Source organism: Boleophthalmus pectinirostris, unplaced genomic scaffold, assembly GCF_026225935.1.
Source record: "Boleophthalmus pectinirostris isolate CB_2022bp ecotype Guang Dong unplaced genomic scaffold, ASM2622593v1 HiC_scaffold_23, whole genome shotgun sequence".
Classification (NCBI taxonomy): domain Eukaryota; kingdom Metazoa; phylum Chordata; class Actinopteri; order Gobiiformes; family Gobiidae; genus Boleophthalmus; species Boleophthalmus pectinirostris.
The window spans coordinates 33,913,567-33,985,655 of NW_026571207.1; the positions used below are offsets into that span (position 1 = coordinate 33,913,567).

Genomic DNA, 72,089 nt, shown 5'->3' on the forward strand with positions numbered 1-72,089 from the left:
CTTTCCTGAAGTCACTGGATGGATGGACAAAGTCTGGACTTGAGTAACACTGAAACCATCCTGTCGGGATTCAGAAAGACCCGAATAATTCTAACTGGAACTGATGCTGAGTCTGACGACAGCGACACAGAAGAGGAAGTGACGCTCTGTTTACCTCCGGAGGTCGAGGCCGAGTTGTTCAGAAGTGACACCGAGGATGAAGAATTGAATGGATTTAGTGATTTGGAGTGAGATGGAGAGTTTGATAAACTTGTTCTGTTCTGTTGTTTATGTTATAGTTTATCTGAAGAACTGTTCATATGTGACGTTAACAGTCTGTTGTTCTCTCTTCTATTGTTTTTACTAGAACTTGACTTTCATCAGGAAATGTTCATGATCTCTGATTTTATAAAATACATTTCCCCAAAAAGTGCGACTTATAGTCCTGTGCTACTTATGTTTTTTATTCTTCATTGTGCATTTTTTGTCTGGTGCCAGTTATACTCCGGAGCAATTTATAGTCTGAAAAATACAGTAATACTTTGTCATAGTCAAAAGTTTGAACACATCTTCTCAGTCATTGTCTTTATGTTTAATACTTTGTACATTTAGACACACAGAAGACATTAAATATATGAAGCTGGAAATTATTTATTTATTTATTTATTTCATAAAGCATAAAAAGACATCGACAGTGTCACAACATCAAACACACAAATGAATGAAAAGGAGCAGAAAGAAGAAAAATCTTCTGAAATTATGTATGACAGAAAAACAAGCACATACTAATAAATATTACTTTTACATTCATTTTACATTCAAATGGGGGGGTTGGGATTAATTACGTTTTTCTTCCAGTCTGGGCAGTTTTTAGGCCCGAGCGCCAGAAGTAGGCAGAAATGTTACACAATGCACCTTTAAATCAATGATTAAACTGTTATAAAAAATGATTTCCACGTGCATAAATTGTCCCTACATTTTTGAATGGATTCACTTTGATTAGTTGATGTATGTTTGTTTGAGAAGGCAGTGGTAGATCAGGTTTAGATGATGCATTCTTATCTCCTCATATGATCTGGAGTTTTCCAGAAGAGCTCGTTCTATAAGATCAAACATGACGAAACAAGTATGTAAGTATAATATTACGTTCTATGGAAAATCACTTCAAGTTTGTGTAAAGCTGACAATGTTTTTAAAGGTGCACCATGTCATTTTTTGGTTGGGGGTCTATCCTGTGAAAAATGTGAACTATGGTCGACAGGTTGGGGCAGGTTTTCTAGTCTCATGTCTTCTGCTCTCAGCACTGAACCAGAATAAACACAGACTTTTACTGAAGGGCTGATCCAACTCTACTGCAGTCATAGATATTCATTACCTTTAAACACTGGGTGAATCTGTAGTGCAGACAGTGTTGGGAGTAACAGATTACATGTACCAGAGTTACTTAATCAGAGTACAAATTATGAGTAACTGTATTCAGTTACAGTTACTGTTTCAGTGAGTGGTAATAAGATTACAGTTACTTTGTTGAAATAAATGGATTAAATTTTCCTGTTTTACATTTCGGGCTTCCCCCAGGTTCACACTAAACCAGGTCTAAAACCAGGACAAAACAGGACTAAACCAGGGTCAAACCAGGTTCCAAACCAGGACTAAACCAGGTCTAAACCCACTAAACCAGGAAACAAAACAGGTCTAAACAGGTCTAAACCAGGACTAAAACAGGACTAAACCAGGTCCAAACCAGGACTAAAAACAGGACTAAACCAGGTCTAAACCAGGACTAAACCAGGTCTAAACCAGGTCTAAAACCAGGACTAAACCAGGTCTAAAACCAGGTCTAAACCAGGACTAAACCAGGACTAAACCAGGACTAAAACCAGGTCTAAACCAGGACTAAAAACAGGACTAAACCAGGAGTAAACCCAGGTCTAAACCAGGACTAAAACCAGGTCTAAACCAGGTCTAAACCAGGTCTAAACCAGGTCTAAACCAGGACTAAACCAGGTCTAAAACCAGGTCTAAACCAGGACTAAAAACAGGACTAAACCAGGACTAAAACCAGGTCTAAACCAGGATTTAACAGGACTAAATCCTGCTGTGTGGACGTGTCTCCTCTTTTTCTATCAATAATATTTTTAATTTGGTTCAGTAAAGTCTGGACTTTTTTATTTTCTTTTATCAGACAAAACATCTTAAGTGAAGATTTCCTCGTCTTTGTTTCTCTACAGCAAATCAAGTAATCCAAAGTATTCAGATTACATTACTCACTTTAAGTAATTTAATAGATTCTGTTACAAACTACATTTTGGTGTATGTAATCTGTAATCTGTAGGGGAATACATTTTAAAAGTAAACTTCCCAACACTGAGTGCATATGCTTCATCAAGAGTGGACTGACACTCTGGGCCCAATCAACAGGGAACACACACCAGAAATAAACACCAACTTTAAAATGAAACACAAGTGGAGGTATTAGACAAGATGCACTTTTTTTGGAGCTTTCTACCAAGTTATAACATTGTTTCCTCATAAAAAAATGTGCCTGAGGAGGTTTCAGATGTCACCCGTGTGTGTTCAGCTCCACCCACAAGCCTCAGTCACCCATGCTCCCGCACCAACATGATAAAAACAAAACGAAACTGCACAAAACAACGTGACAAACCTGATGCAATGTGCAATAGTTTCATTAAAGGGAAGTGGACAGGAAGGGTGACTCAGAAAACAAAAAAAAGTGAAAAGACCAAACCAGTCAAAACACCATCTAAACCTAAACCAGGATCTAAACCAGTAAAGGACCAGGTACTAAAACCAGGTCTAAACCAGGAGAAAGATTCAAGGACAGTTTGAACTTTGAAATATAAAAGGAAATGTTCGATGAGATCAGATCGTTTTATGGACATTTTATTTTTGATTTTATTTGACACCAGTCTGTTGCTATTTTTATTGCTACTTATTTAGAATTTATCATTACAATTTATATTTTTTTATCCTTGTTATTATAATATATTGTGATGTGTGAGCTGCTGTTCTGCTTTTTTTTTTTTTAAAACACAGTCTAAGCAAGTGTCTCTACACGCTCTCACCTAAAGACATTCTCCGGAACTGGTGCAGTTTGTGACATGTCTGACAAACTTCCAACCAATCAGCTTCCTCCTCCAGAGTGTATAATTACTTTCTGACTGTCCCAGAATCACTGTCAGAGACTCTGAGCTCGTCGTGCGTCGTCCGTCTCTGTTCTTAGCTCCATAAAGGTACGTGTGTTTTCTTCTGATCACAGGTTTGAAGATTAAACAAAATGAGAGGTGAGGTCTGTGTGAACTCTTCTCTGTACACAACTGAACCTTGACCTGCAGATAGAAGACATGAACAAGTTTGTCTCATTCTCAGTTTATCTTCAGGTCATGGCCCAGAATCTCCAGAATTCCATCAATGAAGTTCATTATGTCTTTTTAAAATTAATTTAATTCTGATCTTTTTTTAGTTTATTTTGCTCTTTAAATAATTACACCATGTTGCAAAGTTACATCTAGTTGGAAGAAGTTATTTTCACTTTCACTTTTACTGGGTCAGTGACTGTGCAATAAATGCAAAGGTGAACCTGCTGCTGCTACAGTACACATGAGATACGGTGCAGTTTTATCTATTTTTTACTTTGTACTTTTTCAGAATCATGGCAGACAAACAAGACACTGTTGACGCAGCGATGTGAGTACTGAGATCTGTACTTGTATAATCTGTTGATACTTTGCAGTGATGCTGCTATATATACGGTACACATGATATGCAGGGGGTGTTCTACATTTATCTCTATGACCGTTACCTTGCCAGTCCTCACTTGTTACTTTTACTCTGTGTAGCAAGTGTGTTTGCTTGTTTGTTTGTTTTTATTTAGATCCCCATTAGCTACTGAAAAACAGCAACTCTTCTGTGTGTTACTACAGACTGTCACTACCTGGTTACATTAAATATACATATAGATTATGTTGTTTACCCCCGAACGAAAAAAAAAATAAAATAAAAATATAATCGACATGTTGGGGTCTTGAATCTGGAGCACCCGCAGTAGAGACCAATGACTTAACACCATGAGCTAAACTCCCTCACCCGTCTCTTCTGACCTCATGTCTAAATGTACCACACGCAGGGGCAAACGCATCTTGTGAACAGAGTGTGTAGAAGCCGTGAGGGGCTCTCTCGGGGAGGGATGTGTAAAACACACCTTTGTAAATATTACTCCCAGTATATTAACCAGTGGATCAGAGACTGACTGTTTAAAAGAGATGGTTTATTTGTCTGTGAACACAGCAGATGTGGGTACAAACTGAGTGCAGGAAGGTGGCTTCTTTGGAGCTAGTGACAGGAGTCATTTTCAGTAGGTGTGTTCGGATCATGAGTGAGGCAGATGTGTTGGAGACATAACACTGCACTGTTTGTATGTTTGAACAGTGCTAAATAAAGTCAAAATATGAGTGAACTAGTTTCTGCAAAATTTACATGTATTAAGTGTCAAAATATATTTAGAAATTTTGATGGGGGGTTCGGGTCGGCCTCCTGAGATTTGGGAGGGCCTAGGCACCTAAGGGGTGTCACAAGCGTGCATTTTGGGCCAGTGAAAAATTACAAATGGTAGGTAGGCCTATTGATATGAACAATAATAATATTTTATAACAATTGTACTAATAATAATTGTGTGTAGCACTTAATAAAAGTCAAATAAATAAGCCTCTAAAACAAATAGATTTAAAAAATCAATAAATGAATGAAATTGTATGAGTAACAGATCAATGTGCCAGTGCTTATGTCTGTCCAGGTGAGCATTTTTTACGTCAAGATGAAAATGAAATGAGCTGTAGGCCATTTACAGGTCAAAACTAAACCAGAACAACAGAGTAATGGGAATCAAAATCCGTAGTATATGTAGGCATAGGTAACGAAAATTCGGCAAATGTAAGTGCGTCATATAATAATTTAAATATAAATATAAATATTTCATATAAATATATATTTTTTTTAATTGGAAAAAAAATAAAAAAATAAAAAATCAAGAAAATACACGATACAGATATTTTATTATTTGCCGCTGGTGACACAATAAACACATTAATTAACACTGACAAAAAGTTTTTAAATTGTCTAAAAATACAAAAAACAGAACATTTTCAGGAGCCTCTGTTTAGGTGTTTTGACTTGTTTAAAAGCATATTATTATTATATATTTTTTTATTATTATTATTATTATTACAATTTTTTTGTAGTTTAGATTATGTTAAAACAAAGCTCAGATTAAAGTCTAACAAGCCTCAGACAGAGCAGTGCCTACAGTTAGCGTCACACCCCCAGAGAATGTTGATGAATGCAGCTGCAGTAATAAAGTTTCATTGTCAGATTGGAGGTTTAATGACCTGGTTAATAGTTAATGTCTCTGTAATCGCTGGGCCTGGCCACACGACACTGGTACAAAGTTCAATGTCAAGAAACAAAATGAAGTGATTTTTGTTGTGTATTTTTGTAGCCTCACACACTGGTTGTTGAGTTGTTTGTCTGTAAAGCAACACATGTTTATCTTATAAAGCACAATTCATACACAGTGAACAGTGAATTCAAAGAGAAGAGCAGAATAAACACTTCTCATTTATATGCACAGTCAGTGTTGGGAAGGTGACTTTTAAAATATATTCCCCGACAGATTACAGATTACACACACCAAAATGTAGTTTGTAACGGAATCCATTCAATTACTTAAAGTGAGTAATGTAATCTGAATACTTTGGATTACTTGATTTGCTGTAGAGAAGCAAAGACGAGGAAATCGTAACATAAGATGTTTTGTTTCCTAAAAGAAAATAAAAAGCCCAGACTTTACTTAACTGTATTAAAAATGTTATTGATAGAAAAGGAAGAGACACATCCACACAGCATGATTTAGTCCTGTTACGTCCTGTTTTAGTCCTTGTTTAGTCCTGGTTTAGATCTAGTTTAGCTCTGGTTTTAGTCCTGGTTTAGTCCTGGTTTAGACCTAGTTTAGATGTAGTTTAGCTCTGTTTTTAGTCCTGGTTTAGTCCTAGTTTAGCTCTGGTTTTAGTCCTGGTTTAGACCTGGTTAAGATCTAGTTTAGACCTGGTTTAGTTTCCAGCAATGAGTGAAATTACCGGAAAAAAAAAAAAAAAAAAAAAGGGAAAAAATGTAAAAACTGGAAAATACCGCCATGTAATCCATTTATTTCAACAAAGTAACTCTAATCCAATTACCACTCACTGAAACAGTAACTGTACCTGAATACAGTTACTCATAATTTGTACTCTGATTACATAACTCAGGTACATGTAATCTGTTACTCCCCAACACTGCACCCAGTTAAACAACAGGTTTAAACATTGTTAAAGTAGATTCAGGTTTAGACTGCATCAAACATCAAAGACTGACTCCCCATGTTTAGTCCTGGTTTGGTCACTGATTTAGACCTGGTTTAGACCTGATTTAGCCAATGTTCAGTCCTGGTTTAGACCTGATTTAGCCCATTTTAGCCCATGCTTAGTCCTGGTTTAGTCCTAGTTTATTCCTGGTTTAGTTTTTGCTTAGCCCATTTTCAATCTTGGTTTAGCCCATGTTTAGTCCTAGTTTAGTGTGGTTTAGCTCATTTTTAGCCTATACTTAGTCCTGGTTTAGCATATGTTTAGTCCTAGTTTAGTCTGGTTTAGCTCATTTTTAGCCTATACTTAGTCCTGGTTTAGCCCATGTTTAGTCCTAGTTTAGTCTGGTTTAGCTCATTTTTAGCCTATACTTAGTCCTGGTTTAGTCCTGGTTTAGGCAATGTTTAGCCCATGTTTAGTCTTGGTTTAATCCTGGTTGGGTCTTGGGTTAGTCTTGGTTTAGTGAATGTTTAATCCTGATGTAACCCTGGTTTATCCCTGGTTTAGTCAAGGTTTAGCCCATGCTTACTCCTGATGAATGCTCGAACTGATCACAGGCTCTTGAAAATGTGTTTTTAAAATCCATTTGGTATACAGTGTTTGCTGATGTGTGCATTGTGTCTCCATGGTAAATAAACATTTCACCATTTGAGATATAAACATATATAAACATACATAGAGATACATGTGGAAGTACTGTGCATATTCTGCAGCTAAAATGTACATTCAATACTTTTTCAGGTTTGTTGCAGATAAAGGACAGAGCAGCAGGAACACAGCTGACTCTAACTCCTTCACACTTGTAATAAAGTAAGTATTTGGATGTGAATAGATGCATCACGAATTTTGGACTTAAGGTCATTACGTTATACATACTGGGAAGGATTTTCTGAAAAAGTGAGCATCAAACCATCATGTTTGTTTTCCCAGTGGGATGCATCTATTGACAAAGTCAGTCTTTTGAACCATATCACTTTTGTTTCTGGTTCTGATATTGTCATATTTTAGTTTTGGGAATTGGACATTGTAATTATGTGGTTGTTGGATCCTAACAGTGGAAAATGGCTTGAGAAATTTGTTTGTGAACTTCATAACTGCAAACGGGAATCAGATGTGTGTGACTGCAAACCTCTGTTCAAACTGTTTCCCAACGGAATTGAAAAATAGTGAAAGGTGAAGGCGATGAGCAGGATTGATCCACGGGAAGGTCGAAAAAGGAAACCTTTGACTGCCTAAATCATCCCAAGTTTGCACCGAACATTTTGTGTCTGGAGCACCAACAAAGCAAAATCTCGATCCCTCGCTCCACCTTGGTTACGAATTTAAAAAGTCAACACCAAAGTGAAAGGCACCAGCTGTTCACCAAGAAACACCTTCCACTGCAAAGAGACCAAGACGTGATGTTGCTGTAAAACCACAAGAACAAGAAAGTGCAGCTCAGCCTGTTTGTCTTCTGTACCTCTCACTTAACAAACAGGATCCTGCTTTGTTGGTGCTCCACATACAAAATGTTCGCTGCAAACTCGGGATGATTTAGGCAGCCAAAGGTTTCCTTTTTCATCCTTCCTGTAGATCAATCCTGCCCATCACCTTCACCTTTCACTATTTTTCAGTTCCGTTGGGAAGAGAAACAGTTTGAACAGAGGTTTACAGTCACACACATCTGATTCCCTTTTACAGTTATGGAGTTCGCAAACAAATTTCTCAAGCCGTTTTCCGCTGTTAGGATCCAACAACCACACAATTAACGATGTCCGAATCCCAAAACTAAAATATGACAATATCAGAACCAGAAACAAAAGTGATATGGTTCAAAAGACTTGAAAAGATCGACTCTGTCAATAGACGCATCCCACTGGGAAAACAAACATGACGGTTTGATGCTCACTTTCTTGGAAAATCCTTCCCAGTATGTATTGCACAAAGACCGGAAGTCCAAAATTCGTGATACATGTATTGCACCACCACCAAAAGGGTGCCACTAAAATGCATGTAGTGCAAATGCAGACCTTTAACGTTAAGCTAAGATCATGAGCAAAACATATTTATATATATTGTGCACAGCCATAATATTTGTTGTAAATACTTTTTCAGGGTTAAGGCAGATAAAGAGAAGAGCAGTGGGTTCACAGTTGACTCAGCAGAGTAAGTGGCTTGTAATTTTTCTGCTCGTCTCCATGGAGATGTTAATGTTTTATCTGGAATGTCCCGGTATGGCATTAAACTTACCCATCTCACATTTACTCAATAATACTGGTCTTACACTGAGTGCTTTTGTACTATTTTAAAACTAGATTAAATTTGAAGAGATTATGTCATTGTACAAAATACAACGACACTTTCTAACTCACCTCTGATAATCAATATTTTTCAGAATCATGGATAACAAAGAACAAATAACACAAAACAAAGAGGATTCAGCAAAGTAAGTCGCCTATTTGGATTTGTTCAAGTATTTACCTGCTGACCAGTGTGCCGCTATATAAATCAAAATTCCTTGTCTTACGCTGGGTTTGGTTGGAATTTTTCACCCACAAGAACAATATATTGCAGAAAAAAAACTGTAAATAAAAATCTGTTATGATTCCAATATGCCACCAGTCCAACAGGTCACCCACTAATGTTTATCTGTAGCACCATTGGGTACACAAAGTAATTCAAAGTGCTTTACAGAATAAGAAACACATTAAAATCACAATACAAACTAATTGAAACATTATTAATCATCATAAAATAAATATTAAAAGAGAAGAGAGCAGAGTAAAAACCCTTTCATTCATATGCACAGAACTGGTTTTAAACAGTCAGAGCAGAAGATTGTCTCACATCTCCAGGTTTAGACTGTAAAAAAACTGGAAGACTGACTTCCCATGTGGAGTCCTGGTTTAGTCCTGGTTTAGTTCGTGTTTAGTTTGTGTTTAGCCCCAGTTCAGTCCTGGTTTAGTTCTGGTTTAGCCAAGGTTTAGTCCTGGTTTAGTCCTGGTTTAGTCTTGGTTTAGTCCTGGTTTAGTCCTGGTTTAGTCTTGGTTTAGTCCTGGTTTAGTCTTGGTTTAGTCCTGGTTTAGTCTTGGTTTAGTTCTGGTTTAGCCAAGGTTTAGTCCTGGTTTAGTCCTGGTTTAGCGCATGTTTAGTCCTGGTGTGGTGTAGGATTTTGACCCCCCAGTAGGTGACCCCAGGGTCCACATACCATATAGTATTTTGACCCCAGGGTCAGAATCCTATTATAGTATGTTGACCCCCCTTTAGAATATTGACCCCCCCTTAGAAAATCTATATTTTATTAATAAATAACTTGAATTCTATTGAAAAACTTTGAATATTAATACTATATCTGCAAATTAAAACATGTTGACATATTTAAAAGTGTTTTTTGAAAAACTCAGATGCATTTTTAATGTTGATTATAACTTTTGAATGTTAAAAATGACTTAGTTGTTGAAATATATTTTACTGAAAATGAGATAAGTAGTTATTAATGAGTTAGGTCATCAAAGTGATGTTTAATGATTTGGAATCTTGTTCAAATAGACATGGGTGAGTAGTTAAATAGGGGATACATATGACTATAGTAATCTGACCCGCCAATATGTTTATTATAGTTATGATGATGTAAAGTAAGAAGAAGTCATGTTAGTTGAATATTGACAATGATCTATTATATATAAAAAAGGTCAAAATCCTATGACTATAATAATCTGACCATCCAATATGTTTATTATAACAGAACATGACTAAATTCAAGGTCGTTATTCTTACAAACCATTGCCTAAATTGACATTATGATTAAGGATAAGGGGGTGGATTGGGGCAAGTCGCAAAACATTCCTTAAAATACCTTAAAACGGAATATGTCGACCCCATGAGGTCAAATACTATAAAGGGGGGGGGGTCAAAATATTATCTCACACCGGTTTAGCCCATGTGTAGTCCTAGTTTAACCCTGGTTTAGTCCTGATTTAGCCAAGGTTTAGCACATGTTCAGTCTTGGTTTAGCCCATGTTTAGTTCTGGCTTAGTCCCAGTTTAATTCTGGTTTAGTCCTGGTTTCTTCCGGTTTGGTCCTGGTTTATTTCGGGTTTAGTTCTGGTTTAGCCCATGTTTAGTCCTGGTTTAGTCCTGATCAGTCTTGATCAGCGTAAAGCTTTACTTTCTATTTACAGGTTTTAATCACCAGATTAAATAGATATTAGAACATCATCCAAACCTGTCATACACACTTTAAACTGGGTTTACACTGTGATTTTGTGCAATTTAAAAATGTTCTAAATTATTCCCAAACTCACATTATTCGACACACTGGGGGTTATGGTTAAGGTTAGGGCCTGGTTTTGAGCTTCTGGTTAAGTTAGAACAATGGGTTATGGATTTACTTTCAAAAATATCTTTTAAATGTGAGAAAACAGCCAAGTTAACTTTTTTTTTTTTTTCAGAATCACCAAGGCCCATGAAAAACTGAGCTGTGGGGATGTAGTTGATGCAGGAAAGTTCCAAATGTAAGTATTGGTATGTTACAGTGTAGTGGAGGGAGATGAATTTACCACTCCCACTACAAACACTGTAGAAAACCCCCAAACTCTGTGGCCTAAAACACAATCAACTTCTCAGAGCTTTTAACCATGTTGTAGTTGTTTCCCCTCACCATTTACTCACCCAGAGTTGTATTTGGAGTGATTTGTGCATGTTTGACTCGCCTTTAATCGATTATTTTAAAAACTACATATTGCCAATCAAACAGTGTTTTCATCACCACCAGAACACGCCCACTGCTTTCTACTTACTTTGTTCTCCATTTGGATTTGATATGTGTAGGATTTGACAGTGTTGTAGTAGTGATTTTGGTATATATTAAAAAAAATTTAATCTCCTACTGGCTATTGTGCTGTGCAGCCGTCCATCAGAGGTGCCGACTCTTTGTCCTAACACCGATGTTTATTTAATTTTAAATGAATTTAAAAGCAATCAGTGTTTGCCAGAAAAATTGCAATCAGATGTTTTTCCCAAATTGTTCAGCCCTCAGTATATTGTAAGGCACTAATGGGGAAAATGAATAACATAATGAATGGACTTTTAACTTTTTTTTAATCTTAACTTTAAACCAGGGAGACCACCGCCTCCTCTTCAGTGCGAGCTGTGCCGACCTTCCAGGACTCTGAGGATCAGTGCAGATACCAGATGAACTTCCCCTGTCTGGGAGTCTGTCTGATCATCAACAACAAGAACTTTAAAGGTACAAAGTATAATTCATGTTCCCGCTCATTCCAGTTGAGAATGGAAATGTTGTTCTCTTATTTCACTTTTGAACTTGGAGAAATGCACGGCTCAGGTCAGATCTGTCTACTTTATTTTGTCCGGGATCCAGAATACACACTTCTTTAATACTATATGAAACTGTGAGTCTGGTCACCGATAAAACTCCCATCATCAAATGGGCATGATTGACAGGTGGATTAGCCAATTAACCCAAACATGCACAGGCTGCCTATATTTTAAAAGATACACATTATACTAAACCGACTCTCGCCATGTTATTGTTCAACAAATGTATATCTTACAATCCATTAATCAAAAATTGTCTTCTCTGAACACTCAAAAATGCTCTATTTGCATTTTGCCCAGATTGTTGTGTCATAGGTAAAAATCTGAATTTCTGCTTAGTTTATAATCCCATAAACCATCAACAGTCAGTGTTCACTACAAGCACATTGCTCTAATAGCAAAGCATTTATGAGAGTAAAAACTTCATTCATTTTCTCATTGTTCATTCCTATTGCTGACAGCAGAGGGCGCTCCAACGCCTAAATGACATTTTGAAATGTAGACAATACATACATAAGATTAAGACAGAGTGACTCGAAGCATGTTTAAAAGGAAATTAAAGGCTCAAGAATAAACAGTGATGTGTTTTTAAGCCTGTTTTTTGGTCTGGTGTTTCAGAATTGAGCACTCGCGCTGGCACAGATGCGGACGAAGCCGCTGCAAAGAAAACATTTGAGGCTCTGGGGTATAAAGTCATTGTGCGCAAGAACCTCACTAAGAAAGAGATGAAGGAGGAGCTGGAGAAAGGTAACTTCATTCACTTTTAGAAACAAAACTGTCTCTCTGTCTGTAACTGCTGCAGTGAGCCTCGTCATTTTGGTCTTAAAGTATTCATACTAACATGCACAATCCTGGTATTTTTATTTTGATAAAATTCCCCCAAAATATTAAAATGATAACTTCCTTTTCCTAATTTGGACCTGCTCGCCTCTATGGGTGACGACACACTCCCTTAATCCACTTATTTATACAGTCTATGAACATAACAGACAAAGAGTCATTTAAAAGTCATTTACAGTTGTGTGTGACAAAGTGTTGCCATAATACTAAAATTCGATTTCATTATGAAGAATACACTTAATACCGATTCCGATACCATAATGATAATAAAAAAAACATTCTTTCTTTAGACAAAAAAATGTGATTTTCAACATTAAATCATAGTATTTTCTTTTCTATTCCCATGTGTCTTATATGTGTGTAATGGTCCAGTAGGTTCCACAGTGGTCAGTGTGTACACTAGTCTATGTGCTCTTATACTTGTTCTGATACAGCTCAAGAAACACCTCATCTCTGTCCTGTGAATGTTGTAGTTACTCCACCTTTTTGTGCTTGATGTTTTTCAGTGTCTGATGAGGACCACAGTGGAAATGCATCCTTCGTTTGTGTGATTTTGAGCCATGGAAAAGAGGAAGGGATTTATGGGACAGATGATATAGTGAAACTAGAAAAACTCACCAAATATTTTAAAGGAGATGCATGCGAGACTCTCATAGGGAAACCCAAGCTCTTCTTTCTGCAGGTTAGTCTCTCCTTTAACTATTCAGAGGTGTGGATCCTCTGCTCCATCTGATGTTCTCCTCTTAATCTTTTGGTCCCTCTGACCCTCTCTTCTTCATCCTCTGCTCCACCTAACCCTCTCCTCTTCATCCTTTGTTCCATCTGATGCTCTCCTCTTCATCTTCTTCTCCATCTGACCTTCTCCTCTCCATCTGATGCTCTCCTCTTAATCTTTTGGTCCCTCTGACACGCTCCTCTTCATCCTCTGCTCCATCTGACGCTCTCCTCTCCATCCTCTGCTCCATCTGACGCTCTCCTCTTCATCCTCTGCTCCATCTGACGCTCTCCTCTTCATCCTCTGCTCCATCTGAAGCTCTCCTCTCCATCCTCTGCTCCATCTGAAGCTCTCCTCTTCATCTTCTGCTCTAACTGACCCTCTTCTTTGCATCTTCTGCTCCATCTAACACTCTCCTCTTCATCCTCTGCTCCATCTGAAGCTCTCCTCTCCATCCTCTGCTCCATCTGACGCTCTCCTCTTCATCTTCTGCTCTAACTGACCCTCTTCTGAAGCTCCCTTCATCCTCTGCTCCATCTAACGCTCTCCTCTTAATCTTTTGGTCCCTCTGACGCGCTCCTCTTAATGTTTTGGTCCCTCTGACCCTCTCTTCTTCATCTTCTGCTCCTCCTAACCCTCTCCTCTTCATCCTTTGTTCCATCTGATGCTCTCCTCTTCATCTTCTTCTCCATCTGACCTTCTCCTCTCCATCTGATGCTCTCCTCTTAATCTTTTGGTCCCTCTGACACGCTCCTCTTCATCCTCTGCTCCATCTGACGCTCTCCTCTCCATCCTCTGCTGCATCTGAAGCTCTCCTCTTCATCTTCTGCTCTAACTGACCCTCTTCTTTGCATCTTCTGCTCCATCTGACGCCCTCCTCTGCATCCTCTGCTGCATCCTCTGATCTTCTGATCTTCTCCTCTGCTCTCGAATCTAAATCTAAATCTAAATCATTTATGTGTTGTATTTTTATTTTCTGTTGTTTCAAAGGTATGCCGTGGAGAAAAGTTAGATTCTGGGGTGAAGGACAGAGACATGGTCGACGCCACAGCGCTGCCCATTACACAAAAGATCCCAGTGGAGGCAGACTTCTTGTACGCCTACGCCACAGCTCCAGGTAACACAGACCACTACTAGAGACCCTCCAGTGGTGCAAACTAGAGCTGAGGGGAACAGATAAAAATGTAACACCTCTACAATTTAAAGGTGCACTATGTAACTTTTCGGTTGTTCGTCACAGACTTGTTTCTATGGACATGTCACTGCTCTGCTTCGAATTTGCCACAGTTTGACATTTAACAGCTCTACCTTACATTTATGGCTCAAAAATACAGAGAAAACAAAGATTTTGACTTTGAGCGGGGTCGTCTCTCCACAGATCTGAGCAATAAATTTGGTCTCCATGAAGATAGAAAGGTTTAATACTATACTGGCCACGTTTACATGATGTTTTTTTTATTTTTTTATTTTGAATTAATTAAAATGCATTAAATAGTTCAGAATTAAAATATTTTCCATCAAGTTTGAAGTTTGAATTGAGGTTTACATGGAAAACACGTTAAATCATCTTTATTTAAATCTGCTCAACGTCTGGAGATGGGGGAGGTTCTGATTGGACAGAAACAAGAACGTATTTATTTACGTCGACTGGAAGAAAACCCACACTTTAGCTGCCACTGTCTTCTATCGTTACGCCACGGACACAAACATGATCCAGACTTTTTCCGCAGTCATTCTGATGATAATTGCGCAGCAGCTGGAGAATTCTCTCATTTTTACGTCTGTCGACTGAGGAGGAGAAGGGAAGAGTGTCGGAGAAGGAGGAAGAAGACAAACTGTATCAACAGCTGCTCTACCTCAGTCCACTCCCACATCCTGCTCACAAATCCAAAGAGACGTGGATGAAAGTCTGAAGCCAGGACTGGTGGAGCCGGATCGTTCGGATCATGTCAGAATTATTTTCTGTTTAAACATTTACATGATCCAGGAATAAATGAATTTGGCTTTAAAATCAGAATAAACCACCCACTTACAAATATAATCATAATAATGATCATTTTCATTAGGAATTAAGTGTTTACATGGTCTCTTTAATGTGGAATACATTTTTATTCAGAATTAAATTATTTTAATTTGGAATTAAAGCTCTAATGTAAATGTGGCAAATGTCAAACATTCTAGACAAAGCAATAACGTCTCCATGGAGAAAATGAGGCACCCTCCACCAGAAAAGTTACACAGTGCAACTTTAATTAACAAACAAGTACTAGAGTCATGAATGACCTCAAGAAAACGTTTGCAAGGATTGGGTCTATTTGTTGCTCTATTTCGTCTCTTTTGGTCAATTCTCAAACTGACTTTTAGGTGAATTTGAGCTTTAAAACACCTGTAACTGAACACATGCTAGAGAGATATGTTTAATGCTCTACTGTGGAACATTCCAGGCAAAGAAATAACATTTCTGTGGAGACAAACAAGTAGTGGAGTCTCACCTTAGAAGTTGCACCTTTAACTGTTTCACAGTGAGGTAGTAAAAACATTTTCAGTGTGTTTTAATGTGTGAAGAATTCCTGTGTCTCCCTGTGGTCTGCAGGACACTACGCCTGGAGGAACTCCCAGAACGGCTCCTGGTTCATTCAGTCTCTGTGTGAGATCCTGCCCAAATATAAACACCTGGAGCTGATGCAGATCATGACCAGAGTCAACAGGAAAGTGGCCTTTGACTTTGTGTCCTCCAACAATAATCCCGAATTTGACGGAAAGAAAGCAGTTCCCTGCTTCGCCTCCATGTTGACCAAAGATTTTTACTTCCCAGAATAGATTTTAAGCAGTGGTGGAACATAGTGAAATAAAAGAAATAAAGTACTGCACTTAAGAATACACTGTATCTGTGCTTTACAAGTACATTTTAAAGTAGATACAGTTTAGTTTACTACATTTTAAAGCAGGTATCTGTGCTTTCTACTCCACTACATTCTTGAAAATAAAATGATTTTTTTATTATTGTTTGAGACCTGCTGAAAAGTTTATTTTGAACATATTCATAGTTTTCTGAACAGCTAGAAAAAAAATGATTTAAAACAATCACTACATTTGAAGCATACATTTTTATTTTTTGCTTCAGCATCTGTACTTTTACTTAAGTAACAAAACTGAGTACTCCTTCCACCACTGATTTTAAAGCTGTACTGTGTAACTTTCCTGGTGGAGTGTCTGTCACTTGTCTGTCTCTATCATCAGTGGCATTAGACTTATTTATCCCGATGGAGACAAGCAGGTGATGCTCAGAGGTAAAGTTACAGGTCAGATCTGTGGAAAAGAGTAAATTTATTTAGATTTTTAGTGTAACCATGAGCATAAGCACCTATTTCTGTTCCATAAATGTTTGTTATTTTTGTGTCTGAGACTTTTTATTGAACCAAAAGATAATCAGGGCGTCATGAGTAGGTTTTGATATTTGAAACCTTAATGTTTTTTAAATCTTTATAAACTGTGAATTGCAAATTATAAAATAAATCTGATATAAACTTTGTGCCTCTATGCCACCTGTTGATCCTTATGTTATACTGTGGACATTTAAAATCACAACATTGATCTAATAGACTTAACTAGACACACTACAGCTTACACAGAACATCTTAAGGATTTTTATTTGGAGATGGGGTAGTTACGAATAATCAAACTGGCCTCTAAGCTTCTTGCTTCTTCAGCCAAAACCGGACGTGCGTGACCGTTTGTCATGATAAGGATCGTCTGAATAGTGCACTGAGTTAGGAAAGAGTGAGGAAAGGGAGAGAGGCAAAAAATATTAAATAATTATATTAAAATAAATAAATAAATAAATAAATAAAAACAGAACAACAACACTGGAAAAATGTGTTTCAATCAAAGTTGTGAGCCTACGGAACAGTCTAAATTGGGGGTCTCCAAACTTCTTCCCCCGGTGAGGTACTTTTACAGAATGAAAATGCCAGAGAGCTACTAGTTTAAGAAACTGAGCCCATATAAGAGTCACAGGCTTAGATGAGGGAGTGGTTGGTGGTAGGGTACAAAGTTGGGCATCAAAATGATACATGTACAGTGGTCAGAGGTGTTTAATTAATCCAGTTTTACTTATTCAGCACAATGCGTAAAATCAGAAAGCTCTTGGCGAGCTACTTGGACGGGGGTGGAGATCTACTGGTAGCTCCTGAGCTACAGGTTGGAGACCCCTGGTCAAACATGATATGCTAAAATAAACAAACAAACAAACAAATAAATATATTTGTACTGGGTTAGTACTGGGTGAGTCAGAACGCACAGAGATATGGTTATCTGATTTGGAGTGAGCGCTGAAGGAGAAACTGTGAAGGGGATTGGTTAAAAGTGTGGCAATTTTTTCCTAAAAACTGCTCATCTCCTGACGTGTGTGTGTGTGTGTGTGTGGAGGTGAGTCACACTTCACTCATCTCATCTAACTGTCTTTTACACAAACCATATACACACATTTCCACAGAACACATCAGTGTGTTCCTGTAATTACACTACGTGGAGCTGATGCACTGAGTAAACAGAAGAGTGGTCTATCACTTCCACACGTCCAGAGGCAACTACAAAGAAATCCCCTGCATCACGTCCCTGCTGACCAAAGAGTTTTACTTCCCATAGTCAACACAATGTGACTGTGACAAGTTTGGATTATTTTCTAATGTTGACTTCATTTAGTGGGATAATATCAGTTTTACACCAGTCAAGAAGCAATTTGGGAAAGAAAAGTTGAAAAATATGTTGAAAATTACAGGAAGAAGAGAGTTCTATTTTAGAGAGTCCCATATTGATGACATAAGAAGAATTCTGTCCAAAAGTTCAACACAAGAAACACATTTTTATGATAATTTAAATCAGGGGTGTCAAACTCACTTTCACCAAGGGCCACATCTGGATCATGTTTGTCATCAAAGGGTCTGTTGTAAAGTTAAGACTGTAACTGTAACTGTCATATCAATATGTTACAAAACTGTAAAAGTCTGTATTTGATTTTTCATTTAATATGTATTCATTTTGTTTATTTTTATGTTTTTTACCTTTTTTTATTTACTGGTATTCTTGCTCTTATTTGATTTGACTAGTTTTATTGTCTTAATGAGGACAAGTAGAGTTAAGTAGAGCTTTACTTTATATTTCTATTGGATATGTTTTATTTGTATTGTGCAGCACTTGGGAAACTGTTTTGTTTATTAAATGTCCTATAGAAATAAAGTGGATTGGATTTGATTTAAAGGTTTAAGTTAAAACATTCACATTACTCCTTCAGTAACATTCATGAAACAGCCGTCCTTCTGTATCAATTTTTCTTTTCTTGGACATTTTTGGAGAAATTTGAAGAGTTTTCTTGGCGTCTCTAGTGGCAAGATGCAGTCACTTCACTTCACTGCGGTGCATTGTGGGAAATGTAGTAGCGGCACAGAGTCACAACATAATAATAAAATTATACCTTTTAACCCCTTGTGGGCCACATAAAACGGCTTGGCGGGCCGGATATAACCCACGGGCCTTGGCCTTGACATATGTGCTTTAAACATTATTTCAACAAAATAAAGGTGTTTTCTTATATTTTTATTTCGACTGTCTGCTGAAGACACGAGTGTCCAGTAACAGCCCAAAACACACAACATACTGACTGAGCTCCCAGTCGATTCACACACTAATTGTTTTAAGTCCTTTTGATTTCATTTGAAATGTGTTATATTTGCAGTCAGTGTTGTTCCGCGCTTTTAGCTTTTACTCTGTCATCAGGTCCTGACACCCACAAAAACAGCAGCATCTGTTTCTTTTTTGTAACTTTGTTTTTATTGGTTTTAAGTAACATTTCAAAACATACAAAAACAATAGAAAATCAAAAACAGTGTAACAACAGTCTGGAGTTACAGGTTCTGATTTAAACATGCATATTGTATTGACATTTTAATGCACTATGTTGTTTTACTGGTGTCATTGATGAATACATTCCATTTTTCCCATTGCTCATTGTATTTGGACCCTTTCAGTTTATGATTATATGTTATTCTTTCCATCACTGAAGTATTCTCCACAATCCTGATCCAGTCTTGTTGTGCAGGTGGATCTGGTTGTAACCAACTCTTTGTAATTCCCTTTTTAGATGCAGCTTAAACAATTTTTGTCAAACACATGTCCTCCTTCTTTACTACATCAGATATATCTCCCAGATACATCACCAGACATGTGTTCAGAATTCCATATCCCAGAATACTCGTTAAAGTTGTGTTTAATTGTTCCAAATATACCCTCATTTTCAGGCAACTCCAAAACACATGTGTGTGATCAACGTCCATTTCTCCACACAACCTCCAGCGCTCTTGCGGGGTGGAGATCTAGTTTTGATTTTAGGTGTAATGAAAAACATGTCCAATTCTTCCAGCAGTATTCCCTCCACAACAGTGAATTAGTACTAGCAGCATCTGTTTCTGTAAGTAAAGGGGGAATTGTTCTGAAGTCTTTACATCGATCACTGGTTTGTTCATAAATGGTACAGCAGATCTCTATTGTGAAGTGAGGTTATTAAGGCCTCTACACCGGAGCTCTCATGTCCAGTTTCTTATCGCTCGCTGTAATCGTGGCTCTTATCCCGTGTGAAGTATCACTCTGACCTTGTGCTCCTCATACGAGTCTGTTGTTTTATATTCATCCTCGCCTGTATAAGATCTCTGGATGTATTGTGATGTCACAGTTTAAGGACAGACGGCGCTCTGTCAGGGACACGTCCTTTTGTGATGAACAAGTGCTTCAATAAATCAGACTCCTTCATTCAAGACAACTGTTCACTTCTTTTTATTCTTTGAGGTTTTCAGTCTAAAAATTCCACCACAGATAAATAATAATAATAATAATAATAATGATAATAAAAATAAATAAATAAATAAAACAATTTACAAACAGGAAGTAAAATTTGAAACCTAAAAATATTGCCAAATCAAGAAACAAATCTTAACACTTTTAGCTAAATCATAATGCTCTTAAATGTGTCATTCTGCAAGAAGAACTCGAGTTTGTGCTGGCACTACAGGCCTAGTTAAAGTGTATTTGACAGATTCATATGTATTTTTCTGTTTAGTTTGCTGGTTTGGAGATATAGTGCATGAGATAAATACTCATCCTAATGTTAGTGGCAGTTTGTGAAGAAAAGAATAAAAAACAAAAAGGAAGGAATAGGAAGTAGCAGTGAGTATCAACCCGCATCCATTCTATCCAAAATGCTGACAATTTATACTCAAGGAGAGTATTTAGTAGTATTCTGATGGTTTAAACACACTTTCCAAAATAAAGGTGTTCTCTTTATTTGAATTTGTTTAATTATACTATTGTGCAATATAAGTGTAATTAATTATAAATATAAGAACAAGTACAGGTTTAAAAATATACTAAAAAAGTACAATTACCCATAAAATCTACTCAATTACAAATTAGTAGTTACTTTTCACCCCCTAAGTCATATAATTACTCTTGAGTAGAAGTTTCCCAATATTTGTACAATTTTATATGGTTTCCGGTTGGACTTTTTGTCTCATTCAAGTCTAAATCTCATGTTTAGTCAAATCTGCTTCAGCTTTGGCCTGGGAATTGTCCAGATCCAACAGCAGCTCAGTGTGTCGTCTCTCAGGCCACCCTCAGGGACACCAGCTAAACCTATTCATATATTTACTCCAGAAAATTTAGGCAGAATTTGAAATCGGACTCTCCTCTGTGCAGAACTTGTTCCCAGTTCAAATGAGAGGACAGAGACAGTTCGAGGACAAAACTCCAGAGCCTCGGCGTCATCAGCTTCAGTCCAGCCACTTGTCTGTGCTCCAAAGGGTTCAGAAACAGATTCACTTTTAGTTGAGAGTCATTTGAATCAGACTGAAGAATCCTAAGTATGTGAAAGGTGTGATTTGTTAAATAAACACAGTAGCTGTTTTGTACTGTGCTCTTACCTTTAACACCAGGAAACAAGCAAACCTGTTCTCATGCAGGTGGAGATTTCATCAGAAAAGGATCAGGAAGAAATTCAAAGCTAATTTTAAGGAAAGATCGGAGTCACACTTTTACAACACTTTTGCTTCGATTACAAAGAAGAGCTTCAGTGGGTCAGGGGCTTTTCGGGGTCACAGGGAAAACATCTCTCCAAATGCATTAGCAGATCTTTATTAAACTGGACTTGAATAAAGAACTTTATAGTCATTGAACCTGATTCCTGTGGTCTAAAAATATGAAAAACAGAGCTAGTTTATTTGAAACAGTTTGCAGAGGTCCAAAGTATCGTATGAATTCTGAGCATCCTCATTTTTCACAGATGAACTTATGAGCACTTTTCACAACTTTCAGCAGAAAGAGCCCAGTATGTTGTCACATTAAACCAAGAGTAACTAGTATTCCAAGCATGCACTTCCTGATACCCCATAGGGGTGGAGGTGCATAATTATTGATTTCTCTTTCCTCATTCTTGGTCTTTTGTTCCTTTCTCAGGGTGGTGCATGCAGGCAGGAGGAGCCATAAGAGCAGAGGCATTCTAAGAGACTCGCTGTTACTCTCACTGGAGGAGCAATGGAGACGTCCGTCATGTTAGACCTGCAGGCTTTTTCCTGCGCCATCTGCCTGGACCTGCTGCAGAACCCAGTGACCCTTCCCTGTGGACACAGCTACTGTCTGCACTGTGTGCAGGGCCACTGGGCCCGACAGGGGCAGGAGCAGAGACAGGATGTCAGCTGCCCTCAGTGCAGACAGAGATTCTCTCCGCGCCCGGCTCTGGTCAAGAACATCATGCTGCAGTCTTTAGTGGAGGGGCTACAGAGGGCACCGCAGGAGGCCGCTGGTTCTATTCCGGAGGTGTGTTGTGACATATGCCCTAGGGGGCAGCAGAGAGCAGTGCGCTCCTGTCTGCAGTGTGTAGTCTCTTACTGTGAGAGCCACCTCCGGCCTCATTATGACGCTGAAGCTCTGCAGGATCACCAGCTGGTGGCGCCGGGCAGCCTGAGGGACAGTGTGTGCACGCTGCACAAGAGAGTGAAGGAGCTGTTCTGTAGCTCAGACCAGACTCTGCTGTGCACGCTCTGCTCCATTGCAACACACCGTGATCACCACCTGACCACGGCGGCCGCAGAGAGAGCTCTGAGACAGCCTGAGCTGCAGAAGAGAGAGAGGCCACGCTCCAGCAGATCCAGAGCACAGAGTCTGAGCTGGAGCTGCTCAGCCAGGAGGCCCTGACCATCCAACGCTCTGCCCAGGACGCAGTGCAGCGCAGCGGGGACAGCCTCGGTCAGGTCACCCTCCTCCTGGAGCAGACACGCACCGAAGTGGAGCAGCAGATCAGGGCCCAGCAGCGGACACTAGAGGGCGCTGTGGCAGAACGTCAGGAGGAGCTACAGCGAGAGCTCACAGAGCTGAGGAGGAGCCTGGTGAAGATGGACTCTGTGGCTCTCTCTCCGGATCATTATCAGTTCCTCAGACTCTATCCAGGACTGAAGCACTGTGAGGTCCAGCGCTCTGCATGGACTTGGACCAGTCCCGAATCCCACTTTAAGGATCTAACAGACTCTGTGACTGCGCTCTCCAAAAGACTACAGCGGGTTCTGGACCTGGGTGAGGACCCAAAACCCTCTGTCTCCAGATCCCAAAGTAAAGTCCAGAGCCTCCTGCAGCATGTCCAGCTCAGCAGCAGAGAGGACTTCCTCAAATACTCCACAGAGATCCTCCTAGACCCGAACACAGCCCACACAGAGCTGGCCCTGTCCGACGGAGAGCGCAGAGTGACTTATCAGGGCATCAGCTTCATTTACCCAGAACACTCTGATCGTTTCAGTGACTGGAGGCAGGTGCTGAGCCGACAGGCGCTGACAGGGCGCTGCTATGTGGAGGTGGAGTGGAGCTCAAAGGAACAGCTCAGCGTGTCTCTGTCCTACAGCCAGATCCAGAGGAAAGGACGAAGCATCAAAAACCTGTTCGGACACAACGATCATTCTTGGGCCTTATACTGTGACCAGAACAAGTACTCCTACTGGTTTAATGGAGAAGAAACCAAGGTGTGTGGACCGGTCACGAGGAGAATCGGGGTTTACCTGGACCACGGCGCAGGGGCTGTGACGTTTTACAGTGTGAAGGACCAATCCATGAACCTGCTCCACAGAGTCCAGACCAGCTTCTCCCAGCCTCTGCTCCTTGGGTTTGGTCTCTTTGGGGTGTTCACAGGAGCCACTGCAGCCCTGCCGACACTCGGAGGAGAACTCAGAGCCTAGATTATGTCAAATGGACTCTTGTGAGCTATAAGTCAGTAAGTGTTGTTACCTCATCAGAACATACCTGGAGTTGTGTTTCCTATCATTCACACACGTTTGAATGATGCTTTATTATCATTATTCATCTGTCCACATCTCCAAAGCTCAAAATGCTCTGTTCCACCTTGTGATGTCATGAAGCGGTAGTTTTCGAGTTAACAGCAAAACAGTTTTCAGTTCGAGAGAAGAACTCATCTTAAATGTGCAGGGTTTGTGTGTTAAACGTGTCAATGAAACAAAACACAGCTCCAGGTCCGTTTGTGATGAGGAAACATTTGAAGTACCTGCACACTCTAACTACTGTCACTTTGCTTCTGCCCAGGAACCACCCATGAACATTTACTTGTAGCTAAATCTGGTCTGTGCAGTATATTTATTGTGCAATGTCTCTGTCAAAAAAAGCAACACAAACAAAAAAACTAAACAAAACAGATCAGAATATATTGTAATTTGTATTACTTTGCCTTGAATGTTCCATGGTGGTATGATATTAACAGTGTTGGGGAGTAACAGATTACATGTACTGGAGTTATGTAATCAGAGTACAAATTATGAGTAACTGTAATCAGTTACAGTTACTGTTTCAGTGAGTGGTAATTGGATTACAGTTACTTTGTTGAAATAAATGGATTACAGGGTGGTATTTTCCTGTTTTCACATTTGGGGCTAAACCAGGACTAAACCAGGACTTAAACCAGGACTAAACCAGGACTAAAGCAGGACTAAACCAGGTCTAAACCAGGACTAAAACCAGGACTAAAACCAGGGACTAAAACCAGGACTAAACCAGCAGGACTAAAACCAGGACTAAAACCAGGACTAAACCAGGGACTAAACCAGGACTAAAACCAGGACTAAAACCAGGACTAAACCAGGTCTAAACCAGGACTAAAAAACCAGCAGGACTAAAGCAGGACTAAACCAGGTGACTAAACCAGGACTAAAACTAAAACAGGACTAAAGCAGGACTAAACCAGGTCTAAACCAGGACTAAAACCAGGACTAAAAGCAGACTAAACCAGGGACTAAAACCAGGACTAAAACCAGGACTAAAGCAGGACTAAACCAGAGACTAAACCAGGACTAAAACCAGACTAAAACAGGACTAAACCAGGAACTAAACCAGGACTAAAACCAGAACTAAAACCAGGACTAAAGCAGGACTAAAAGCAGGACTAAAGCAGGACTAAACCAGGTCTAAACCAGACTAAAACCAGGGCTAAACTAATACAACATGACACTTAACAGTAGGTGGACATAACTGAAGGCAGCAGTGATTTCATATAAAAATCATTTCTCTATCAATAATATTTTTTATATGGTCAAATAAAGACTGAACAAACATGAATTTTCAGGATGTGGATTATGTTATTCAGATTACGTTACTACTTTTTGGGATATGTAATCTGTAATCTGTAGGGGAATACATTTTAAAAGTCACCTTCCCAACACTGGATATTAAACATTTCCATCTACCATTTATTCCCTACAGGTGTTTCTATAGCTCAAAAATACGATAATTCCTTCTGCGACTAGGGGCGACTCTCCACAGATCTGACTTGTAACGTTGCGTAGTGCTGTAACCTGCTCGTCTCTCTTGTGATAGATTTAATAGGTTTAATCTATACTGTGGAACATTCTAGACAAAGCAATAACATTTCCATGGAGACAAACAGGTGACGGATCCTATTGATACTTTGCAGCTGATGCCACCGACATTCCCTGAGTGTGTGATGCTAAATGTAGGCACTGCTCTGTCTGAAGTTGTTACTCAAGTTACTTTAATCTGACCTTTAATTTATTTAACACAATCTGACCTGAAAGAACTGATTTAAAAGGGAACTACAATAACTGCGCTGATTTGTGCTGTTAAACAAAAAACATTACAGTCACAAGCATTATTCTTTATGTTGAAAATCAAACTTCTACATGTGCACTTTAAATCCATTTTGTATTTTTTCTTTCAGCAATATTAAAACATTTCTGACAGTGTTTGCTCATGTGTGCGTTGTTTTGTTTCAGTCTCAGTCTTGATCCTGTTAGATCTGAGTGCTGCTTTTTACGACGGAGTATAAGGGTCAGATAAAAAAAAACAACAAACATGCTGGCGCTATGAGAATAAAGTCGTAACATTTTGACATTAAAGTCGTAATATTATGAGAATAAAGTCGAAGCCAGAAAAAGTCGTAATTTTACGAGAATAAAGTCGTAATTTTATGAGAATAAAGTCGTAGTCAAAATAAAGTCATAATATTAGGAGAATATCGGCTGCTCGGAAAGTCTGAACGAGTGGAGAATGGAGAATTTGGAGCATTTTGTAAAGGAGAAGAATCCGTGTATCATTCGTTCATTCGACTGAACAAGGACTGAATCAGGACTAAATCAGGTCCGGAACCAAACCAGAAAGACCAGGACTGAGACCAGGACCAGACCAGGACTGAAAACGGTTTAATCCTAGTTTAGTCCTGGTTTAAGTCACGGAAATGGGAAATGGCGTTTACGTGACGTTAAAATGCGATGCGGGACTAATGCTCCACATACGGACTAAACTAGGACTGAACCAGGACTGAACCAGGACTAAACCGTTTTCAGTTCTTGTCTGATCCCGGTCTCAGTCCTTGTCTAAGTTCTGGTCTCAGTCCCGGTCTGGTCTCATTTAGTCCTGGTTTAGTCCAGTCCTGGTTCAGTCCTGGTTCAGTCCGGAGGCGCAAATAACGAAGAAAATTGTTGTTCGTTTTCTTATTTTTAGTTTTATATTGAAAAACAAGGTTCTTCTTCTGCCGTATTTTTCACTTTGACTTTGATTTTATTACGACTTCATTCTCGTAATATTATAACTTTATTCTCATAATATTACGACTTTATTTTAGCTTCGACTTTATTCTCGTAAAATTACAACTTTATTCTCGTAAAATTATGACTTTTTTTGGCTTCGACTTTATTCTCATAATGTTACGACTTTATTCTCGTAGCGCCAGCATTTTTTTTTTTTTATCTGACCCTTATACTCCCTCGTAGCTTTTGACTCTGTTGATCGTGGGATCCTCTTACAGAGACTAGAGGACAGGATGGGCATCTCTAGTACTGCACTAAACTGGTTCAAGTCCTATCTAGAAGACAGGAAGTATTTTGTTGAAATTGTAAACTGTGTCTCAGATCACATGGCCCTGACCTGTGGGGTTCCTCAGGGGTCGATCCTGGGCCCGCTTTAGTTCAATCTCTACCTGTTGCTGTTAGGACACATTATTGTTGCGTATTAACTGACCTAACATAACTCTGCAGACGACACTCAGATCTACGTTTCGCTGCAGTGGGGGACTATGGACCAGTGGACTCACGCTGCCACTGCGTCCAACAGATCAGAGTGTGGAGGCAAAACAATTTTCTCCAGCTAAACTCAGACAAGACTGAAGTCATAGTGTTTGGTCCACAGAAACAAAGGGACAGTGTCAGCAGTCACCTCCAGTCTCTCTCTCTAAAACCTTCAAATCAAAAACATCTGCAGCCTTTTACCATCTAAAAACAGCAAAAGTCACAGGTATAGTGTCTAAATCAGACTTGGAGAGACTTATCCATGCGTTTGTCTTCAGTAGGTTAGACTCCTGTAACGGCCTCTCACTGGTCTCTCCAAACGAGCTGTGAGACGCTGCAGAACATCCAGAACACCGCAGCTCGAGTTCTGACTCCAACCAGGAAGTACGAGCACAAGTGTCTGTGCTCAGGTCTCTGCACTGTCCCCTGTGGATCACAGACTTTAAAGCAGCTCTTCTTGTGTACAAGTCTCTCCACGACCGAGCACTAAAGTCCATCTGTGACATGTTAGTGCCACATGAACCATCCACACTCTTGAGGAGCTCAGGGACCAACCTCCTGCTGGTGCCCAGAGTCACGACTAAACACAGGGAGTCAACGTTTACGGTTCATGCAGCTAAAACCTGGAACAGTCTGAACATGAGACAGAATCTACTCTGACTCTGTTTTAATCCAGGCTCCGTTTCGCTGTGTCTAATTTAATGTTTCTCACTCTTTTTAATTTTATGATGATTATTTATGTTTTGATTTGTTTTTATGGTAATTTAAATTGATTTCTTATTCTGTAAAGCACTTTGAATTACTTTGTGTACAAATTGTGGTATACAAATAGACTTGCCTTGGCTTGTTGTGTCCCCATGGTAACTGCTGAACAAAGCATTTTGAGCTTTAGAGATGTAGGCAGATAATGCAGGATTACGCATTCTAACTTGGCTTAAAGCTCACAGAAGTCAAATCTGTGTAATAGGCTGTAGGACCTTTAACAGTTCCCAAAATCTGTTACACCTTCACCTATTTTGCTCATGAATTTGTTCTTTCACCAAACAAAATGAAGGACTTTTTCCATCACTGCCTGTCAGTAATAATGTTAAATGATTCTAAGACCTAAAAAAAACCCCAAACACTCCTCACACTCCTGAGATGTTTTGTTTGTTTTGGAAATTGTTTCGTTCCCTTCCTCTGTGGTCACACGACACGGCTGCTTCACACAGGTCCAAGAGGCAGGACAACAGCGCCACCTGCAGTCGCTTTTCTACAGGAGAGTCAAACACAAAACCAACAAAAACTCTAGTCTAAAGAATCTCATAGAATAAATTATCCAAAAAAAAGTAACAGAAACATGACACTTTTTCAGTTACATTTTTTAACGGAAAGTCGAGGAAGAGATGGTAATTCCAGTGATTTTGATACAGAAACTCAACAGATTTAAATATGTTGAATGACACAGTTTTAACCACACGAAAAGGACTGTTTAAAGATGCACTATGTAACTTTTTCTGCTGAAGGCTCAGTTACCTGCTTGTCTCCATTAAGACTATGTCGCTTTGCCTGGTCTGTTCTACACCACGAAGATGTTCAATGCCAAAACTGTGTGACTTTTCAGGCAAAGCAGTATCGTTTCCATGGATGCAAGCGGATAGCAGACGCCAGAAAAGTTCCACAGTGCACTTTTAAAGGCACTGTACCTGATTTTTTTCCCTATATGTTTGAGCAAAATGTGTCTTGTCTAGTACAGATAGATTGTATACGCAGCTCTTGAGGTCAAAATAAGTCAGTCATGTACGTTCTGCATCTAATTATAAAGCGTTTTATTGTCCAGTGATCAGGAAGTGCAGCGTTAGTATGCTAGTTGCTTTTATCCAGTGATTTGTCTCAGTTTTATACAAGAAATGCTCCAGGTGTCCATATTTTTGCCCAATTTTAAACCCACCAACAGCAAAGAGAGGAATATTGTATTGAATGTGTCTGTACCTCAAATACCCCAAAAAAGCCAAAAACTGAGCTTGGAAATGAGAATAAAGAAAAAAAAAATGCAGTCAGTTGCAAGTCCACCAGATTATGACTTCAAAATGGACAATGTTACGCACTCTTCTCACACAAGTCTCTATTCACGCTTACGTCACAGAGCAGGAAGACGTTTAGAAACATGCGATGACAACTTCCGGACATAGTAAATCTGACAAAATCTAGAAAAAATTTTGAAAATGTCCAGGTTTTCTTCATCTCCATGTCACTGTAGCGTCCCGTTATATTCGGGTAATCAACAATTACAACGGCACCTCAGTTTTCATCATTTCCCCACTGATGCACAACTCCGAGCGTGATTAGAAGAGTTGGGATGTGGGACGCATCCCAGTGGGATGCATCTATTGACAAAGCCGAACTTTTCAAGTCTTTTGAACCATATCACTTTTGTTTCTGGTTCTGACATTGTTATATTTTAGTTTTGGGATTCGGACATTTTAATTGTGTGGTTGTTGGATCCTAACAGCGGAAAACAGCTCAAGAAATTTGTTTGTGAACTTCATAATTGCAAAAAGGAAACAGCTCTGTATGACTGCAAACCTCCGTTCAAAATGTTTCCGTTCGCAAGGGAATTGAAAAATAGTGAAAGGCGAAGGCAATGGGCAGGATTGATCCACAGGAAGGACCAAAACGGAAACCTTTGACTGTCTAAATCATCCCGAGTTTGCAGAGAACATTTTGTTGTGGAGTGCCAAAGCAAAATCCCACTGATTGCAGTCACACAGATCTGATTCCTTTTTGCATTTATGGAGTTCGCAAACAAATTCTCGAGCCGTTTTCCGCTGTTAGGATCCAACAACCACACAATTATGATGTCTGAATCCCAAAACTAAAATATGACAATATCAGAACCAGAAACAAAAGCGATATGGTTCAAAAGACTTGAAAAGATCGACTTTGTCAATAGACACATCCCACTGGGACAAGTGATGCTCACTTTTTTGGAAAATCCTTCCCAGTATAAATTGTGCAATGACCAGAAATCCAAAATTCATGATGCATCTATAGAGCTTATTGTATTCGTACCGACCAACCCAACCCGTGTACATCCCAGTTTTTATTTTTAAAACGTGGTAGCTTTACTTTTAACAACAAGACTCCGCTCTTGTCTTTGAAAGTTGTGAAAATCGCTTATAAACTCATCGTGGTGAATAATCAGGACGCTCTGAATGTATAAGGTAAGTGAGGGATAACTTTGGGCCACTGCAAACTGTTTCAACTCAAAAACTAAAAGTCAGGTACAGCGCCTTTAAATTAGAGCGAAAGATGAGATTCACTGTTGACTGAAAAGATGAAATTGGGTGGGTAGAGCAGGCCACTTGTGATCACAAAACAAAACAAAACAATTATCTGCTCCTTCACAAAGAATCCAGCCACAATTTTAAGAGTGTTTCCCCAAAGTAAAAAAATAAAAGACAGCTTCGAAAAAGAAAGTTAAACACTCAGAGACAAATCAAGAAGCAATTCAGTACAGGAAGGAGGGAAGCTGGAGTTAAAGGTGCACTGCGTAACTTTTCCGATGGAGGCTCTGCAGATTTGATTGCTTTGCCTGGAATGTTCCACAGTATAGCGTAAAAAGTTATAAAGATTTTGTGTTAATTTTGTTTTGGGTTTTTTTTTGTTAAGGTTTATACTCCTGAAAAATACCTTGAGCCACCTTGGGCTTGCCTTTCCATAGATCTTGACTTGTAGCTTGGCCTGGTTGGACCATCTTCTCAACCAGTTTGATACACTGATATACTGTGGAATATTCTACGCAAAGTGATGCTGTCTCCATGACGACATACCCTCCGCCAGAAGAGTTATACAGTGGACTTTTTAAGCCCAAAATTATGTCAGTGAATATATTTTCTACTTACACAAATAGACGCATTTTAATCAAGTTCTTGACGCTGAAAAAGTAATCATTTTGGGCTTAAAAGATGCACTATGTAACTTTTCTGGTGGAAGGACTGCCACCTGCTGGTCATGGAATGTAACCGTTATGTCCACAGTTTGGCCTTAAAGGTTGTATATAGGATTATTATTTTTTGTTTCAAATTGTCGATGAAAGTTCAAAATAGAATTATAGAGACGCAGCAGCCTTGTAATTATGATGACAAAAAAAAAAAAGAATGAAAATCTATCAGCTTTGGACGTGGTGGGGGCAGATACACATCAGCCAATAGATAACAAGGCTACCTCTTTATCTATTGGTTGTTGGGTTGTCAATCAATCTCCCTACGTTTCTAGCGTCACTGACTTGCCGGCGCACTGGGATCACGTGGTTTACGTTCGCCTCGCACACATTGATGCTGTTTACTCAACCAAAAGAGCGGTTCTTAGCGTCTTTTTCGAACTGTAGCTTCCTCTCAGTTTGCACAAAGTTTGTGGTAACGGCAGAGAAAAATCAACGACCAGTTCGCCGCAAAAGAAAGTCTGTTTATGACGTCGCTGAAAGAAGAACAGAAGAGGAAGAGGAGCGAAGCGCAACATTTGAAAAACAGTCGCTGCATTTCTCTTTCATTGGAAAATTGTCTATACAACCTTTAAATCTCCACGGGGACAGGCTGATGGCACCATGAGGCCAACTTTTACAGGTCAGATCTGCGGAGAGGTGGCCGCGCTGACAGTAAGAATGCATTTAAGCAATACAAATATCTGCAATGAAATACTGTAGATGTAAGATATGTTTCATGCCGTACAGTGGAACATTCCAGGCCATGCTACAACCTCCCCATAGACTCAAAAAGTTACGTAGGGCGCCTTTAAACAGGGATGGGACGAGACAAACATCACCAGATTAATTCCATGAGGAGTAGAAGATTTTGACGCAATTTATATCTATGAACTAATTAAGTATTTGTATTTATTTTATGTAATACTTGGCGGTAGTGTTGTCAAATTTCAAACTCAATTTCGATACTAAAGAAGTAAACAACAGAATGTGGTTTTCAGCATTAAACTGTAGTACTTTCTTTTCTATTCCCAAGTGGTCTGTGTAAAGCTCAAGCTCAACTATTCAGGAAAGCTTCACTTCTGTCCTGTCAGTGGGACTTTCTTAGTATCAGTACCTGACTATCTAGTTTTGATACTAGCTTTAGTATCGATTACCGTATTTTTTGGACTACAAGTCGTGCTTTTTTCATGGTTTGGGTGGTCCTGCGATATTTCGGTGCGACTCATATATTAATTTTCAGTCCGACAGCCGTGAGAGGCTCTAGGCTTGTGTGTTAGTATCTAGTACTACTATTACTCCTGTACCACTGTCACTTTGTGCTCTACTGCGCATGCCTCCTGTCCTGCTGCAAGTAGTGAAATCTGCAGGCGAAAAGGGTAATCGAGCAGCAGAAAAAAGTTTGGAGTGAGCGAGAAACTTGTGAGGGACTGGCGGAAAGTGTAAATGGAGAACACAGCTTCACCGTAACCGGGTGGATGCTCCATGAAACTTTCCTGGAAGTCACTGGATGGATCGACAAAGCCTGAACTTCAAAGACAATCGAAACCATCCTGTTGGGATTCAGAAAGGCCAGAATAATTCTAACTGGAACTGATGCTGAGTTTGATGACAGCGACACAGAAGAGGAAGTGGTGCTCCATTTACCTCATGGATCTATGGTTTATCTCTGGAGGTCGCACAGAAGTGACACCGAGGACGAAGAGTTCAATGACTTCAATGATTTGGAGTGAGACTGTGAGTTTGGTAAACTTATGTTCTATTGTTTATGCTATATTATCTGAATAACTGTTCATTTGTGACGTTAACATTCTGTTGTTCTCTGTTCTATTGTTTTTACTAGAACTTGACTTTCAAGATGAAATGTCAGTTCCTGGTCTCTGATTTTATAAAATACATTTCCTCAGAAAGTGCAACTTATAGTCCGGTGTGACTTATATATGTTTTTTTCTTCTTCATTATGCATTTTTTAGCTGATGCGACTTATACTCCAGAGCGACTTGTAGTCCAGAAAATACGGTAGTACCTGATAATCGATACTTTTGACGACCCTACCAGCTCCTAAAGGTGCACTGTGTAATTTTCTGGTGGAGGGTCCTCTCTCTCCATGATGCTTTTCTCCATGGAGATGTTATTGCTTTGTCTGGAATGTTTCACAGTATAATATTAAACCTTTCTATTTTCACAAAGACCAAACCAGACCAAGTTACAGGTCAGATCTGTGGAGAGGCAACCCCGCTCACAGTCAGAATGCCAGTTTTTCTAGGTATTTTTGACCTCTAAACCATCAGCAACAGAATAAATATCATTCTGTGGAACATTCCAGGCAGATCAGTGATATATCCATAGAACTAAGCAGGTGATGGACCCTGAACCAAACAGTTACCTAGTGCACCTTTAACTCTTTTTCGTCCAAGTTAAATGTAAATTCAATGGAAGAAAAACAAAAAAACTAAAGTGATAATTTTTTCTAATGTGTGGCAATTTTGTCTCACGAGATCTTGTCCCATCCCCGACCTTCACCCCAGCTCTCTCCAAACACAGTGCTTCAAACATATTAACATTTGTACAATCTTTAGAAAACTTCACATTAAAAGTCCCTCGGTTCAGTTCATTCTGGAGTTTTTCTGTTTTTGTTTTATCCAGTTGGCTTCCTCTCAGTAAAACCTCTTGTTTCGTTCCTGCCTCTTTTGGAAGACGACGGCTCCCACCACAGCACACACCACGATGCCCAGCAGAGCGCACAGTAACAGCAAAAACACCTTCCACCCGGTCAGGGGGGTCCCGCGGAAGTTACCCGTCGGATCGTCGATGTTGTCTGGAAAAAGAGGAGACGAGCCGGAGTGAGAGAGAGACGGAGGGAGGGAGAGAGACAGAAAGAGAGACGGGGAGAGTGAGAAAGAGACAGAAAGTGAGAGTGAAAGAATTAGACAAAGGGTAGAGAGAATAGACAATAATTGTATGGATCTATTAAAATAAGTGGATAGAGTATTGCTTAGAACTGTATCAAGTTAGTGTAATGCCCACTTATTAGAACCACAGCGAAAAAATCTCTCCTGCCCAGAAAGGATTTTTCCCCTAGAGCGCAATGTAATCACAAACCTCTCGTGTTTAGCTGACAGGGCATCTATAGTTTTCAAAAGAGTCAGGATTTTGATAGTTTTTACTTATATTCAGAACATAAACTCTTTTCTCAGCTCAAAATCTTTCAATGCTTTAAACGTGACCGATGCTCTGACTGGTCAGAGTGGTCATGTGGTACTCAAATGTTGCCGTCTGTCCACACTAGGGATGGGCATGATTAGTCGATTAATTGATAATTGATCATTAAGAATTTCATCGATTACGTTCATTTTAATAAACAAACCGAATGTAGGTTGCTGTGTGTAGTGTAGGGTGACCAAACAGGTCTGTACACGTGTCTCTCGGCACTCAGAAGGAGCGAGACACAAACAGTCGGTCAGTCTGCAACGTACCGAAGCACAAATGTGTATTTAACGATGACTTTTACAAGAAATTCCATGCTTTCTGTTTCGGTCAGGTGTGAGGCCATGTGCACAGTGAAGCAGCACATTTGTTTCGGTGTCCAGTGGGAAAAAGTTCACCAGAACCCCTAAAACATGAAAAAGTTTTGCCAGGTGAGAGTAGCTCAATGTCGATGACGAGGCTCCACCTCCCACCTCCCGTACGGTGTCCTGGTTTTGACAAATGCAAATATGGCCACACTAACCTGTATTCCACTGAGTCGTGTTGCATCAGCGCACAAGAGCTGTTTTTTTTCTTTTCTTAGTTTATGCAAATTAGCAATGTGGTTTTAAGTTTTGTTTCTGTGAGAGTTGCGCAAATCTGCATTAAACACATTATAATAAACGGGCTGATGTGGCTCTAGAGTGGTTACGGTTTATATGTCGTAAAGTTGAATTTATTTATGCAGATTAGTAGTGCAGATAGTAATAATAATGATGATAATTTTTATATAAAAAACATTAATGATTAATTGATTGTTAATTCTCCTGACGAACGATTAAGAAAATGTTATCGAATGCCCATCCCTAGTCCACACACTACTGCGCATGCTCAGAGGTCAGGAGAGCCGCTGGATGTATAACCGCTAAAGCCTAATCTAGAGACATGCACCACTGAGCTGCCATGTTAAGGCTCTGGAGCTTGACTGTGGCTCTGTGGCGCCCTCCTGTGGCTCACCTTTGGGGGACTTGAGCAGACTGACGCTGGGCTCGATCTTGGTCCAGTCCAGGTTCTCCTCTTCTGGGCTGTGCTCCACCATCAGCTGGTACAGCTTCATCGAGATGATGTCATGATTATCTGGAAAACAAAATAGAAAATTAAAGGTTTGTTCAAGGTCCCAGTCATCACACAGTTCCATTCAAGAGTTTTAGAACACCACACTTTTTCCAGTTTTTCACTGTTTGCTGTTGAACAAAACTTATTCTAAACTTTTGATTGATGTGTGTGTCCACCTTTGTCAGATAGAACAGCTGAACACACTCGTGGCTCCTTCTTTTGTACAATAGAAATCAAATATTGTTCAGAAAGTCTGTTGCAGAAGTTCCATAAATGTGTGGCTCTTGTAGGTTGCTTCACTCTTCTGTCCAGTTCATCCCAAACCAGCTCCATGGGGTTTAAGTCTGGACACTGTGCTGCTGGACACTCCATGTTTTCAAGCTTTACCATCTTGTTCTTTTTTCCTGAGGTAGTTTTGGCAGAGCTTGGACTTGTGTTTTATCTTTTGTCTTTTTTTAACCTCTGTCTGTTCAGTTCTTACCTTTGTATCATTTCAAGTTCTTCATTGGACTTGCACGACTTGAATTGCAGTAAATAACTGGAAAAATTAGGATGTTCTAAAACGTCTGACTGGTAGTGTATAATTAATAAAATTGTACAAATTTTAGGATTAAAGTAAATAATAATAGATTTTTTTCACTTATTTTGTACTTACCGGACAGATCTCCAGTGGCAGCAGAGGCTCCAAAGTAGTATCCTGTGGGCAGTCGGACTCCTCCAATGTCAATGCACTCCTTCCATTCATTTTTGTCGTCCACGTCCACCATCACCTGAAACACAAATGTGATCTGTAATTACAGGGTCTATCTGCATGAAAGAAACACTGACACAAAGTTCATCATCATCATCTCTGTCAGTATAAATAAACAAAAGTGAAATGATTTGATTCACAAAAGCTTCGAAAAGTGGTGCCTTTATTCAACACCAAGAATGTGATTGCTGTCAGTTAAAAAGACTTCAGTTGTATCTGGTACCGTGAGTCGTCCTTTGGAGTATCTGATGGCGACGTACGTATCATATTCTCTGTTCCTGATTTCAGCCGAACATCCTCCGAGCTCCGAGGAGCGGCCATCTTTACCGTGATCATAACTCACTGAGCCGTTATTCACCATGGCCGAGATGAATGGAAACGAACGCTAAACAGAAGAGGAGAGAAAGACAAAGTTAGACAGCACAGTGTGTAAAGAGCTCCTGAAAACATTGAAGATGTAAAATGAGACTGCGTTCAGACTTTCAGACTACAGATAAACTGATTCATATTGATCTATCTCTAGAAGTATCTCTACACTAATGGGGATCATCAGGATTAAACTGGACTCACACCAGGACCAAACAATAAGAAAAAACAGGACCAGTGCAAAACATTACCAAAAGGTAATGGTAAAAGTTCACAAGTTTTCTCATGAGTACAAGTTTACAGTAATTGATTTAATCATAGAGCTAAACACCGACACACAAAACATAAAATATGCAAAAATAAAAAGGTAATTCCTTTTAAAACAAAGATGACATCTCTTCACTGAGGTTCAAGAATGAAACACAATGTGAGTGGACCATTAACCACAAGGAGCACAAATAACCACTTAAAGTCTACATACAAAACACAAACCCAAACTCCAGGTAGGTTTTATGATGAAATCTTTAAAGAGGGAGTATTTTATTTCTATGTGGTATTAACTGCTAACACATCCCATATTTAGATCACTGTGTTACCTTTTCTTGTTTTGAAAATGCTATATTCACCAAAAATAATGTATCAACATGATTCATAAATTTCACTTTCATTTTTGACACTCTTGAGTTCCCCCTCCTTTTGCTCTTTGCACTAAGTCACCCCTCCTTCAGAGCAGTATCAGCACAATTGGTGTGTATTTAGCTAATGGAACTATTGCACATCACATCAGGTGTGTGAAGTTGGAGTGTACAATTTTATATGATGTTTTTGTATATTTATGGAGAACTGTGGGCTTGCGGGTGGAGCATTGGACAGACTCTTACAGCTAACCTTAAGGAGAATATGAACAGGGCCCAAGAGAGATCACTAAAATACTGAACCATGCATGGATGACATCTAAACCTCTTCAGGCAGGTTTTTGATGAGACAACAATGTTATAACATTATAAAAAGCTCCAAAAAGACTTTGCATAATACCCCCTCTTTAAAACAAAACCCAACTGCAGGCGTGTTGGTGTTTTTGATGAAGAAACGTTTTAACATGGATAAAAGAATATTACATTTTCTATAAAAGACTTTGAAATTTTATGTTTCTTTTCGCACATAAAAATGATAAACAATAATAAAGGATGGTGTTTGGAGCATGCTGTGAAAAAAACCTGGTCCCAGACTCACGTCGGAGGTCTCGTCATTAGAGTAAGTGTCTATAAACACGGCCAGTCCGTGAAATTGGGCTTTGTTGGAGAAGACGGGTCCTGCAGAGACAGAGTCACACACACACACACACTTACATCCATGCCATGGAGGTCGTTACGGAACGTGTCCACAAATAAAGCCAGTCCATTGAATTTATCCTGGTTCCCAAAGACAGGGCCTGAGGGTGGAGACGAGCACACATGAGCCACAGACAGCAGGGGGCGGCAGCAAGCAAGTAGAGCTGGGCAATATCTATTCAGTATTAAATATTAATTTATTATTACCGTATTTTCCACAGTATAAGGCGCTCTGGATTATAAGACGTCATTAAATGGTCTATTTTCAAACTTTTTCACAAATAAACCACACCGGACTTTAAAGGAAACACAACAGTTTGGGTCAGTGGGACTTTGTTTGGTGCGTTCACGGTGACTCTGGGCTTTGTTCAGTTGTGGTGTGTAGGGAGGGTGCTGTCTGGGACCACTGGATTGTCGACGTGTTCGCAGTGACTCAGTTGTTCAGTTGTGTCTAGAAGTGGCACACTGCACTCGCTTTTTCGGTTCGTTCTTCTGTTCCGTTCCTCGTCGGCGTGGAGTGATGAGTGTGTCTGTGGGTGTTTTTCACCGCGCGGTCACTGTCTGCTCCGTGTGTGTTTGCGTGTTCTGCGGGTGGTGCGGCTTTGTAGTTTACTGAAGTCATGCTGGGACACCTGAGTGGATTCGTGTACAGGGCGCTCTGGATTGTGGGGCGCATGGTCATTTTTTGATGGGGTTGGAGGCTTAAGAGCGCGCCCAATGGTGCGAAAAATACGGTAGTTTGTTTTGTTCCAACATTTTTTCCCCATTTAATATTGTAACAATCTATAAATGTCTAACTTTTTTAAAAACAGATTTCCTCTACGACTTCTCTAACCTGTGCAAAATGGTCACAATTTTCTGACACTTTAATGATCAGACCCTGTATAAATGGACATAACTAACCTGCCGTGTTCTAAATAGGAAGTGAGCATGGGCACACTTCCTATTTAGAACTTCCTTAGAGAGGGGTGAGGTTTTTTCACTTCATATTGAAAAAACGTCACCTCTCTCTCTGTACCTGCTGCTGTCAGACTCATTATTTTGGTCTTAAAATGTTCGTATTAACCCGCTCTACATGATCCGGCCTTTTTACTTCACTATTTGTCCGTAAATATGTTTGTATTCCTAATATGGATCTCGGGTTTAAATTCCCCCCTATAACTGCCAGCCTCAACAAGCTCCATTTGACTGGAGCCAAATGCTATGGGTGACATCCATTTATCTTATATTGTATTGACTTATAAATTAATAATATCATACTGCCAGAACAAAATGGAATAGTTGTACATATTGCTCAGCTCTAGTTGACACTGAACAAATCAACATGGACAAAATAAAACATACAGCGCAAAATAAGAAGATGATAAACAGTAAATGACTTATATTTTCATTCACAAAAACAACACACTTTAGACGAGGTGAATAAGCAGCGTGTAATGACATGTATTCAGATCAGATGCATCGCGACGCACACAGACGCATACCTGGGTGCAGCCGGTCTCTCGTGTACCAGATCGCGATGCCGTCTCCGTGGAGATTCTTCTTCCCCGAACCGTGAACTTTGAACTGGACGTGCATCTCCCAGTCCTTCAGGTAACACGGCTGCAGCCAAAAAGAAGGAAACAAAAATATCAGTGATTTATTTCAATTAGATAAGGAGCAATACAAAAGGCAGACATAACAGTTAAAAACCTGGTAGGTCAACAATTGGTAGGCAAAATGGTAAAGTAAGTAATAAAGTAATAAATAATAGATGTATCAAGAATTTCGGACTTCCGGTCATTGTGCAGTGCATACTGGGAAGGATTTTCAGAAAAAGTGAGCATCAAACCGTCATGTTTGTTTTCCCAGTGGGATGCGTCTATTGACAAAGTCGATTTTTCAAGTCTTTTGAACCATATCACTTTCGTTTCTGGTTCTGATATTGTCATATTTTAGTTTTGGGATTCGGACATTGTAATTATGTGGTTGTTGGATCCTAACAGTGGAAAACGGCTCGAGAAATTTGTTTGCGAACTCCATAGATGCAAAAGGGAATCAGATGTGTGTGACTGCAAACCTCTGTTCAAACTGTTTCCCTTCACAACGGAATTGAAAAATAGTGAAAGGTGAAGGCGATGGGCAGGATTGATCCACGGGAAGGTTGAAAAAGGAAACCTTTGACTGTCTAAATCATCCCGAGTTTGCAGCGAACATTTTGTGTGTGGAACATCAACAAAGTAAACTCTCGATCCCTCACTCAACCTTTGTTATGAACTTAAAAAGTCAATGCCAAAGCGAAAGGCACCAGCTGTTCACCAAGAAACACCTTCCACTGCAAAGAGACCAAGACGTGATGTTTCTGTAAAACTACAAGAACAAGAAAGTGTGAGCTCAGTCTGTTTTGGCCTAAGTCATTGCTTTGATGGCGATGATTTAGGGAGTCAAAGGTTTCCTTTTTGGTCCTTCCTGTGGATCAGTCCTGCCCATCGCCTTCACCTTTCACTATTTTTCAATTCCGTTGGGAAGAAAAACAGTTTGAACAGAGGTTTGTAGTCACACACATCTGATTCCCTTTTGCATTTATGGAGTTCGCAATCAAATTTTTCAAGCTGTTTTCCGCTGTTAGGATCCAACAACCACACAATTACGATGTCTGAATCCCAAAACTAAAATATGACAATATCAGAACCAGAAACAAAAGTGATATGGTTCAAAAGACTAGAAAAGATCGACTCTGTCAATAGACACATCCCACTGGGAAAACAAACATGGAGGTTTGATGCTCACTTTTTCAGAAAATCCTTCCCAGTATGTATTGCTCAATGACCAGAAGTCCGAGATTCTTGATACATCTATAAAGTAATAAAAAGTAATAATAGAAAAGTGGTAATAGAAGAGTTGTACAAGGTCCATCCCCAGCTTAGACTGTAGAAAGACATGGACTAAGGGAATATGACGTCCCCATAGCGTTCAGCTCCAGTCAAATGAAGCTGAGGCTAGCAGTTAAAGGAGCAAATTTGGAGCAGAATCCATATTAGGAGTAGTTGATTTAAGGACAAAACAGTGAAATAAAAACACCAGGATCATGTAGAGCGAGTTAATATGAACATTTTAAGATCAAAATGTGGAGCCTGACAGTAGCAGTTCAAGAGAGAGGGGTGAGGATTTTTCAATACAAAGTGAACTGGAGCCGGAGTTGATGGAGCTGGACGAGCCCCCGTGCTCACATCCTGTTTGGAACGCAGTGGCTAGTGGCTTAGCTATGTCCATGTTTACAAACGTTACATTGCATGAGAATTAATTTATTTAGCAACGTTACGGCGGAATCTTGCATACTGTTAGCACAAAAAGTACACAAAAACATAAGTGTGAATTAGAAATGCAACAATGAATGGACTAATTGAGACTAGTTGACTATAAAATATAATCCTACTCATATTTTGATGATAGTAATTGTTATCTAGGCAATATGAATTCTAATACACATACAAAAAGTGCTTTTATCACCAAGACCATAGCATGTCAAAAATGATTAAACTATTGCTTATTTTCATCAAAAATACACTTTATTTGTAAATGAACTCTGTCTAGAAGCTTTCAGCCACAAATTTAAACTGTATTTGGTTGATAATGTCTAAAAACTAACTGAATTGTCGACTGTTAAAATAATGGGTAGATGCAGCCCTAGTGTGAAGAATGTAGTGTTTTTACGAGCATTAACGAACATTGCATGTCCATTTTTAAAATTTACATTCACCAATGCAAAATAAACATCTTTTTGCATGTGCAAATCTTCTGGAATCCTGGTCTATAATTTGAATCTCTAGGACCATAGGTAGCCATAGCGATTAACTATTTAAAAGCAAAATATTTTACCACTGCTTTAATACTTTTGAGTGAAGAAAATACTCAAAATGTTGCATATAACAGGAAGTGTGCATCTAATCATGAAGCATTTTAATGTGTGATATTCAGAAAGTGTGCATTAGCATGTTAGTTGTTGTTAAGATTGTGAGTGCTTATAATAAATATCATTACCATGAATAATTAGGATGCACAGAATGTATTTAAGAGGGGAATAACGTTGGACTAGGGATGGGCATTCGATTAAATTTTCTTAATCGATCTTTGGGAGAATTAATGATCGATTATTGATTAATCATTAACGTTTTTATATAAAAAATTATCATTATTATTATTACTATCTGCACTATTAATCTGCATAAATAAATTCAACTTTACGACATATAAACCGTAACCACTCTAGAGCCACATCAGCCCCTTTGACATTATAATGTGTTTAATGCAGATTTGTGCAAGTCTCACAGAAACAAAACTTAAAACCGCATGGTTAATTTGCATAAACTAAGCAAAGAAAAAAAAAAAACAGCTCTTGTGCGCTGATGTGACACGACTCAATGGAAAACAGTTAGTGTGACCATATTTACATTTGTCAAAACCAGGACACCGTACGGGGGGAGGGAGGTGGGGACTCGTCATCGACATTGAGCGACTCTCACCAGGCAAAACTTTTTCCCACTGGACACTGAAATATATGTGCTGCTTTGTTCACTGTGCACATGGACTCACACTTGTCCCGAACGCAATGGAACGTGTGGAATTTTTTGTACAAGTCATCCTTAAATACGCTTTTGAGCTTTGGCACGTTGCAGACTGACCGACTGTTTGTGTCCTTCTGAGTGCAGAGACACATGTACAGACCCCTGTTTGGTCACACTACACACAGCAACCTACATTCAGTTTGTCGATTAAAATGAACGTAATCTATGAAATTCTTAATGATCAATTATCGATTAATCGACTAATCGTGCCCATCCCTACTTTGGACCACTGCAAACTGTTTAAAATGATCAAGTTTTGTTTTTCACGTTTTGGTACAGCGTCTTTAAGTGTGTTTACATCATGATCTGAACATAGTTGTATTAAGCCCAGAGCAGAGAGTGTTTTCTGACCACAGTGTTCCAAATGGAGCCTTGTTTGCTACGCTCGTCTGGAGTGAGTCGGACGTAAGAGCTGGTCACCAGAGTGCTGCCCCAGAAGTCCCACTGACTGCCCACACCTGCAGAGACACACAGGAACCACGAGGGTGAAAAACAGGGGCAACAGACAGGAGTGCGACAGGAATACAATCAGTCAAATGATAAATGCTAAATAGGGAGGGGGGAACACGTTTCACATCTGCTATCAGTAAACAAAAACTAATACTAAGCTTACAGATACAAGCTTTGAATAATCTAGCAAATACTTATTATAAACATATACTTAGTAGTAGTAGTAGTAGTAGTAGTAGTAGTAGTAGTTGTAGTAGTTGTTGTTGTTGTAGTAGAAGTAGTTGTAGTAGTAGTAGTAGTTGTAGTAGTTGTTGTAGCTGTTGTAGCTGTTGTTGTAGTTGTAATTTTTGTTGTAGTTGTTGTTGTTGTAGTAGTAGTAGTTGTAGTAGTTGTAGTTGTAGTAGTAGTTGTTGTAGTTGTAGTAGTAGTTGTAGTAGTAGTTGTTGTAGTAGTTGTAGTTGTTGTAGTAGTTGTTAGTTGTAGTTGTAGTAGTAGTTGTAGTAGTAGTTGTAGTAGTAGTTAGTTAGTAGTAGTAGTAGTTGTTGTTGTAGTTGTAGTAGTTGTAGTAGTAGTTGTTGTTGTAGTTGTAGTAGTTGTAGTAGTAGTTGTTGTTGTAGTTGTAGTAGTAGTAGTTGTAGTAGTTAGTAGTTGTAGTAGTTGTAGTAGTTGTAGTAGTAGTGTAGTTGTTGTAGTAGTTGTAGTAGTAGTAGTAGTTGTAGTAGTAGTTGTAGTAGTAGTTGTAGTAGTAGTTGTAGTAGTAGTTGTAGTAGTAGTTGTAGTTGTAGTAGTTGTAGTTGTTGTAGTTGTAGTAGTTGTAGTAGTTGTAGTAGTAGTTGATGTTGTAGTAGTTGTTTGTAGTAGTTGTAGTAGTTGTAGTAGTAGTTGTTGTTGTAGTAGTTGTAGTTGTAATAGTTGTTGTTGTTATACAATTAATCTGCATTTGCATTATTTCTACAATATCAATCAGTAACATTTGCATAGACACAGTTTTTCTCAAGTGTGCAAATAGTTACTTTGTCAGACCAGAGATAAGAGGGGACTGTAATAGTTTCATCCTGTTCAGCTACATCTGGGCACGCCTCCAAATCAAACACAGCTTTTGTCAAGGGTTTAAAAAGAAAAAAAAAGTTGTTAATCCTGGTTAAGTTAGAGCAGTTATTTTACTTGGCTGTTTAAGGACTGTTTTAACTTAACGCTAAGTTTACTGAAGAGGATTTACTGTTTTATCATAAACTGTATGAGTAATGAATGTTGTAAAACCAGTTCAGAGTTGAAATCACATGCATTCCATCTTTGTAAAACTAGAGGATTAGCACCTTTTATAAAATAAACAAAGGAGATACACAGTGTAACATATTATGGGATAATTATGTTACTTCAATATATGGTAATAATGGATCAGTTTTATATAACACTTTTCTGGACACTCAGAGATGCTTTAAATATTGTTATATTTGCAGCCTTAGCCATTTTATTCTTAACCATTCTTGCAGTCCTAACCCAAATGTGTGGATATACAGTAGCTAAGAACACGTGTAATATCCTCTGTCTTTTTACATATATTTCTGGTTTTCATATTCCAAAATGTGGTGATGTCATACTTCCAGATGTGGGGCAAGAACCAGTTTTTCCTGTTAATTATATTGTACTTTACCAGGAAATATCAGAAAGGTAAATTCCTGTCATCTGAAAACTCAGCAATATAAATAAAAATATACATTTATTCCACTTTTACATGGTTAATACAAAGAAAAGTTAAAAAGGAAAATAGAAATTGTCTTGCCATTGTTGTAGCTGTGACTAAAGGTTGGCAACTTGACAACAAAGTAATTTCATTGTTGGTCACAGCGCTGAATATAAACGCATTTATTGTAATTTAACAGCAGTGTTGGAGAGTAACAGATTACATGTACCTGAGTTACGTAATCAGAGTACAAATTATGAGTAACTGTATTCAGTTACAGTTACAGTTTCCATGAGTGGTAATTAGATTACAGTTACTTTGTTGAAATAAATGGATTACATGGTGGTATTTTCCAGTTTTTACATTTTGGGCTAAAACAGGACTAAACCCAGGACTAAACCAGGTCTAAACAAGAACTAAACCAAGTCTAAACCAGGTCTAAACCAGGACTAAACCAGGACTAAACCAGGTCTAAACCAGGTCTAAACCAGGTCTAAAACAGGTCTAAAACAGGACTAAAACAGGATTTAACAGGACCATGCTGTGCGGACCGTGTCTCCTCCTCTTCTATCAATAATATTTTCTAAATCGGTTAAGGAAAGTCTGGGCTTTTCATTTTCTTTTAGCAGACAAAACGTCTTATGTGAAGATTTCCTCGTCTTTTCTTCTCTACAGCAAATCAAGTAATCCAAAGTATTCAGATTACGTTACTCACTTTAAGTAATTTATTGGATTACGTTACAAACTACATTTTGGGGTGTGTACTCTGTAATCTGTAGGGGAATACATTTTAAAAGTAACCTTCCCAACACTGTTTAACAGTTATGTAGAAGAATTTAACACGTATATGTCATGTGAAACGCAGAAAACGCCGAGGTGAGGTGTGTTGTCCGCGGGAGCCGAACGGCCGAACCTGCGCTAGTCTCTCACCCTGGTACGGCTTCATCAGAGAATGCTCCCGCTTCAGGTGCTCCGCGTTCCCGTCTGTGATGTCTCCGATCACCGGCCCAAGCCAGACCTCCAGGAGAACCACCGCGGTGCACAAACAAGCCGTGAATCTCCGCATTTTGGCTTCTTTTTGTTGGAAATCCTCTCAAAACATGTCAGCTTCTTCAAACTCCGATAGAGATGGTCCGTTCACTGCAATACTCCGTGTGAATAGCAACAACAATACGATTTCTGTTCCTACTTTTGACAAAACTGGTTTGTTATTTTCACATTAATCTTCTTAATAAATCTACAAAACATCTCAAGTAAATATTGTACTACTAATGTAGATACATTATTGTCTAGAATTAATATTTGATAAGTGGGAAAATAGAAAAGTGGTCTATGTTCCACCCGAAGCTATTTTGTAAACGGAAAAAGTCGCAACAGCCAATCAGATAAAAGCACATCGCCATTTCAGCCAATGAGAACGCACTTGTAGTTGTAGAAGTCCCCACAAGATGGCGACATAAGTTCATAATACAATTTAACGAATTGTTAACGAAACAGTGAAAGACTAATTTAATTCGTTTAAATACCTCCAATATTTGAACAATGTGTCAGTTTATCTAGGATGAAATTAAATAAATATAAATCATAGCCTAATTTTATCCTAATGCAATAATCTTTGTTATCATTACATTCGGATGAAGAATATGTGGTCTACAATCATATATATTTATTATTTATTAAAAGCAGTGTTGTTTTTAGTCATGTAAAACAAAAATAATTACACAGCTCACTTCTTTTAAAGTTTTAGTATGTAACTTTCAGGTCATGATTCCATGGAATTGTGGAATTATAGATTCCACAGTATCAGAGTATAGATTATAGCCAAAGGAACTACATTTCCATGGAAACATGCAGGAGTAGGCCCTCCTCCTGGCCAAGTGAGAGCCAGGGTTGTGGAGAGGCAAGCCACTCACAGTATGTCTATGCTTTTCAGTCCATCCATAACGAAAAAAACATGCTTTTATTTTAGTACATTATCAGTCACATAGCTTCATGTTATGTCTTTACATATATTTTTTCTTTTTGTATGACCTCTATTTAATCTGTAGCCTATACATTTGTGAGTGTTATAACCCTAAATAATTTCCTGAGTTTTTTTTTAACTGCTTTACAGAAGAGAGAAGGTCAACCTCATAACTTCAGTGGGTGCTTAATGGCACTGTGATGACGCACTCAACAATTCTTTATTTTTAGTTAACCTTTTCGCTCTCAAAGACACCGCGACCGAGCAGTACAAACACCAGTGATTTTTGCCCCCACAGCATTTCTGTGTCGTTTCACATAAGGTTTTCATACGTGACGCTGTCTGAGTCAGTCCAGTGATTCAAACAGAACCTCGCCCTTCACTTATAGAGGTCACTTACAGCTCGTTTAGGCTCCAGATTGTCAAAGCCTATTTCTGATTCTTAAAAGGTTACAGACCAGAAGTAATCCAATAATTACATTTGTAAAGTAAAAATGAGGTGATAATGTTGGGATGGGCAATTTTTTATTTTTTTTTTTCCATGGGGGTCACATAAAATATTGTATACACCGAAAATATTGTGTTGGGCCAGGCCAAAATGCTTAACTTAATTTTGCTTAATATGAATTATATTTCTTTATAAAAAGCAGTAAACAGCATTGTTTTGGTGAACTGGTAAGAGTTTATGTTATGACTAATGCCGGTCGTACACTGTGTGATATTTTCGGTCGTGTCACTCAGCCCCAGCTTAAACTGTACGACCAAATCTCAGGGTTTAAAAGGTCACAGCTCACGAATCATGTTCTCACATTATATGAACCGATGCTCGGATGCGACCTGCCTGCGCACACTGTATGTTCACATAACGACCGAAGTTGTTGTTCCAGAAGTAGAAAAGCACAAAGAAGAAAACCACGGAATTAAAAACCACAGATGTGCGGATACACAATGCTGATCCAGGCAAAAAATAGATGCACTGCCTTGGCAATTTATGCCATTCTCTGCACAGACAGGCCCAAAAAGAAGAGGTGACGAATCTGGTCAAAGAAATGGCTGCGTAGACGTGGGCAGTACGGGTGGTCAGTTCTTCAGAAGGAACTGGTGGAAAGTAGTACCAAGTTTTTCAACAAACTTCTGTTCTGTGTTGCTCAATTAGCTGCGCCTCCATGTCCTGTGTCCAAAACACTCGCCGGCGCCATCGTCCTCCACAACCTCATATCCTGCTTCTTCTTCTGTGTTCACACATGCTCAGTCTGACAGATTCTGGCAAATCGATTTGTGGAACGACTTCAACAGAGCGAAACCCTCACGAAAGGCGAGTGGATTTCAAACAAGTTTGATTTTCTTGCGACCTACGAATGCAGATCGGGAGCTGGTCGTAAGGTAGAAATCAGTTTTCTTTACCCCGTTTACTACAGGAAGCACGACACACGATGAAGCCAAAACTCGGCCCAATCCCCAAAATAGTCGCACGAGTGAAAAATCTGCTCAAAAAGGGTCAAAAATCACACAGTGTACACCCGGATTAAAAAATGAAAAAGTGAGACTGATGAACAAAAAATGTCATTAGAAAAAAAAAAAAAAAAAAACACCTCTAAAATAAAAGCAATGCAGCTTTAGTCCATGCATGAGGTAAATTATAAAATCTGTTTATTTTGTAATTCCAAATGATCTTAAAGGGGCCGGTCAGAGTCAACCAAAGCGCTGTATGTGGGCTGCGAGCTGGACAATGCCCAGGTCTGTGATAATGTTTCATTTCATTTTTCATTTCATTTTTATTTGTTGTTTGTTGTTTGTCCGGAGGAGCTGGAGGAAGTGTCTGGGGTGGAGGAAGTCAGGGAGTCCTGCTTAGACTGCTGCCCTCACAACCCGGCCCTGGATAAGAGGAACAAAATGGATGGATGGATTTTTATTTGATTGAGCAACATGCCTGTACACGGTATTACAATACATAAAGAGACATGTTCATACTGTATGTTCTGTAATGACATGAAAACATGATCATTTTTGCTTGGCTTCTTGGACAAGCTTAAAGCAGACCTATTGGGGGGAGTAAGGGATTACATGTACTGGAGTTATGTAATCAGAGTACAATTTATGAGTAACTGTATTCAGTTACAGTTACAGTTACTGTTTCAGTGAGTGGTAATTGGATTACAGTTACTTTGTTGAAATAAATGGATTACAGGGCGGTATTTTCCTGTTTTCACATTTTGGGCTAAACCAGGACTAAACCAGGTCTAAACCAGGACTAAACCAGGTCTAAACCAGGTCTAAACCAGGTCTAAACCAGGGACTAAATCAGGTCTAAACCAGGACTAAACCAGGTCTAAACCAGGACTAAACCAGGTCTAAACCAGGACTAAACCAGGACTAAACCAGGTCTAAACCAGGTCTAAACCAGGTCTAAACCAGGACTAAAACCAGGACTAAAACCAGGACTAAAACCAGAACTAAAACCAGGACTAAAGCAGGTCTAAACCAGGTCTAAACCAGGACTAAACCAGGACTAAAACCAGAACTAAAACCAGGACTAAAACCAGAACCTATACCAGGACTAAACCAGGTCTAAACCAGGTCTAAACCAGGTCTAAAGCAGGTCTAAACCAGGACTAAAACCAGGACTAAAGCAGGTCTAAACCAGGTCTAAACCAGGTCTAAACCAGGACTAAAACCAGGACTAAACCAGGTCTAAACCAGGTCTAAACCAGGACTAAACCAGGACTAAAACCAGGACTAAAACCAGAACTAAAACCAGGACTAAAGCAGGTCTAAACCAGGTCTAAACCAGGACTAAACCAGGACTAAAACCAGAACTAAAACCAGGACTAAAACCAGAACCTATACCAGGATTAAACCAGGTCTAAACCAGGTCTAAACCAGGACTAAACCAGGACTAAAACCAGAACTAAAACCAGGACTAAAACCAGAACCTATACCAGGATTAAACCAGGTCTAAACCAGGTCTAAACCAGGACTAAACCAGGACTAAAACCAGAACTAAAACCAGGACTAAAACCAGAACTAAAAGCAGGACTAAAGCAGGTCTAAACCAGGTCTAAATCCAGAACTAAACTAATACAACATGACACTTAACAGTAGGTGGACATAACTGAAGGCAGCAGTGATTTCATATAAAAATCATTTCTCTATCAATAATATTTTTTATATGGTCAAATAAAGACTGAACAAACATGAATTTTCAGGATGTGGTTGATACATTCATGTAGTTTTAAAAACATGACAATATCAAGTAATCCAAAATATTCAGATTACGTTACTCACTTTAAGTAATTGAATGGATTACGTTACAAACTACATTTTGGGATATGTAATCTGTAATCTGTAGGAGAATACATTTTAAAAGTCACCTTCCCAACACTGCCTATTTATTTATTGAGACAGGGACAGCGCACAATTTTTACATTCATGTTCACAGGAGAGATGTTTGTACCAGGTTGTTGCACCAGTGCTGATTTCCACCTGTCGTCCCTGGGCAGGTTCATCCATTGTGTTTTTAATTGACCTTATTTATCAACTCTTCTTCCTGGAGACCTGTAGCATGTTTTGGGTTGATGGGGGAAAGCGCCTTGAAGGAAACCCATCCAGACACAAGGAGAAACCTGCAAACCCCACACAGAAAGGCCCATGGCGAACCTGGAACCTTCTTGCTGTGAGGCGTGAGTGCTAGACACTCAGCCACCATGCCGCCTATTATGCCATACTGACTTTTCAGAGCTCTTAACCATTTATAGTTCTTGTCCTCACCGTTTACCTTCTTGAAGTTGTATTTGGAGTGATTTGAGTATGTCTGAATAATCTTCACTTATCGCTCCCACCCAATAAACCTTCCCTCCGACTCACCTCAGCCACGAACAGATCATGTTTACAGTCATACCCATTTACTCTCATCTATCCAAACACACACATATATGCACGCACACAGACTCACACACACACACACACACACACACACACACACACCGGGATCTATACTGTTGTACGATAATGTTGATTATTGTTTCAGCTGGGTAATTGTTTATTCTTCAAAACGTCATGTTGCCGATAAACCCCCATGTTCCCTGTTCCCGGCATCAGTGTTGGGGAGTAACAGATTACATGTACCAGAGTTATGTAATCAGAGTACAAATTATGAGTAACTGTATTCAGTTACAGTTACTGTTTCAGTGAGTGGTAATTGGATTACAGTTACTTTGTTGAAATAAATGGATTACACTGAGGTATTTTCCTGTTTTCACATTTTGGGCTATTCCATTTTTTTTTTTTTTTTTTTTTTGTTGGTAATTCCACTCATTGCCAGACACTAAACCAGGTCTAAACCAGAACTAAAACCAGGTCTAAACCAGGTCTAAACCAGGTCTAAACCAGGACTAAACCAGGTCTAAACCAGGACTAAAACCAGGACTAAACCAGGTCTAAACCAGGTCTAAACCAGGTCCAAACCAGGACTAAAACCAGGACTAAACCAGGTCTAAACCAAGACTAAACCAGGTCCAAACCAGGACTAAACCAGGTCTAAACCAAGACTAAACCAGGTCCAAACCAGGACTAAACCAGGTCTAAACCAGGACTAAACCAGGTCTAAACCAGGACTAAACCAAGACTAAACCAGGTCTAAACCAGGTCTAAACCAGGTCCAAACCAGGACTAAACCAGGTCTAAACCAGGACTAAAACCAGGACTAAACCAGGTCTAAACCAAGACTAAACCAGGTCCAAACCAGGACTAAACCAGGTCTAAACCAGGACTAAACCAGGTCTAAACCAGGACTAAACCAAGACTAAACCAGGTCTAAACCAGGTCTAATCCAGGACTAAACCAAGACTAAACCAGGTCTAAACCAGGTCTAAACCAGGACTAAACCAAGACTAAACCAGGTCTAAACCAGGACTAAAACCAGGTCTAAACCAGGTCTAAACCAAGACTAAACCAGGTCTAAACCAGGACTAAACCAAGACTAAACCAGGTCTAAACCAGGACTAAACCAGGACTAAACCAAGACTAAACCAGGTCTAAACCAGGATTAAACCAGGTCTAAACGAAGACTAAACCAGGTCTAAACCAGGACTAAACCAAGACTAAACCAGGTCTAAACCAGGTCTAAACCAGGACTAAACCAGGTCTAAACCAGGTCTAAACCAGGACTAAAACTAAAACCAGGTCTAAGACTAAACCAGGTCTAAACCAAGACTAAACCAGGTAAACCAGGACTAAACCAGGTCTAAACCAGGACTAAACCAAGACTAAACCAGGACTAAACCAGGATTAAACCAGGTCTAAACCAAGACTAAACCAAGTCTAAACCAGGTCTAAACCAGGATTTAACAGGAATAAATCATGCTGCGTGGACCGTGTCTCCTCCTCTTCTATCAATAATATTTTTAATAAAGTCTGGGTTTTCATTTTCTTATAGCAGACAAAACATTTTATGCTACGATATCCTCGTCTTTGCTTCTCTACAGCAAATCAAGTAATCCAAAGTATTCAGATTACATTACTCACCTTAAGTATTTTAATGGATTCTGTTACAAACTACAGTTTGGGATATGTAATCTGTAATCTGTAATGGAATACATTTTAAAAGTTCCCAACACTGTCCGGCATACACCCACTTCTCTGCACTCATGTTGTTCTTCCATTTTACTTGTTTAACATCATCAGTTCTTTATATGCTGTGATTGTGTTAAAACAAAGCTGAGATTAAAGCCTTCTAACAGAGCAGTGCTTTTAGTTAGCTTCACATCCCCAAGGAATCAATATAGTTAATAGATTAAAAGCCTTTCTTTGAGGTGATACTAAGTTTGAAAAGTTTTAGACCTAATAAAACCCTCAGGTCCTTTACGAGCGCGCAGATAAACCAGATGAACCGAACCAAATGAAAGCGCGTCCATTGTTTTTCTTCGTCTCTGTTTTTACCTGAATCACGCCGTAAATGTCAGAGTGTTCAGGACCCAGTGACTCACCAGCGTCTCCTCCGGGAACAAAACCAAGCCTCAGTCTCACAGTCTCACAGCGGGAGGGGAAACAGACCTACGGAGATGTGAGTTTAAAGGACGGATCATTAGACACACTGCTGAACGTTCACTGGTGTTACTGGATTTCAGATGACATCACAACATTCTAAAGACCAAAATTATTTAATACAGATTTTGAGCAGCTTAAATCAATCTTATTAAATGTGTTTTTGTTTTGCAAGTTGGTTCTAGTCGCCAGCAGAAATGATCAGGTTCAACATTTGTGAATTTACCATTTGGATACTTCATAGTTCGAGGTGCATTATGCAACTTTTTACATTTATTCAGTTACAGGTGGTTTTATAGCTCAAAAATACCTAGAAAAATCCTCCTGTAATGTAGCTAGTCTATTACATGGGCCTGGTGCTTGTTAACTGGAGAGTAATAAACAAACAAGCAAAGTTTTCAAATGTTTATTGATACATGATTGAAGTGCCTTTGTCGTAAAATGTAGTGATGGTGAGATGAAGCCCCATGAAGCACTGAAGCGCTCTATCCACTTGCTTGACACTTGAGCCGATGCTTCAAGGTTCTTCATTTGCTCCACTGCGCCATCAAGAGGCCAAAAAATGTCTAACAGGCTGAATGATAGAACAATCAACATGATCATCATGGAAAGATTTAGATTGAACAAATGAATGATTAAATATTTGAATGTCTGTGATATCAACATAAACTGTGAATTTACTGACATGGAGATTCTTCATGATATAATGTAGACATCAGCTTCAAAATGTTCCCAAACAGGGGAAAATATTCTTCTTTTTCTTGCTGGCTCCATCACAAAAAAAAAAAAAAAAAAAAAAAAAAAAAAAAAAGAATCTAGAATGTACCAAACTCACAATAACCCAGAATCACAAAACGTGAGGGGGAATCCATGGCTTTTCACTGGCCCTTATGTTTTGAATCGTGCGCAAAATCCATGAACCACTTCCTGAACCAGTCATGTGGTACAGGCGGTTCACGAAGCTTCGAACGTCACCACATACGTCACCGATACAAGTCTTGATACACGCTTCACCAAAGACTTCCTGGATTAATCGGCACAGGCTTCGAAGCCTCGACACGGAGGACACATCACTAGTAAAGTGACCTGTAAAAGAAAATGAAAATAAGCTCATTTAATTGAAGTAATTGTGGGAAATAAATGGTACTTACCCTCTTGTGCCGTCTGCCTCAGGTGTTCCGGCTAAAAGAGTCTCCAGGGGCCGGAGCACCTTAAGAAGGTTCCAGGGCAGGCAACCATTTTGTTAGGAGGGGTGCAGAGATTTAAACTTTTCTATTTAGTATTTTAAATCGAATAATGACACACTGCTAATTTAATAACGAGAGATACTTTTGTATTTAGATTTAACTGAATATTTGTTGCACTGTTTTTTGATATCGAACATTTTAAATATTGAATATAAATTGTTGAACGTACGTGCACTTTAAGATGAGCTCACCCAATTAGAGGAGGTGGCCTAAAAAAGGAAGCAGCCTCACCTTTGTCAGGAGAAGGTGCTGTGCGTTAGGGATGTGTCCTCCGTGTCGAGGCTTTAATGCATGTGCCGATTAATCCAGGAAGTCTTTGGTGAAGCGCATATCAAGACTTGTATCGGTGACGTATGTGGTGACGTTCGAAGCCTCGTAAACCACCCGTAACATGTGACTGGTTCAGGAAGTGTTTCACGGATTTTGCGCGATTCAAAACATACTGTGAAACATTCCAGACAAAGTTATAACATCTGAAGAAAAGTATTTAATGGACTTTCCACCAGAAATGGTAAAGGTCACATTTTTATATAGCGCGTTTCCACCTTCAAGACACTCAAATGAAGTGGGGATGAGTAATAGTCGGTCTTTCATAGTTCCTGGTCTGTGATGCCTCCAAGAAATCAGTAAGATTTTAGAACTATTGTGTAATGGATGTTCCAAAACCCAAATTGTGCTTGTTTATGTGCAGAAGATACAATGTGAAAAGAGTTATTTTGCATGAGATTGGCCCTTTAATCTTAAACCATGTCAAAACATCTGCATTTGCATTGTATCCTTGGGCAAGACACTTCACCCACCTTGGCTATGTTGTACTAAAAAGTGGTGTGTGAGTCTCTGGTAAAAAAAAGTTGTTTTAATTAATTGTTTGGTCGCCTTGAGGCAACAATGAAATTAAAACAACAACAGTTAAAAGTAAATTCCTTTGAAAAAATGTTTTTTATTGTAATTATTGTTTTATTTTATTTATTTTAGTAGAGTATTTGTTATGAAAATGTGGTTCATGATTTACTCAAATATTTGAAGAGGAAAACCCCTCACACTCCAGAAAACAGGAATGACAAACAGAACAAATGAACTGATTGAATCTTAGTGGGACATTTGCATTAGCATAAACAAACTGTGAAATCGAACCCTTGTGGCTTTTGTCGTCTTTTCGTAGTCTTTATAACTATCGGATTAACAAAGCGGAGATGGACTGACCCTAGCGGTGACAGCAGAAACACCGGGGGAGTTAAATCAGATCTTTAAGTGGTGGTAATTACTGTCATTAGAAGCGGGGGGGAGGGCTCTGAAACAAGACTTCTACTGTGACAGAAAGAGGTCGGCGGCCATGTTGGAGTGACTGACAGCTCCCATCCCACAGTGACGCATGTAAACAAGACTTTATGAATATGCATGAGGAGGAAAACATGAGCAAATACAGGGGTGGAGAGGTGTAATCTATGTGAAGACTCTTTACATAAGAATTAAGAAGGACATAACCAGTGTTGGGGAGTAACAGATTACATGTACCGGAGTTATGTAATCAGAGTACAAATTATGAGTAACTGTATTCAGTTACAGTTACTGTTTCAGGGAGTGGTAATTGGATTACAGTTACTTTGTTGAAATAAATGGATTACATGGCCGTATTTTCCTGTTTTCACATTTTGGGCTAAACCAGGACTAAAACCAGGTCTAAACTACATCTAAACTAGATCTAAACCAGGACTAAACCAGGTCTAAAACCAGGACTAAACCAGGACTAAAACCAAGTATACACTAGATCTAAACTAGGACTAAACCACGACTAAAACCAGGTCTAAACTAGATCTAAACCAGGACTAAACCCGGACTAAAACCAGGTCTAAACTAGATCTAAACTAGATCTAAACCAGGATTAAACCAGATCTAAACTAGATCTAAACCAATACCAAACCAGGTCTAAACTTGATCTAAACCAGATGTAAACCAGGACTAAACCAGGTCTAAAACCAGGACTAAACCAGGACTAAAACCAGGACTAAACCAGGACTAAAACCAGGTCTAAACTAGATCTAAACCAGGACTAAACCAGGACTAAAACCAGGTCTAAACTAGATCTAAACCAGGACTAAACCAGGACTAAAACCAGGTCTAAACTAGATCTAAACCAGGACTAAACCAGATCTAAACTAGATGTAAACCAGGACTAAAACCAGGTCTAAACTAGATCTAAACTAGGACTAAACCAGGTCCAAACCAGGACTAAAACCAGGTCTAAACTAGATCTAAACTAGGACTAAACCAGGACTAAACCGTGCCATGTGGAAGTGTCTCCTCCTTTTCTATCAATAATATTTTTAATATGGTTAAGTAAAGTCTGAGCTTTTTCTTTTCTTTTATCAGACAAAACATCTTATGTTACGATATCCTGGTCTTTGTTTCTCTACAGCAAATCAAGTAATCCAAAGTATTCAGATTACATTACTCACTTTAAGTAATTTAATGGATTCCGTTACAAACTACATTTTGGGGTATGTAATCTGTAATCTGTAGGGGAATACATTTTAAAAGTCACCTTCCCAACACTGGACATAAGGCAGGTTTTTATCATTCTAAAAGACTTGATTTGGTGGGTTGGTACCTGTGGTCAACATTTATCATATGGTTTAACAGTTTCAGTTAAGTGGCAGTTTGTGGGGAAAAAAGACTAGAAGCAAAGTACAACAATACAGATAGTGAGATAGTGGGTTTCAGAATGATTAAAGGTTGTATGGAGGATTTTTTTTGTTTCAAATTGTCAGTGAAAGTTCAGAGATGCAGCAGCCTGGTAATTCCATCCATCCATCCATCCATTTTCGTCCGCTTATCCGGGGCCGGGTCGCGGGGGAGCAGCCTAAGCAGGGACTCCCAGACTTCCTTCACCCCAGACACGTCCTCCAGCTCCTCCAGGGGGACCCCGAGGCGTTCCCAGGCCAGCCGAGAGACATAGTCCCTCCAGCGTGTCCTGGGTCTTCCCCGGGGCCTCCTCCCGGCGGGACATGCCCGGAACACCTCCCGAGGGAGGCGCCCAGGAGGCATCCGGAACAGATGCCGAGCCACCTCAACTGGCTCCTCTCGACATGGAGGAGCAGCGGCTCTACTCCGAGCTCCTCCGTGTGACTGAGCTCCTCACCCTATCTCTAAGGGAGCACCCAGCCACCCTGCGGAGGAAACTAATTTCGAGCGCTTGTATCCGCGATCTCGTCCTTTCGGTCACTACCCAGAGCTCATGACCATAGGAGAGGAGAATCCGGCCAATAGTCGAATCTCGGATCCAGGAGGAGCAGTGTGGTTTTCGTCCTGGCCGTGCAACACTGGACCATGTGTTTTGTGGATCTGGAGAAGGCATTCGACCGTGTCCCTCGTGGTGTCCTGTGGGGGGTGCTCTGGGAGTATGGGGTCCGGGGCCCTTTGCTAAGGGCTGTCCGGTCCCTGTATGACTGGAGCAGGAGCTGTGTTCATTGCCGGCAGTAAGACCTGTTCCCGGTGCATGTTGGACTCCGCCAGGGCTGCCCTTTGTCACCGGTTCTGTTCATTGTATTTATGGACAGAATTTCTAGGCGCAGTCAGGGGCCGGAGGGGGTCCGGTTTGGGGACCACAGGATTTCATCTCTGCTGTTTGCGGACGATGTTGTTCTGTTGGCTTCATCGAACCAGGACCTGCAATGTGCACTGGGGCGGTTTGCAGCCGAGTGTGAAGCGGCTGGGATGAAGATCAGCTCTTCCAAGTCCGAGGCCATGGTTCTCGACCGGAAAAAGGTGGCTTGCCCTCTCCGGGTGGGTGGAGAGTCTTTGCCTCAAGTGGAGGAGTTCAAGTATCTCGGGGTCTTGTTCACGAGTGAGGGAAGGACGGAACGTGAGATTGACAGGCGGATCGGTGCAGCTTCGGCAGTGATGCGGTCGCTGTATTGGACCGTTGTGGTGAAGAGGGAGCTGAGTCGAAAGGCGAAGCTCTCGATTTACCGGTCAGTCTTCGTTCCTACTCTCACCTATGGTCATGAGCCTGGTAATTATGATGACCAAAAAAATTTAAGACTGAAAATCCATCAACTGTGGATGTGGTGGGGGCAGATAAACATGTTCTGTTGTCAGTCAATCACTCTACGTTTCTAGCGTGAAAGACTTGCCGGTGTCCTGTTGATTTGAGCTACCTACTGTGTAGAAATCCCTCCTGAAAGGGAAATTGCACCTATTTCTTAGTAGATAACATAGTGGTAGCCAGTTGGCGAACATCACAATACACAATATTACACAGCAGCACCCAGTTCCCCAATTCAGTGTGGCAAGACAAGACATTTTTACAATAAATTTTAATGAACCCACTTGTTGGTCGCTGTTGTAGCTCCTTGTTGTGCCATTACTCTGTTTTTACCCTCTGTGAGGAAGGATGTGCTTCCTAGCTGAATTTATTTACTGGATCACTAAGGTGGGACCCACAGCAGGTGATCGGTAAGAATCACTGTGACGCTTCAGTTGATTGGAGAATATTTATTGGACGCTGTCTGATTGTGATGAGCATATCTGGGTTTGTATGTGTGTGTGCGTGTGTGTGTGTGTGTGTGTGTGGTTCTGAAATGATAAGAAAATATAAACAATAATGAGTAATGTAAATGTACACAATATGAACATAAAAATTATACAAATAACATGTAACAACTATAAACCTTAATAAACATGGTAAAACTGACATAAATGAGTATATATATATATATATATATATATATATATATATATATATATATATATATATATATATATATATATATATATACACATACTGTATATGTCAATTTTACCAGAAAGGCAGAAAACGAACGTTACTGACAATACAAGAGCTCCATCTGGTGGTCGCAAAAATAGATAACAAACATGGTTCCCTCTGGTGGCCACGAAGGTAAATACAATGTCCACTTGAGGCCTGCCTAGCGACCGCGTGACAAGGCGTGCTTCGGGTCTACAACCAATTAAGAACCACGCAGTGTGTTGCTTACATAACTAGAAAGTTAACGACAGAATATGAACGGTATCGGTAAATATAAATCCACTAAACATGGCAAGGTAAAACACAGCATTATACATATAATGAGGAACAAAGCTAAAGGAAAAGTAGGCCCAAGCTAACAACAAAGTGTAACAAAGAACAAATAATATAAAACTCACTTGTCATTGACACAAATTAAACAATGAACACTTACTTGCATAGAACGCACACAATTTACACAATCAGAGGACAGCAGATACAAAAAAAAAAAAGCAGGTAATAATAGTGCCACTAAACACTGCTGCTTGCATCAAACTTTCCGACCGACTAATAACTAGCTGCAGGCTGAAGAGTCCAAGGCGTCTTCTGATTGGACGAGAGTCCAGGTGAAGCGAGGTGCACGGCAAGTGAGGAGAGAGAGAGAGAGTCAAAGTCTGTGGCCACAAGGGGGCCTTTTCTACAACTCTGCTACAAACTTAAACATGCACAGTCTTGATCTTGATCGATGTTTCTACTGCTCGATAAATAAAGTCTGTGAAGTGATGATGTATTTTTGATAGTAAAGTCCCGTCTTCATATTAGTACTGATAAAAGCGTAATTGTAAATTTTCATTTCGTGATTGTAATTCTTGACGCCTTAACTTTTCAATTCGCATTCTGATGGATAAAATACACACAATCTATTTGATGTATGACTGGACTCATTTGAGAGTTTACAAATATTTCTTTTATGCGCAACTACAGTCAAATATGCACGGCTTTCCCAAATACGCTTGGATTTCTATTCTATGCACACAAATATTTTTGAAAGCTTTCTTACTCCATAGAAAAGGTTCTTAAATGTTGTAAGAGAACGCTGAAACCCATGAAATGATGACTTCGCAGATTATGTAATCAACATTCACTGTAGGGGTGAAGCTACCTGAAGGCCCTGCTCTGTCTGAAGCTCTGATACTCGAGTTAGACTTTAATCTGAGCTTCGTTTTAACACAATCAGAACAGAAAGAACTGATTTAGCTGGAACTCCCACAGGTGAACTCATACTGTTACTGTCACTCTCACCTTTTTTTGGTTGAAAATGAAACACCTAAACAGGTCCGTGAGCGCTCATAATGACCACAGGCTTCTGGAAATGTGTTCTTTAAATCCATTTTGTAACCGCTGAACAATCCACTTTAGATATACATGCAGTGAACCCCAACATGATAACGCTATAAAGCATCAATATAGGAGGAGGTGTTCCATTTTTGAACTTATGTCTATTTCCTATATTGTTTTCCACAAACTGCCACTGAACTTATCTACTACTACTACTACTACTACTACTACTACTACTACTACTACTACTACTACTACTACTACTATTACTGTTAGCCCATATTACGTTCTTTTCTGATCTAATATTGTTTCCTCATCACACATGTTTAACACACAACCCCTGAATATTTACACTGAGTTCTTCTCTCAAATTGAAAACACTCTGTTCCACCTTGTGATGTCATGTGGTAATACAGGAATTGTTCCGCTATGTTTTTAAACTCCACGCACCTTCCTTTACTTTTCACGTTGTAGTTCTTCTTCTTCACTTGCCGCTTGATCCGTCCCGCGGTCACTTCCGTTGTGGCTTTTTGATGTGTTGTGGCTTTTTAATGTGTTGCGACATTTGCGTTTGTGTTGTGGCATTTGTATTTGTTGCAGCGTTTGCATTAAAATAGAGTCCCACGGTCATTTCCATTGTGGCTTTTTTTGGTGTGTTGTGACTTTTTGATGTGTTGTGGCTTTTTAATGTGTTGTGGCTTTTTGATGTGTTGCGGCATTTGCGTTTGTGTTGTGGTGTTTGTATTTGTTGCGGCGTTTGCATTAAAACAGAGTCCCGCGGTCACTTCCGTTGTGGCTTTTTGATGTGTTGTGGCTTTTTGATGTGTTGTGGCTTTTTAATGTGTTGCGGCATTTGTGTTTGTGTTGTGGCATTTGTATTTGTTGCAGCGTTTGCATTAAAATAGAGTCCCAGGGTAATTTCCATTGTGGCTTTTTTTGGTGTGTTGTGGCTTTTGATGTGTTGTGGCTTTTTTATGTGTTGTGGCTTTTTGATGTGTTGCGGCTTTTTGATGTGTTGTGGCTTTTTAATGTGTTGCGGCATTTGCGTTTGTGTTGTGGCGTTTGTATTTGTTGCGGCGTTTGCATTAAAATAGAGTCCCGCGGTCACTTCCATTGTAGCTTTTTGATGTGTTGTGGCTTTTTTATGTGTTGTGGCTTTTTGATGTGTTGCGGCTTTTTGATGTGTTGTGGCTTTTTAATGTGTTGCGGCATTTGCGTTTGTGTTGTGGCATTTGTATTTGTTGCAGCGTTTGCATTAAAATAGAGTCCCACGGTCATTTCCGTTGTGGCTTTTTTTGGTGTGTTGTGACTTTTTGATGTGTTGTGGCTTTTTAATGTGTTGTGGCTTTTTGATGTGTTGCGGCATTTGCGTTTGTGTTGTGGTGTTTGTATTTGTTGCGGCGTTTGCATTAAAACAGAGTCCCACTGTCATTTCCGTTGTGGCTTTTTTGGTGTGTTGTGGCTTTTTGATGTGTTGTGGCTTTTTAATGTGTTGTGGCTTTTTAATGTGTTGTGGCATTTGCGTTTGTGTTGTGACGTTTGTATTTGTTGCGGCATTTATATTAAAACAGAGTCCCGCGGTCACTTCCATTGTGGCTTTTTGATGTGTTGAGGCTTTTTTATGTGTTGTGGCTTTTTAATGTGTTGTGGCTTTTTAATGAGTTGCGGCATTTGCGTTTGTGTTGTGACGTTTGTATTTGTTACGGCGTTTGCATTAAAATAGAGTCCCGCTGTCATTTCCGTTGTGGCTTTTTTTGGTTTGTTGTGGCTTTTTGTTGTGTTGTCGCATTTGTATTTGTTGCGGTGTTTACATTTGTTTTGACCCCTCTCGGCTTCCGTAGGCGGGAGAGGGACTGAAAATTCTGTCCCGCGGAGACCTCTAATATAAGCAAGTGTCCACCGGCATTTTGACCAGAACTGAAGAAGCAGCTTGAATAATCTGCACAACGTTTTTGACCAAATAAACTTTTGTCCAGTTAACAAATTGAATTTCTCCTTTTGCCATGTGTGAATGAAACAAAACACAACTTCAGGTCTGTTTGTTAGAGCTCAGTAGAGTCCATTTAATGTAATACAGACCCTCTAACCTTTCACTCAAAGTTCTCCCACTTGTTGGTCAGTTATTTCTATCTGTATTGAGCTGACAGCGTCACGCGGGCCGTGTTTGGTCGATGCCGTTAGCAGACATGTATGGGACAGATATGAACTTTAAACACTGGAGCCTGAGGTCTTCATGGAACACGCCTCAGGAGAATTTCCATCGGAACAAAAGTGTAACAGACCGGACGCTCTGTATTGAACTGTGCATTGTGTGACTGCTGTGGTCTGTATGTACCACACAGAGAGAGAGGGAGGAGGGAAAGAGAGGGGAGAGTAGGAGAGACAAACAGGGACAGAGAGAGAGGGAGGAGGGAAGTAGTGAAAGAGGGAAGAGAGGGGAAGAGAAAGAGATGGGGAAGTCTGTCTTTAATACTAATTTAGTCCTAGTTCAGTCCTGGTTTAGTCCAGATTTAGACCAGGTGTAGACCTAGTGTAGTCCTGGTTTATTACTGGTTTCATCCTGGTTTAGACCTGGTTTAGACCTGGTTTAGACCTAGTTTAGTCCTGGTGTAAACCTGGTTTAGGCCTGGTTTATTGTTGGTTTATTACTGGTTTCATCCTGGTTAGACTTGGTTTAGACCTGGTGAAGTCCTAGTTTAGTCCTGGTTTAGACCTGGTGTAATCCTGGTTTAGTCCTGGTTTAATCCTGGTTTAGACCTGGTTTCATCCTGGTTTAGACCTAGTTTAGTCCTGGTGTAAACCTGGCTTAGTCCTGGTTTAGACCTGGTTTATTACTGGTTTAGTCCTGGTTTAGACTTGGTTTAGACCTGGTGTAGTCCTAGTTTAGTCCTGGTTTAGACCTGGTTTAGACCTAGTTTTCTCCTGGTTTAGTCCTAGTTCAGTCTTGGTTTAATCCTTCGGTCCTGGTTTAGTCCTGGTCTAGACCTAGTTCAGTCCTGGTTTAGTCCTAAATTGTCCTGGTTTTGTCCTGGCTCAGCCCTGGTATAGTTCCAAATTAGTCCTAGTTGAGTCCTGGTATAACCCTGAATTAGTCCTGGTTTAGTCCTGGTTATAGTCCTGGTTTAGTCCTGGTATAGTCCTGGTTTAGTCCTGGTATAGCCATGAATTCTTCTTGGTTTAGACCTTGGTTTGTGGTTTGATTCTCGTGAAGCTTTAAAGCCACAGTATTTAACATTCTATCCAAAAAAAGACTAAAATAAATAGCTTATCTTTTTTATTTTTATTTTTGTTTTTTTTCCTATTGCGTCTTTATTTAGTGTTCACAATGAGTCCATTAAAGGCTTCAAATGCCAGACACTGTTCCACGCTTTATCCTTGTGCGTCTCTCTGACCTTCGTATTCAAATGTGCTTTTAATCTGTGTATGAAAAACACGAGTTCCCTTTTATGGTTCAGAGTTTGTGGTGCGCTTAAAGCTGTAAACATGTTGACTCATCTAAACTGTGACCTTGACAAACTTATTGTGCTAAATAAGAATGAGGTGTTTTGTAGAAGAGAAGCTCTGATCACAGCTTCAGACTCCAGACGCTTTTTTGTCCATTCACTCCAATGTGTGTGTGTGTGTGTGTGTGTGTGTGTGTGTTAGGGTGTGTGTGTGTGTGTTTGTCTCTGTACTGATCACAGACCTGTACTAAACCAGGACTGAACCATGTCTAAACCAAGACTAAATCAGGTCTAAACCAGGACTAAACCAGGAATAAAACCAGGATTAAACTATGACTAAATCAGGACTAAACCAGGTCTAAACCAAGACTAAATCAGGTCCAAACCCGGACTAAACCAGATCTCAACCAGGACTAAATCAGTTCTAAACCAGGACTAAACTAGGACCAAACCAGGACTAAACCAGGACTAAATCAGGACTAAACTATGACTAAACCAGGTCTAAACTAGGAATAAATCAGGACTAAACCAGATCTAAACTACGATTAATCAAGATCTAAACCAGGTCTAAACCAGGACTAAACCAGGTCTTAACCAAGACTAAACAAGAACTCAACCAGGTATAAATCAGGGCTAAACCAGGACTAAACTACGATTAAACCAGGTCTAAACCAAAGACTAAATCAGGTCTAAAACAGGACTAAACTAGGACCAAACCAGATTTGTGATGAAAACTAAACCAGGAATAAACCATCTGCATATTTAGTCTGAGTTCTTCTCTCCAACAGAAAACTCTCTGCTCCACCTTGTGATGTCATGTGGTAATACAGGAAGTGCTCCACTGTGTTTTTAATCTCCACACACCTTCACTAGAATCATTTGGATCATTTCAGCCAATCTCTATTGAATTAAAGGTAAAAGCGGAATGTTTTTAATGAGGTAACAGTGTTTTAAAATGACTTCAAGCTCACAGGAGTCCATTTTGTGTCTATCGGACCTTTAATTTACATCCCAATCTATGAATAATTGAACATTTTTTCTTCCATTAATCACCCAAGCTTATAAAATATATTTGATAAATGCATGTCCCTCTTGGTCCTTGTAGCTTTTAATTATTGTCCTCACTCAATAAACTCTCATCGTAAACTCTCACAAGGCCTCAGTACATTATCGATTCTTCATTATTTGGGTCCCAGAAGGAGGAGGAAGAGGAGGAGGAGGAGGCATGAATCTGTGAACTGGTCTCTCCTTCCTCCAAAGTGAAGTTTTTAATTAAAATCTGATCTTAATATTCACTGGCTTAGCTCCCGGCGGCGACACGGGTGAAATCACGGCATCTGCTTTGGTTGAAATAGAACAGCGGGTGATCACGCTTTTAAAGGGCACGTTTCATGTCAAAATTGTCGTTAATGAGGTTTTTCGTCAGGTTATAATGTTGTTCTCTCCTTAGTAGCTTGCGTTTTAAAAAGATGTATTCTGATTGGCTCCTGCGTGTTCGAGTAATCCTACAAAACTCTAGGTCAAACGTAATAACCCAACTACAACTCTTTTTCTGCTCAATTCTGGGTTATATTTAACTACTTGATGGGTTATTTTTTACCCCATAAATGCATTAAAGTTGCACTGTGTAACATTTCTGCTTGTCTCCATGGAGATGTTATTATGTTCCCTGGAATCCTCCATAGTACGACATTAAACATGTCTAGTATTAATCTAGTATTTATTCATTACTGGTGTTTCTGTTGCTCAAAAATACCATCATTTCTTCTGTGAACAGTGGCGCCTCTCCACAGATCTGATCTGTAATGTAGCGTAGTGCTGTTACCTGCTCGTCTCCCTCATGAGATTTAATGGGTTTAAACTGTACTGTGGAATAGGGATGCACCGATACCACTTTTTGGAAAACCGATGTGAGTACGAGTATAATCATTTCTGTACTTGCCAATACGGAGCACCGATACCGATACTTTAAACCCCACCCTCATGAACATACACCGTGTGTGTTAACATGCACATCAGTATCCAGGTTATTAGTCATATCCCGGTTATGGCAGTATTCAGGATATGTTGTTTACATGTGCGCAGAGAAAACAGGATAAACGTGTCCCTGTGTACATGATCTACTGTAGTATCCTGAGATACTCATGTCCCTGTGTACGTGATCAAATGGAGTATTCTGGTTTCTTGACATAATCTTACAAATGCACAAGCACAAAACTAATATATTTCATGAACCAGGAAAAATACAAATGGCCATGATATTCTCATGTGTTTAATTCAGCTTTGCACACATTTGTTTACATTTTATAGAAACAAAACTTAAATCCACATGGCTCATTTGCATAAACTATAAGCACTGAAAAAAAGGCGTCCACAACCTGTTTTCACATCCCTTCATTACGACATCCTGGTATTTAGACATTCCGGTATTTAGCTGTTTGGACATGCTGGTTTTCTGTCACTTTGTGTTTTTGTATTCCAACATGCTATATTGTATGTCTCATGCTATCCATGGTGCTGAATGCAGTGTTTGAGAGAGGAACTCAAACAGAACTCAGAAGAACTAAATGTGCAGGGTTTGTGTGAAGAAAACAAAACACAACTCCAGGTCTGTTTGTGACGAGGAAACTACATTAGAACATCAACCAGAAAAGAGCATAAAAGTTGCCCTTTACAAAGCTATGGCAGTATATGTTCTTATAATTATTGCTCTGCAGGCTTCTCTTAAACAGTGAAAGCCCCAGGGGGATTGGAGCAGAGGATTGTGGGTAAATCATTTGTACATTAAAACCTCCCACGTCTGAATCTCGCTTCCTGCTCACGCTGCATTTCAAATACAGCTGTGTGTACTGTACATGTCTCATCTATATTCACATAACAGTGCTTTCTGTACCAGGTGTCAGGCACAGGGGCACGCCAACACCACGGAGTCTATCAGGGAAGAATCAACCTGGAAATGTTCTTAAAGAGCCCATGTTATCCTCTTTTCTAATCCATGTTCTAATGTTGTTTCCTCGTCACAAACACAGAGTTGTGTTTTGTTTCATTCACACATGTTTAATTAACAAACTAACCCTGCAGATTTAGGCTTTAGAGTTCTTCTCTCAAACAGAAAACACTGTGTTCCACCTCGTGATGTCATGCAGTATACAGGAACTGCCTCACTGTGCTTTTAAACTCCATACACCTTCACTAGAATCATTTGCATAATTTCACCACTGGAATGACCAATCTCCACTGAATTTATTAAGGTCAAAGTAGATATTAACTTGAAAACTACCACTTCATGACATCACAAGATGAAACAGAGCATGTTGAGCTTTGGAGACAATAATAATAATAATGATAATAATAATAATAATAATGATGATGATAATAAAGGGTTACTCAAACATGTGTAAATGTGTAAATGAAACAAACACAACTCCAGTTATAGAAAAAGGAAGAGGATGGCAGAGGCATTCTGATTTGCATTGTATTTATTTGTGGTCACACCCAGGTATTTCGACTGTTTCTGCGTCTTCATCAGGGCTGACAGGGTCACACCTGCTGTTGATTCTATTTATAGGGGTCATGTGATCACATATCAAGCATGTGATTATTAAAAACAAAATATCAATTTACATATACGTGTTGAATCCAAGTACATTGACAACATACCACTCTATGGCAACAGATAAAAAACACTGTTCTGTAGAAACTGGAGTATAGTCAACAATACTTATTTCCCTTCCGTTACTTATGCACACCTCATCAAACATTGTTTTAAGTCAACAGTGTCACAAGAAGAAAGCACCAGAAATGTTGTAAGAAAAGTTTTATCAGAAATACCATGGTATTTGGTGGCAAATTGTCATGAGATCATCTTGTCCCCTCTTGAACATCTGGCAACATCAAGATATAGAGACATGTTATACTGAGACACAGTAATTAACAAGAAGCCATAGATATATAGAGGCTTTATACCATATTTTTCGGAGTATAAGTAACTTTTTTTCATGGTTTGGGTGGTCCTGTGACTTATACTCTGGTGTAACTTATAAATTTCCACACCGACAGCTGCAAGAGAGGCTCTAGTCTTGTGTGTGAGTATCTGCTGCTCCTGTTCCTCCTGTACCACTGTCACTTCACTCTACTGCACATGTCTCCTGCAGAAAGAGCCTCTGTTCTGTCTGTATCATGTCAGTCGATTCGCACCACGACCACACTTCTGCACCACTGAACAATTTAACATTTAAACAAACTTATAAAGGCGACAGAAACCATCCTGTCGGGATTCAGAAAGACCGGAATAATTTTAACTGGAACTGATGCTGAGTCTGACGACAGCGACACAGAAGAGGAAGCGGCGCTCTGTTTATCTCCAGAGATCACCGAGTTGCTCAAAAGTGACACCGAGGATGAAGAATTCAATGGATTTAGTGATTTGGAGTGAGATGGAGTTTGGTAAACTTGTTCTGTTGTTTATGCTATAGTTATCTGAAGAATGATACATATGTTAACTCTGTTATGTTTTTTTTCTTCATTATGCATTTTTTGGCCGATGCAACTTATACTCTGGTGCGACTTATAGTCTGAAAAATACGGTAGTTCAGATAGTTTATCGGAGGGGAGAGGAAGCTGCATGTGGGGTGAAAAATCCACCTCTTCATTAAGACCAGGATGGACAGTAGCCCTCGAAGTATGAATCCATGTCTCTTTCTCTCTCAACTCCAGGTGTGTTTATGAGGAGGTGACAGTGTTTTAACATGACCTAAAGCTTATAAGAGTCTGTTTTGTTTAATATAGGACCTTTCATTATATCCCAGTCTACGAATAATTTAACTTTTTTTTTTCCATTATTAACCCAAGCTCATAAAATGTACTTGACCAGTGCCCGTCCCTCTTGATCCTTGTAGCTTTTAATTATTGTCCTCACTCAATAAACTCTCAATGTAAACATTATAACATGGCTAAAAGCTCGCAGGAGTCCACTTTGTGTAATAGAGGATCTTTAACTCTACACTTGCACTTTAAATAACTCTCACTTTGATACTTGTGCACATTTTCCATTGATATTTGAAATGCCTCTTTGACATGTTGTGAGAGTTTGTAAGAACGCCACAAGACTTAAATAAACTGTGAGTGAGGCAGTAACGTTTACAGGTGAATACTGTCTGTGGATCTGCCTGCTATCTGATGCTTTCAAACTATTCAGAGCTTTCTACCATGTTATAATTTTTATTTCCTCGTCAAATATATACTTGAAGAGGTTTTAGATGTTCTCCATAGATGTTTAAGTAATTTAGTGATCTCTTTCGGGCCCTATTCAAACCATCCTTATGGTTAGATTCTGTACAAAGCTCTGCCCTCAAGCCTGCGTCACTCATGCTCCCACAAGATACTCCATAAATACAAAAAAGCAGGATACAAAACAACACATAACAGCACAAACCTGATGCGATGTGCAGTAGTTTTGTTAGCGAGATGACTGTGGATTGTGCTGTGTTGCGCCCTGAAGGGGGAGTGACTAAGGCTACGTTCATCTTGCAGCCTGAAGTGACCCAAATCAGATTTTTTGGCCCCTATGTGACCTGTATCTGATCTTTTAATGACAGTCTGAAAGACACAGATCCGATTTTTTCAAATGTGACCCAGGACACTTCGATATGTGGTCCTCAAACCGACACATATCCGATCTTTTTGACATGCGACTTCAGTGTGAATGGTCAAAGTGCATTCATCCACCTACACGTTATCAACAAGACACAAACGTCACTATTCTGCGCTGAAGTAGGCGAAAATTGTTAATGAACTCCATGTCACTGAAGTGAAGCACATCACCACTCACCACTCTTGGCTACGTCTCCACATCCACATGTTCCTTTCAACGGACGTCGCTGCCGCTGTCCCACAAAACTCCACGGCCAAAAACCTCGTCCTTCTCCTTCTCAATCTCCTCCTTAAAACAAGTAAGTTGTTCATGTTCTGGCTCCGGTACGAGAGGAATTTTAAAATCTCCAGGTGCTCAATGCTCGTGTCCATGTTTGGACAACTTCCGTAAACACAGAGCACGCTCGCTGAGGTTGACGTGTCTCCAGTGCACATGCGGGACACTTTTGGGCCATTTAATGTTACACTGGAGATCACATACAAGTCGCATTTAATTGGAAATGTGAACGACCTCGCAAAAACATCGGATTTCACAAAAAAATCGGAATTGAGTGTTAAGCCCTGCAGTCTGAACGTAGCCTTAGTGCCAGGAGCAAAGGGAGGGAAAGTGCCAAAAATTTAAGTGGACATTTGAAAACATTTGATGACAACTTCCGTCAGGCTCTGTTCGAGGTAGGAAGTCTGACATTATCTAGGAAAAATAAGGAAATGTCCCAGTTTTCTTCATCAGTGTCCTGCTTACGGTCAGGTTTTTGAGTATCCCATTTTCCTTATGGCACATGTATATCAGTATCCCAGTTTCAGTATCCCAAATAAACCAGTATCCCAGTTATGACAAACGGGGATACGGGGGCTGATATATTCTGATATTATACTGGGTATACATGCCACAGTATCCCGGTTACTGCAACATAAGGTTCAGTACGCACGCTTCCAAAAGACAAACATTTTAGAGTCTTTTCATCACAACAGTAGTCAACATAAATAAAGTGACCAACATTGTGAAATCTGAAAGGACTGTTAAATAAAGAATGTGCACACGTACGGCCAGCACACGTCTGAAAAGTTTAACATGAACTATCTCAAACATGATACACACACAGAACAGACTCACCATCATCAGCACATCCTCTGTCACAGGGAGAACACACATATTTCACTGAGTCGTGTCATTTAGTCCGACAGAAGCTGAACCGCATCAGCGCACAAGGAGCGAGCTGTTTTTATCAATGCTTATAGTTTATGCAAATGAGTGATTTTAAGTTTCATTTCTGTAAAATGTAGTTTTATTAGTTTAGTTTATTTTACTTATTTAGTGTCATGCACCATTTAGTTGGTGCCCAGCCCACATGGACTTATAAGACACATAAAACAAGAAGCAGACAGATCACACATCATAAAGTGTCCTCTTACGGAGGTCCCAGGCTTTCAGCACAAACTGAGCCAACTTAAAAACATTACATTTAAACAAATACTTCAGTCTCTCCTTCATCAGACATAACAAACCAACAGAAAGACACGGTAGACACAACTGACAGTGAAGGTCATGATACAAAGGACAGTAAAACAAAAAATGCATTTCATTTTCAATGTCCTTTAAATCGTACAGAACACAAGTGCTCTCCTCCTCTGGGACTGAGTGGAAGCGTCCGTCTCCAAGGCCAGAGGCAGAGTCCCACACCTCAACTGGGCACATACTGACCTCTGACCTCTGCTCAAGTTCAGGGTGACATATGGTTCAGGTCCAAAACAGTCTGTAATTAAGATATATGTTCTTAATTTTGGTTTACAGAAGATGTCATTGTGCCACTTTTGTTTATACTTATCAAAGTAAATGTTCCTCGCTTGTCGAACACTACAGATTAACTTATTTCTGTAAATAAACTGGAGATCTGCAATCTCAAAAATTTTCTCCATCTCTCTACTCCAGGACGATTTATGTAACAGACTCCAGTTAAAAACATGTTTGGTTCATCTTGCGTCTGGCATATTAACCAACCTGTTCCATAACCGCACCATATCACAAATGTGTCTCACTTCACATTGTTCCCAGCCCATATCTCCATACAGAGCAAGTTTAGGCGCCTTTTTGTGCACGCCTAAAACAAACAAATCTGCAAAGCTGTATTAAACACATTATAATGTCAAACGGGCTGATGTGGCTCTAGAGTGGTTATGATTTATATGTTGAAAAGTTGAGTTTTATTTATGCAGAGGATTTTAATTAATAATCTGCTGCAGTGTAGAACTTGTATTTGGAAATGTTTGGTTTGATCTGTGCAGTGGATTGTGGGATATCTCATAGCTCCTTATCGCTGGTCAGGAACCTCCCGAGCTTCTTATGCTGAAGGAGCTCGTGGTTGTTTGTATTTTTGCTGGTTTATTAAAAGTATAATTTTTGCGCTTGTGCATTTGTAAGATTACATCAAGAAACCGGGATACTCCATTTGACCCGGTTTCTCTGCGCACATGAAAACCGCCATAACCCGGATATGACTAATAACTGGAATACCGACGCGCATATAAACACACTCCATGTCATTGTCGTGTTCCGTTATGTTCGGCTAACCACACCACACCTCAGTTTTCATCATTTCCCCACTGACGCGCAACAAGATGAGCGCTCCAAATTCCAGATGATTCCAAACAGCACATACGTCTGCAGTCTTAACATTTACTTCAGTGGGTTTGATCACAGCCGGTCAGTGAGCCCAGTGTCGGGAACTACACCGGAAGACATCATTGCATCTTTCCAAACGTCTTCCTGGTTTGTGACGTCAGCGTGAATAGAGCCTATGCCCCATAAAAAGTAATACCCTCTTTACAGTGTTGGGAAGGTTACTTTTAAAATGTATTACAGATTACAGATTACACACACCAAAAAGTAGTTTGTAACGGAATCCTTTAATTTACTCAAGGTGAGTAATGTAATCTGAATACTTTGGATTCCTTGATTTGCTGTCGAGAAGCAAAGACGAGAATATCGGAACATAAGATGTTTTGTCTGCTAAAAGAAAATAAAAAGCCCAGACTTTACTGAACCAAATTAAAAATATTTATTGATAGAAGAGGAGGAGACACGGTCCACACGGCATGATTTAGTCCTGTTAAATCCTGTTTTAATCCTGTTAAATCCTGTTTTAGTCCAGTTTTAATCCTGTTTTAGTCCTGGTTTAGTGCTGGTTTTAGACGTATTTTAGACCTGGTTTAGATCTAGTTTAGACCTGGTTTTAGTCCTGGTTTAGACCTGATTTTAGTCCTGGTTTAGTCCTGGTTTAGACCTGGTTCAGATCTAGTTTAGATCTGGTTTAGTTTCCGGCAATGAGT

The 72,089-nt window shown here is 39.6% G+C and overlaps 3 protein-coding genes across 6 annotated transcripts; 2 read left to right on the forward strand and 1 right to left on the reverse strand.

The window, feature by feature from the left end:
* The first annotated feature begins 3,116 nt into the window (after nucleotides 1-3,116).
* On the forward strand, nucleotides 3,117-16,796 carry LOC110160793 (caspase-3-like). Of its 4 annotated transcripts, XM_055159659.1 has the most exons (11): nucleotides 3,117-3,233; nucleotides 3,649-3,687; nucleotides 7,134-7,202; nucleotides 8,487-8,537; nucleotides 8,767-8,817; nucleotides 10,822-10,884; nucleotides 11,491-11,618; nucleotides 12,326-12,454; nucleotides 13,054-13,229; nucleotides 14,253-14,379; nucleotides 15,856-16,796. In XM_055159659.1, the coding sequence occupies exons 2-11, from the start codon at nucleotides 3,653-3,655 to the stop codon at nucleotides 16,080-16,082; spliced, it is 1,056 nt and encodes a 351-aa protein (XP_055015634.1). In that variant the 5' UTR covers nucleotides 3,117-3,233; nucleotides 3,649-3,652; the 3' UTR covers nucleotides 16,083-16,796. The 4 variants fall into 4 exon arrangements, with proteins under 4 accessions (XP_055015634.1, XP_055015636.1, XP_055015637.1 ...); XM_055159661.1 differs by lacking the exon at nucleotides 8,767-8,817; XM_055159662.1 differs by lacking the exon at nucleotides 7,134-7,202 and having other exon boundaries at nucleotides 3,135-3,233.
* A 5,046-nt stretch (nucleotides 16,797-21,842) lies between these two features.
* On the forward strand, nucleotides 21,843-23,530 carry LOC129410605 (E3 ubiquitin/ISG15 ligase TRIM25-like). The gene is made up of 2 exons (XM_055159089.1): nucleotides 21,843-22,368; nucleotides 22,428-23,530. Exons 1-2 carry the CDS (start codon nucleotides 21,843-21,845, stop codon nucleotides 23,528-23,530), a joined length of 1,629 nt encoding a protein of 542 aa, XP_055015064.1.
* Nucleotides 23,531-30,225: 6,695 nt separating this feature from the next.
* On the reverse strand, nucleotides 30,226-45,601 carry lman2 (lectin, mannose-binding 2). The gene is made up of 8 exons (XM_020925468.2): nucleotides 45,261-45,601; nucleotides 42,548-42,654; nucleotides 39,077-39,194; nucleotides 37,611-37,693; nucleotides 36,119-36,280; nucleotides 35,800-35,914; nucleotides 35,046-35,165; nucleotides 30,226-33,660 (listed from the first exon to the last, which is right to left on the reverse strand). The coding sequence occupies exons 1-8, from the start codon at nucleotides 45,394-45,396 to the stop codon at nucleotides 33,500-33,502; spliced, it is 1,002 nt and encodes a 333-aa protein (XP_020781127.1). The 5' UTR covers nucleotides 45,397-45,601; the 3' UTR covers nucleotides 30,226-33,499.
* Between the last annotated feature and the right edge of the window lie 26,488 nt (nucleotides 45,602-72,089).

Coding starts and splice junctions, on each gene's coding strand:
- LOC110160793 (XM_055159659.1), top strand. CDS start 3,653: ATGGCAGACAAACAAGACACTGTTGACGCAGCGAT. Junction 3,688..7,133: donor GACACTGTTGACGCAGCGAT/GTGAGTACTGAG, acceptor ATACTTTTTCAG/GTTTGTTGCAGATAAAGGAC. Junction 13,230..14,252: donor CCAAGCTCTTCTTTCTGCAG/GTTAGTCTCTCC, acceptor GTTGTTTCAAAG/GTATGCCGTGGAGAAAAGTT.
- LOC129410605 (XM_055159089.1), top strand. CDS start 21,843: ATGGAGACGTCCGTCATGTTAGACCTGCAGGCTTTTTCCTGCGCCATC. Junction 22,369..22,427: donor CTGCTCCATTGCAACACACC/GTGATCACCACC, acceptor CCTGAGCTGCAG/AAGAGAGAGAGGCCACGCTC.
- lman2 (XM_020925468.2), bottom strand. CDS start 45,396: ATGCGGAGATTCACGGCTTGTTTGTGCACCGCGGTGGTTCTCCTGGAG. Junction 42,655..45,260: donor TCTGATGAAGCCGTACCAGG/GTGAGAGACTAG, acceptor GTGTCTCTGCAG/GTGTGGGCAGTCAGTGGGAC. Junction 37,694..39,076: donor GAGAGACCGGCTGCACCCAG/GTATGCGTCTGT, acceptor CTCCACCCTCAG/GCCCTGTCTTTGGGAACCAG.